Source organism: Carcharodon carcharias, chromosome 9 (assembly GCF_017639515.1).
Source record: "Carcharodon carcharias isolate sCarCar2 chromosome 9, sCarCar2.pri, whole genome shotgun sequence".
NCBI lineage: Eukaryota > Metazoa > Chordata > Chondrichthyes > Lamniformes > Lamnidae > Carcharodon > Carcharodon carcharias.
In genome coordinates, this window is record NC_054475.1 from 4733980 (window position 1) to 4806068 (window position 72089).

General features: G+C 42.7%; 3 protein-coding genes and 1 pseudogene across 3 annotated transcripts in view; all 4 read left to right on the forward strand.

Annotated features, from left to right (window-relative positions):
* Positions 1-257: 257 nt before the first annotated feature.
* On the forward strand, positions 258-8621 carry LOC121282136 (pepsin A-like). Its single transcript, XM_041195640.1, has 9 exons — positions 258-306; positions 401-564; positions 2594-2711; positions 4056-4174; positions 4870-5069; positions 6471-6590; positions 6874-7018; positions 7733-7854; positions 7954-8621. Exons 1-9 carry the CDS (start codon positions 258-260, stop codon positions 8078-8080), a joined length of 1164 nt encoding a protein of 387 aa, XP_041051574.1. The 3' UTR covers positions 8081-8621.
* An 11074-nt stretch (positions 8622-19695) lies between these two features.
* LOC121282199 lies at positions 19696-27858 on the forward strand (annotated as a pseudogene).
* An 11146-nt stretch (positions 27859-39004) lies between these two features.
* Positions 39005-52495, forward strand: LOC121281914 (pepsin A-like). The gene is made up of 9 exons (XM_041195083.1): positions 39005-39053; positions 43233-43396; positions 46957-47074; positions 48442-48560; positions 49257-49456; positions 50859-50978; positions 51261-51405; positions 52120-52241; positions 52342-52495. The coding sequence occupies exons 1-9, from the start codon at positions 39005-39007 to the stop codon at positions 52466-52468; spliced, it is 1164 nt and encodes a 387-aa protein (XP_041051017.1). The 3' UTR covers positions 52469-52495.
* Positions 52496-64008: 11513 nt separating this feature from the next.
* LOC121282004 (cathepsin E-A-like) overlaps positions 64009-72089 on the forward strand; it is a 73200-nt gene continuing 65119 nt past the window's right edge. The window contains exon 1 of the mRNA XM_041195316.1: positions 64009-64313. Within this exon, the coding sequence (XP_041051250.1) occupies positions 64009-64313 (305 nt within the window). The remainder of the gene's footprint in view (positions 64314-72089) is intronic.

The window sequence follows — 72089 nt, forward strand, 5'->3', positions numbered from 1 at the left end:
TACCATACTTAATGTGTTTTGTTATAACCCAAATGCTCTTAATTACTTAACACTTAGTTTGAAGGTTGTCCTTAACTAAAAAGATTATATTTGAGGTAAACTGATCATGTGTACATTAATACTTACTTATCATACTGAATGATCGTATCTGAGGCCTCGTGACAATGGAATAGTTTGTTCAGAGAGAGTATAAATGTTACTGCTCAGGCCCCAAACTCTAGGTTCTGTAGAATCTCCAAACCAACCCAACTGGAAAGATGAAGTGGCTGCTCATCACCCTTGCTTGCATTCAGCTCTCTGAATGTCTGATCAGGTAGGAAATCAACACAAGACAAACGAGGAAATGAATAATATGTCAGCAGGGAACAGAAAATGTGATGACATTTGCAACTTATTTTATTTCTTTACAGAGTGCCCTTGTTTAAGGGCAAATCTGCCCGTGACGTTCTTCAGGAGAAAGGGTTGCTGGAAGACTTCCTGAAGAAACATCCATATGATCCCTGCTCAAAGTTTGAACAACCCTTAACTCTGGATACAAATGAACCAATGATTAACTACTTGGATGTAAGTAATCTCTCAGTTTACCAAACAAAAGAGAAAACTACATCTTAACTTACATTTATTGTAGCTTCCACCTGTAATTTATGTTATTCTCAGAGCCAGTTGCTGGTTAAGGGCAATAATTCAGTGGCACATAAACTGTGCGAGTAGACCTTGTGTTGTAGATATTTAACCTGCTATAGTTTACACGGCAATTGTCAATGGATGGGATTCAGCTGTTCTATCTGTTGTTGGGTGCCGCAATTCACTTGGACATATGTGGATTAAGTAATGAAATTTGGCATAGACTTGTTAAACAATAATCATGTTAAACTAATTTGATTATATTTTTTGATGAGGTAACAGTGCAGGTTGTTCAGGGTAATGAGTTTGATGTGGTGTGCGTGGACTTCCTAAAGGCATTTGATAAAATACTACATTAGAACGTGTCATCATAATTGAAGCCTATCGAATAGAAGGAACATTATAAGCATGGATATGAAGTTGGCTGAGCGACAGGTAAAAGAGAGTCCTGGTGAATGGTTGTTTTCCAGTCTGGAGGAAAGCATATGGTCGGATTCCCTGGAACCTGTATTAGCCCCACTGCTTTTCCTGATCTAGATCAATGACCTAGAGTTGGGTGAGGCCGGGCACAATTTCAACATTTGCAGGTGATACAAAGCTTGGAAGTATTGTGAACTGTGAGGTTGGCAGTGATAGATATCAAGAGGACATAGAGAGTTTGGTGGATTAGGAGAACACCTAGCAGCTAAAATTTAATGCAGAGAAGTGTGAAGTGAGACATTTTGGTATAAAGAACAAGGAGAGGCAATATAATGTAAAGAGTACAATTCTGAAGGGGATGTAGGTGAGAAATCTGGGTGTGTGTGTGCACAAATTGTTGAAAGTGACAGGGCAGGTTGGTTAAAAGGCATACAGGATCCTGGACTTCATAAATAGAGACATACTGATCATAAAAGCAAGGAATTTATGATGAACCAATCTACAAAATATTGATTCAACCTCAACTGGAGTCAAATTTCCAATTCTGAGCACCACATTATAGGGAGGATACAAAGGCATTAGAAAGGGTACAGAAAAAATTTACCAGATTGTTCCAGGAATGAGAAACTTCAGTTACTTGGATAGGTTGAAAAAACTGGGGCTGTTGTACTTGAAGAGAAGATTAAGAGTACGTTTGATAGAGGTTGTCAAAATCATTAGGAGAATGGTCAAGAACGAATGGTTACTGATTTAAGGTGACTGAGAAAAGAAACAATGATAACACAAGGAAGAAACATTTTTTACACAGCCAGTGGTTAGGATCTGGATCATTCTGATTAAAGGGGTGGAGGAGGCACATTCAACTGTAGCTTTGAATAGAAAATTGGATAATTATGGGAAGTGACAATATTTGCAGGCACAAGGGGATAATGTGAGAGGAGTAGACCTAGCCGAATTGCTATTGCAGAGCGCTAGTCAGAAATGACGGGTCAAATGGCCTCCATCTACACTGTAACCATTGTATGTTTCTATGAAAAACTAGTGATCACAACATTGAATCCTTTTGATCTGGATTTGAAACTTCTGATTCATTGTGAGAAATTACGTATTTTTTCTGTACACCTATAAACTGGCAGCAGCTTGCTAACCAATGCTGATGGTTACTGGGTTAATATTTTTAGGTACCTTTAATAAGCATGGCTTGTGTTGCTGGGTGGGTGTTTAACAATGCTATCAGTCTTGTTAGCATCAGTTGGAGTTGAGGTGTGACCTGAAGTTAAAAGCGAACATGAATGAAAGGTGCAACATCATCTTAGCCATGAAGTATATTATTCAGCATAATACATAGGAACAGATACATTGCTTATTCCCACTCATTACCTCTCTTGCATTTAAATAGCTACACTCTTCTACTTCTGCATCATGTGATTAGAATAAAGGAGTGATCGGAAGATTTACATTTTCTAATGGGTGTAGAGGAACCTGAACCTAATAACACAATGATATATTTCCAGTTGATATATTTTGGTCTTTTTCTTTTTGCTGACAGTTGTCATACTATGGAGCAATCAGCATTGGGAATCCACCACAGAGCTTCACCGTCATCTTTGACACTGGCTCATCCAATCTCTGGGTCCCATCAGTTTACTGTTCTGAAAAATCATGCAGTAAGTAAATATTACCCTGTTGTTAACATACTTCCCTTTGTGACTTGTCTTCATGTTAAGGTCAGTTGTGTAGCCGGGTTAGGAAGAGAGTCAAATTTCTAGAGCAGTCACAGTTGAACAGTCTGTTTTGTAAGATTGGATGAAACCCGAGAATTTTGCATGGTTACCTCTGGGCTTGGAGAGAAATTGAACAAAGTTTTGATTTCTTTGAGGCTTAAGCTGTAGTTCTTTGTCTCCCTCTGGATATGGATAAATCTTAGGCTGAAGTTACACTAAAAACTTAGCATTAGTATAAAATAATTTCCAGTTCACACTCCTGGATCGGATGGTTACTGGCAAAGAGAATGGACAGTGGAGATTTTGCGGCAACAAAGCAAATTGAAAACCTGGAAGAAATTAGAATAATGTTTTGAATCCTTAATGACATTTCAGGTCATGTAAAAACTAATCAACTTAAAAGTACACAACAAATGTACATTCTCCATAACGCTGTGTCATAGAGTCATGAATTCATTAATGCACAGAGGGGACAATCTAGCCGATCGGGTCCATGCCAGCTCACTGTAGAGCAACCCAGTCAGTGCTATTCCATGACTCTATCCACATAGCCCTGCTGGTTTATATTCCTCAAGTTCTCATCCAATTTCCCTTTGAAATCATTGATTATTTCTCCTTCCACCATCCTTGTAGGCAGCAAGTTCCAGGTCACTAACACCCACTGCTTAAAAAACTTCTTCCTGACATCCAACTGCATCTATTGCCCGAATCCTTAAATCTGCGCCCTTGGTCTTTAAATTATCAGCTAATGGGAACAGCGTTTCTTTCTCTACCTTATCTAAACCCATCATAAACTGATTATCTTCTGCACCTCTCTCAAATTTTCCCTCAATCACCTTTGTTCCAAGGAGAACGACCCTAGACTCTCCAACCTGACCTGGCAGCAAAAATCCCTCTCCCAGGGACCATTCTGGTGTCAAGTTAAATTTGATTAGGTTTAAGCTTATCCAATGGCTAGGCTAACAAGAGGGTCTCCCTTAGATTGGCATGAAGTATCTTCCTTTGTAGTTGTGCACATGGACTCACACATGTCCAACTCAGAGCTCCACCTCACACATGAACACAGCTTTCTGATCCTCCTCACATTCTCAGGACCTCATTCCAAGGAAAAAGGAACCAGTAATATACGTAAGAGGCTCAAGAAAATTGGGTGGGTGCTTGTTAAAAATAGAAACTTTTAAAAATGTGAGTAATTGATTCTTTTCTGGCACAGAAGTTTCTTGTTATATTAGACTAAATGGTGAAATGTTTTTTCATTAATTTCATGAAATGAATGTTCTGTTCCAGTGGTGCATAAAAGATTCAACCCCAGATTGTCATCAACATATCGTTCAAAACACCAGGGTGTATCTATCCAGTATGGTACAGGTGCCATGACAGGAATACTGGGATATGACACTGTCAGAGTAAGTAGATTGTAGCCCCTTCATCAAGTAAATTAAACTGCATAACAGTGATAATTGATGACTAAGCTAATATGTTCCAGATCAGGACACAAGATCTTGGCATCAGAAACAATGACTTTGATCAGTTGGAAGATGAACAGATACGTGGGTGTGTAATGATGATGTAGCAGAGAGTGTCTCAATGTTCAAGTTGAGGATTTGTAATAAAACTTGCCTGAAATTCTTTCCATTGGAACAGTAGATATTTGATGAAAATGCTCCCTTCATTCAGTTCAACTCTCGGCTTTATGTCTATTTGTGTTGAGCGTGTGATATGACATCTTTCAGTCGTCTACCTCATCTCAGTGGTAGCACTCTGAGTCAGAAGGTTGCGAGCTCAAACCCACTTGTACAGATAATCCAGATTGAGAGTGCCATACTGTTATAGGTAACCTTTGAAGTGGATGTAAACAACCACCATCTACTATTCAAAGAAGCTCATGTGGCAAATCCCCATTTCTTTTCCAAAATTTATCCATGAACCAGGATTGTTAAAAAAAAGTTTAATTGGTCATCTAACCCATTGGTGCTCCTGATTGGCTGCATGGCTGTGGGGAAAATATATTTGCTAAGTGCAATTTATGAAGAAGTTACAATTCACAGGATAACATTCTGCTTAATTTCTCATGAATAATCACTGGATTTTATTTTTCTAGATTTCAAACATTACTATCCATGGTCAGGAATTTGGTTTAAGTACATCTGAACCTGGTGGTTTCTTTTCCTATGTTAAATTTGATGGAATTCTGGGCATGGGCTTTCCATCTCTTGCAGCATCAGGAGCCACAACTGTATTTAGTAACATGATGTCTCAGAAACTGGTGGATGAGCCTCTCTTCTCTGTGTACCTAACAAGGTAAAAATCTTTTATGCACTTGTTGCTACATGTTATTTCCCTGAATGAAACAGGAACTGCTTATTTTGCTTTCACTCAAACAATCAGCTTGCCTTAGTTGTTAACGCTCTTGTCTTTGTGTCAATGCCATGGGCTCAAATCTAATGTAAAACTTGAGCACATTGTGAATGTCAATACTTTAGGGTGGCATTGTACTCCACACCTGAAGTACCATGTGCAGTTTTGGTCCCTGTATCCAAGGAAAGATATAGTTGCACTGGAGGCAGTAAATCAAAGGTTCAGTAGATTGGTCCCTGGGGTAAGAGGGTTAGGCAATGAAGAGATGTTCAGTAAATTAGGTTTATATTCTCTGGAGGTTGGAAGAATTAGAGGTGAGCCCAGTAGTGCTCAATTCCTCAACATTTGATTTTGTCTCTCTGTTCACTGCTCACTGTGTATGATTAATTAAGCCTGGCTCTGGTCACTTCAAGACAGAGAGAGAGAGGCAGAGACTGAACAGAGGCTGGCTGCTGCAAGCGTGGGAGCAGGCATTTTTAAAGCATTGTAAATAAATCTTATCCTGTGCAAGTAGAAAATGGTGTATCATCTCTGCAGATCCCCGAGGCATAAAATATAACAGTCTCATTGAAGCATACAAGGTTCTGAAGGGCCTTGACAGGGTGGAATCTGAGAGGTTATTTTCTGGCTGTGGAATTTAGAACAAAGGGGCATACAGTCAGGATAGGTGGTTGGGGCTGGCATGTTGAGAAACCTCTTCACTATCAGGACATTGTGAATCTTTGGCATTCTCTACCCCAGAGGTTTGTGGATGCTCCATCATTGAGTATACTTAAGGCTGAAATAGACAGATTTTTGGTCACTCATGTAATTGATGGATATGGGAAGTGGGCAGGAAACTGATGTCCATGGTATCTATTCACTGAGTTCACTCAGATTATTTGTGGGACACTGCTGTGTACAAACTGCCTGCCACGTTTATCTACACTGCAATGTTAAATGCACTTCAAATGTATTAGTTGGGTGAGAAGAATTTAAGGCCATTATCAGGATGTGAAAGGCTCAACATCAATGCAGGTGCTTTCTTTCAAAGTGATTTTGTTCCAAACCTTGAATTTGTCCTCTGCTGCTATCAACCCAATTCAGAATAGAACCAATAAACAGAGCCAGAATATATTTGGTATAATTCATTTAAACGGTATAGTTGTCCAATTTGAATTTATTATTTTGAATTTATTTTTAGTATTTATGCCAACATTGCAATCAATGTCTTTTAGTAGCTGATTTAGAAAGTTGTTGATTTTAGATACAATATCCAATAGGCAGTCACATTACTAAGTGCTACATCTAAACTGGAAATATATCAATCTCTGAGCTTTTCTTGAATTCTCTTTTGTTTTACAGACAGCAAGGTCAGTCCGGCAGTGAAATCCTATTTGGTGGGATTGATTCAAGTCACTACACAGGCCAAATTCACTGGGTTCCTGTCACTCGTGATGCCTACTGGCAAATCCTCATTGACAGGTAAGTGATTACCCATCTACAAGAGGAATAGATATTTTCTGCTTCTCTACTGAAGTCTGAGATAATGATTCTAACAAATTATATTGAAACAAACAAACTGAAAGGAAAGGAATAAAATACTTAGACTAATTTTAAGATCTCAGTTGAATCAGCGTTTATGGAAGATATAATGAATGTCTCAGTGAGCTAGGAAACTCAACTTACTATTAATTGTTCAATTTGTCTAATACTTGAGGCAGTTTTCAATCTTTGACGAACTCTTGATGCATTTTTCTCCTTCCAGAGTGACAATCAATGGTGAGGTTGTGGCCTGCAGTGGAGGTTGTCCTGCCATTGTTGATACTGGCACTTCTCTTCTTATTGGTCCCATGACACCCATTGACAATATCCAGCAGGGCATTGGAGCAACTCCAACTTACTATGGAATGGTAAATCCATGTTCCAACATTGGGCGTGGACGCGGAGTATCTGAGTGTGCATCAATGATTCATTCACAATGCAGCCTCTAAAAGATCATTTACACTATGACAAAATGATACACGCTACATTTGTAAAAAATCTTGCAAATTCTCATCCATAATTTGCTCTGTGGAAATTCCCTCAGCCTCTTGTGGGTGGGGGTGGGGATGGTATGTGGGAAGGGAGGGGTAGAGTGGGCGGGAGTGAGAGGACAGAGAGATGTTAAATTAAATTTCACAAATATGAGGCAACAATCACACTAGCATGGACATACTGCACCAGAGATATTGGAAATGCACCAATATTTGTAGCAAAATTAAGGTGAAGAGTCTTTTAATTTTGGAACCTTGTTATTCAAGGGGAAAATTTCCTGCAGAAATAGTGCACAGTATCAGAAGACAAAATGTGAAATCCATTATCCTGTTTCTTATTGTTTTGGCGTAGAGATGAACACTGATATTTAGAAATGTTTTGGTATGATGTTGCGATATGGAAATTAAGTCTATCCTGGGAATCACCAATCTTTCTCTTTAGCCATTTCCTGTTATCCAGCTTGTGTATTCCAATTTTACCTCATCTTTAGCTCAATATTGATTAATTAGGAATGGCATTGCACTATAAATGAGTTATTGTAAATCTTTATACTGACTCAATGACTGAATGCTGTTTCTATTTTCTTACAGTACAACATAAACTGTAACAATCTGCAGAACATGCCTGATGTGGTCTTCACAATCAATGGAGTGGACTTCCCTCTCCCCGCACAAGCTTACACGTTGCAGGTGTGTTATTGGACAGCAATGGGGTGCTAGAGTAAACTTTGAAATTTTAGAAGATTCAATAGGAATTTATTTTAATGTTAATTGTTCTCCTTTTCCTTACAGCAAACTTTTGACAACCTAAGAATCTGCTCCAGTGGATTTGGCGTTACCGGTGGAAACCTCTGGATCCTGGGAGATGTGTTCATTGGGGAATATTACTCCATTTTTGACAGTGGGAACAATCGTGTGGGTTTGGCTAAGGCTGTCTAATTTCTTCTTCTGTATTCTCATTAAAAGCACACCCTGATCTGCATTTTAAGCCATCACATGACCCTCCAGTGCAGCAGTTGTCACCTGGCTGCAGAGTGTAATAGAGGAAGTCATCATCTCTTGAATAACAATAAACAAATATATACAATTGGCAATTGGCTGTGGTTCGTGCTCAGCAGAACTCTGCACTAAATCACAGCTGAAAAACAAGGAAAATAGAAATAATAATTAAAGAAATGCCTTGTCACTGTGTGTTTTTATAGGAACAGACTAAGGACACTGGTTCTGGATTGGAAATGATAATGTTGATACAGTCTAATTATATTCCCTCTCTGATTGTGTAGCACTTTCACTCAGTTATCTTTTGGTTCTGACATTCAGCCGTGATATATTATTGGTGCAGTGATTCACTCCAGTGACGTACACATTTCTGCTGAATGTGGATGACCTCTGCAGTGAAACCTGATTTGAAGTAAATGTGATCCTAACATCACACAGCAGCCTTTTCTCTCCTTTTCTCTTCATTACAATCGTTCTTAAAATTGTTCAATAAAATATCAACATGCAACGCATACTCCCAGTTTTCCTGTTTCTTGTTCCATTTACTTCTGTGTGTGGTGGAGCCTGAATTCATTTCACATTTGAACTGTCTTGTGAGGTGATCCACTCATGTCACAATTTGCCAAACACAGGTAGGAATTTGTAGATCACATGAGAAGTGGTTGTTGAATAATATCCTCAGAAATTTGGACGTGGCCTGATGAAGTCTTGTTCTGGTTCTATTTACGTCTCAGAGTAATTCTAATACAAGATCCCATTGATTCAAGATGCTGGATATTATGGCATACACAAGAGCGTTTTGTGTACTTCTGGGCCCCACATTATAGGAAGGATGTGAAAACATTGGAGAGAGTGCAGAATAGGTTTACAAGAGTGTTTTCGGGGATGAGAAATTTCAGTTACAAAGATAGATCGGAGAGGATAGGGCTGTTCTCCTTGGAGGGAAGAAGGAGATTTGATGGAGATGTTCAAAATCATGAGGGGGCTGGACAGAGTGGATGGGGACAACCCATTCGTGCTTGTAAAAGGATCAGGAACGAGAGGGCACAATTTAAAGTGAATTTCAAAAGAAACAAATGTGACGTGAGAAACAGCATTTTTACGCAACAAGTGGGTCGGGTCTGGAATGCACTGCCTCCAAGTGTGGAGAAGGGAGGTTTAATCGAAGCATTCAAGAGGACATTTGATGATTATTTGAATAGAAACAATGTGCAGGGTTACGGGGAAAAGGCAGGGCAATGGCACTAGGTCATAATGCTCATTTGCAGAGCCACTGCAGACACGATGGGTGGAATGGCCTCCTTCTGTGCTGTTAAAATCCTGTGATTCTGTGATTTCCATTTCAGATTGAATTTCAGTGCACCCTGGTCTAGATATTCTAAAATGGTCGGCAATGTTTTTCAAGACTGAAAGAAGCAATCACACATATTTTCCAGTCAGCTGTAATGGGACAGCATTGTCCACGTCCTTAACAAAATTTAACCACATAGATTTGATCGGCTCTAGAACATAGATATCCTCTTTCCCAATGTCAGTTTCAATTTGGGACCTTTAACAGTGGATCTGTGGCATCCAGAGATAGGACAGGCAAAGGCAGGCTGATCACCCAATCTGATTGAAGAATTGTCACAGACAGCAATGCAGGAAGTAAAACATAGGGAATATAACTCATATTTAAATCAAAGTACAAAAAGCAATGTACAAATTGAGAGATGCTTATGGAGTTAAGGGAGAATCATAAGTATCAAAACTAAAACTTTAGAAATATTTTATTAAAAAGATGCAACTTCTAAATGTTCTCCTGAGGCAATGAGCTGCTTGCAAAATGTGTTTTTCCAAGGCCAGAGATGTTGTTGAATAAGAACATAAAACATTCGAGCAGGAGTAGCATCTTCAGCCCCTCAAGACTGCTCCACAATTCAATAAGATCATGGCTGATCTGTATGTGGCCTCAACTCCACTATCCTGCCTGCCTCACATAGCCTTTAACTGCCTTGTATATCAAAAACCTCTTTAGCTCAGCATTGAATATATTGAATGAGCCAGGCTGTGCTGCTCTCTGGGGAAGAGAATTCCAAAGATTAACGAGCCTCTGAGAGAAGAAATTCCTCCTCATCTCTGTCTTAAATGGGAGATGCCTTTTATTTGGAAACTGTGCTCCATAGTTGCAGATTCCCCATGACAGGAAACATCCTCTCAACATCTACCCTGTCAATCCCCCTCAGAATCTTATTATGTTACAATAAGATCACCTCTCATTCTTCTAAACTCCAATGAGTATAACCCTGTAAAGGCTGCAGCAATGCAGCCTGTCGCAAAGCAGCGTATCACTGACAACAACTTCCTGATTTACACGTTTAACTGTGCAGATGTGAATACCAGACGTTGCTGTCAGCTTGACACATTAATAATAGGAAGCACTGGCAGCATCACTGTTACTACTACTACAAATTCTGACCCAAGATGTGATGAAATTAAATGTATCAAATATCAGGAATGCACAGGTGCTCAGCATCTGAAAGACAAGTCGCTGTTAAAGTTTAGTTTCTTGAAGTATTCACTGGAAACGATAACTTCCAACGCAATAATCCAACTGTGTATATGGATCTCAACTTTAAAGAGATGGAAGCTTTCTACTGCCTTAAAGGCTTTAAAACAAAAGAGTCATGGACAGATTCCAGTGGTTTGGAAACATGCCAGCATAGTACCCACATTCAGCTGGTGAAGAATCTATTTTGGGAGAATGCAAATGGTTTTACATCAGTAACAGGCAAAACAATATAATAAGCTACCAGGAACAAACTTGAGAATTACCTGTACGGTATCCAAGTAAATCTTTGCCTCTGCATTTTCAGTGGTGAAAAATCCTGCTTACCTGCCTTTATCAAAGTACACGTATAATTTATTTCTTTTCCAAAAACTGGAAAAGTCCAACTGGTCGATTTAGCCTGGCCATGGAGTTGTGATGCCTTATGCCTCACGGTACAGACTCTCCCTATCCATCTGGAACCATGTAATCTCTGGGGAGAGGGAACAAATTAAATATAAACTCAGGAAATGAAAATTGAAAAATTCCTCTCTCACCGGTTTAACCAGGAACACACATTGATCTGGACTTGGATTACTTTTTAATACAAGGTGATCTCGAACCCAGCCCCAAACAGATGCAGCTCATTTGAAGCACCAAAGTGAATCAGCATTCACCACATGAGCATTAGGAGGGACATGGAAGGATTTATTATGGGCCCCACTCTTTCCCTAGTTATACTCTTCCCATTGATATACTTAAAGAATATCTTGGAATTTTCCCTACTTTTACCAGCCAGAGCTTTCTCATGTCCCCTCTTTGCTCTCCTAATTGCCTTCTTAAGCTCCACCCTGCATTTTCTGTACTCCACTAATGCCTCTGCTGATTTGCTTCCCTTGTACCTGCTAGAAGTCTCTCTTTTCCTTCTCATCGTAAACTGAATAACTTTGGACATCCATGGTGCTCTGGGTTTGTGACTCCATCTTATCACCCTAGAGGGAACGTGTTGAGCCTGTACCCTCCCCAGTTCCTTTTTGAACACCCCCCACTGCCCCTCTGTAGGTTCCCCACAAGTAGCTGTTCCCAGTCTACCTTGGCCAGATCCTGTCTTATTATACTAAAATCCATCTCCCCCAGTCCAAAACATTTTCTTGCAACTTGTCTATTTCTTTGTCCATAACAAACTTAAATTCTACCATGTTGTGGTCGCTATCACTAAATGCTCCCCCACCACCACCTCAGCCACCTATCCAGCTTCATTCCCCAGAATTAGGTCCAGCACTGCACCGTCCCTTGTTGGACCCTCTACATATTGACCTTAAAGTTCTCCTGTACACATTTCAAGAAATACACTTCATCCTTGCCCTTAACACTATGTCTATCCCAATTAATGTTGGGAAAGTTGAAATCACATAATATAATTACCTATTGTTATTGTTTTGACACACCTCCACAAATTGTGCACATATTTGCTCTTCAATTTTCCACTGACTATCTGGGAGTGTATAATAAACACATAATAATGTGGCTGCCCCCTTTTTAAATCGTCAGCTCTACCCACAAAGCTTCATTCGATGCCCCCTCCGAAATATCATCTCTCCTTTCTGCAGTAACTGTCTCCTTAACTAATAATGCAATGCCTCCTCCACTTTTACTCCCTCCCCTGACTCCCTTGAAGATTCTATATCCCGGAATGCTGAGCTGCCAATTCTGCCCCTCCCTCAACCACATCTCAGTGATGGCTACAATATCACAATTCCATGTGTCAATCCTCATCCTTAACTCATCCGTTTTACCTGTAGTACTCCTGGCATTAAAGTAGAGGCCATCCAGCCTTGCCTTACTCCCTTGAAACTTAATGCAGCTTTACTCCCTCTAACTTGATGGTTTTACTGTATTGTGATGTGTCCCTATTCTGCTAACATTCTGTGTCCCCTCCCCCTGCCGAATTAGTTTGAACTCCTCCCAACAGCACTAGCAAACCCGCCAGCAAGGATGTTAGTCCTGCTCTGGTTCAGATGTAGGCCGTCCCACTTCTACAAGTCCCACCTTCCCCAGAAATGGTGTCAGTGACCCAGGAATCTAAAACCCTCCGTCCTGCACCAACTCTTAAGCCACGTATTGATCTGCACTATTCTCCTATTTCTGAGCTCACTAGCACGTGGCTATTTAAGAAGGGTTGTAGAGATAAGCCAGGGAACTACAGGCCAGTGAGCCTCACAGCAGTGGTAGGGAAACTATCGGAGAAAATTCTGAAGGAGAGAATCTACATCCACTTGGAGAGGCCAAGTTTGATCAGGGTTAGTCAGCATGACTTTGTCAGAGGGAAGTCATGCCTAACAAATTTGATTGAATTTTTTGTGGAGGTTACCAGGAGTTTCGCTGAGAGTAGTACAGTTGATGTAGTTTATATAGATTTCAACAAACCTTTGACACGGTCCCACATGGGAGACTTATAAAGGAGGCAAAGGCACATGGGATACAGGGTAATTTGATAAGGTGGATTCAAAATTGGCTTAGTTGTAGGAGGCAGAGGGTGATGACAGAAGAATGATTTAGTGACTGGAAGCCAGGGATCTGTGCTCGGTTCCCTATTATTTGTCATTTATATAAACGACATAGATGACTATGTGTGGGGTAGGAATAGTAAGTTTGCGGTTGACACAAAGATTGGCCGGGTGGTTATTATAGAGATTGAGTGTCTTGGGCTACAGGAAGATATAGACGGGATGGTCAAATGGGTAGATAAGTGGCCGATGGTGTTTAACCCTGAAATGTGTGAGATGATACGCTTTGGAAGGAGTAATTTGACAAGGAAGTATTTAATGAACGGCATCACACTCGTCATGTGTGTCCATAGATCTCTGTAGGCGGAGGGGCATGTTTGTGAGGTGGCGAAAAAGGCATTTGGGACACTTGCCTTTATCAATCAAGCCATAATAACAAAATTGGGGAGGTTGTGTTGGAGTTGTACTGAACCTTGGTAAGGCCATAGCTGGAGTACTGTGTGCAGTTCTGGTTAGCACATTGTAGGAAGGATGTGATTGCACTGGAGGGGGTGCAGAGGAGATTCAGCAGGATGTTACCTGGGATGATACACTTAAGTTATGAAGAGACATTGGATAGACTTGGATTGTTTTCGTTGGAGCAGAGGAGACTGAGGGGGCGACCTGATCAAGGTGTACAAGATTATGAGGTGCATGGACAGGGTGGATAGGGAGCAGCTGTTCCCCTTACTTGAAGGGTCAGTCACAAGGGGACACAAGTTCAAGGTGAGGGGTAGGAGGTTTAGGGGTGGAGGTGAGGAAAAACCTTTTTACCCAGAGGATGGTAACAGTCTGGAATGCACTGCCTGGGAGGGTGGTGGATGCGGGTTGCCTCACATCCTTTAAAAATTACCTTGAGGAGCACTTGGCAGATCATAACATTCAAATCTATGGGCTACGTGCTGGAAAATGGGATGAGGAAGATAGATCAGGTGTTTCTCATGTGTCGATGCAGCCTCGATGGGCCAAAGGATCTCGTCGGCACTGTGATTCTGTGATTCTGTGAGTCTTGACTAATGATTTCAATGTCAGAGGGATCATATAGCAATGAACGTAAGAAATGTCACAAAGTGACAGAATGTAAGGCCTCTCTGTTGTTGCAAAATCATGTCATTGGCCAGAACCATAAGTCCCACACCACCAAATCCCAAATATGGCACTTCCCATTTTTTGCAGGGACAGGGGGTATTTTGTGCCTGCATGTTTTACAGAGGCAACTGGATTTAAGTCATTAACTGGACTCCACTGAAGTGATATTTTGGTAGCCTTGATGTGAAACCTCACTGCTGCAGAATGGACCTGGTAACATCGTACTTGAACTTTGGATTTGTTTGTATAGCCAGGGTACCTCTTTGGAGTGGTAAGGTACCCCTTTGGGTCTGGTCCCAAGAAACCTTTGGTGGAGGTCAGGTGCCCTTTGGAATTATTCAAAGGAGGCATAAATGTGCCTAAAAATGCATAAAGTCATTACTGACAACCTCACTGGAACTGTCAATAGATCTGTCAAAGGACCCTGTTAAAACTGTTAGGAACACCTGTCAGGGGGAGCTGTCAAAAGTGTCAAGGCATTGAAAGGTCATGCTCTTTACATCTTTGAAAAAATTGCTTGGTGTATTAAAAAATGATTGCTTGATATTTCATTCTGTCTGTTGACAAAAATCTGAGGGTTGTCATTACTGGATTAGTGCTTTCTGACTGATTACACAACCATTCATTATCATAGCAGAGTGCCTGCCAATTTCACAGTTTAATTGACAGCTACAAGTCATTCTGGACTCTTTGTTGTGGGACTATGAACTCCAAAGCTTATTGTCAAATGGAATTGTGTACAAGAATGAAATATTTGTTATAGTAACATAGAGAAACATAAAAACTAGGAGCATGAGTAGGTCATTCGGCACTTCAAGCCTGCTCCGCCATTCATTATGATCATGGCTGATTATCCAACTCAATATCCTGCTCCTGTCTTCTCCCCATACCCTTTGATCCCTTTCGCCCCAAGAGCTATATCTAAATCATTGAAAGCATACAATATTTTGGTCTCAACTACTTTCCGTGGTAACAAATTCCACAGGCTCACCATTCTCTGGGTGAAGAAATTTCTCCTCATCTAAGTCCTAATTGGCCTATTCCATGTCCTCAGACTGTGACCCCTGGTTCTGGACTCCCCCATCATTGGGAAAATCCTTCCTGCATTTATCCTGACTAGACCTGTTAGAATTTTATAGGTTTCTGTGACATCCCCCCTCATTCTTCTGAACTCCAGCAAATATAATCCTAATCAACTCAATTTCTAATCACGTGTTAGTCCGGCCATCCCAGGGGTAAACCTTTGATGCTCTCCTTCTATAGCACGTACATCCTTGCTCACTTAAGGAGACCAAAACGACACACAATATTCCAGGTGTGGTCTCACCAAGGCCCTGTACAATTGCAGCAAGACATCCCTGTTCCTGTACGCGAATCCTCTGGCTACGAAGGCCAACATACCATTTGCCCTCTTTACTGCCTGATGCACCTGCATGCTTACCTTCAGCGATAAAAACAAAAAAGTACAGATGCTGGAAATCGAAAACAAAAACAGAATTACCTGGAAAAACTCAGCAGGTCTGGCAGCATCGGCGGAGAAGAAAAGAGTTGATGTTTGGAGTCCTCTTGACCCTTCAACAGAACTAGGTGAATCCAAGGAAAGGGCTGAAATATAAGCTGGTTTAAGGTGGCGGGTGGGTGGTAGTTGGGGGGGAGGGGGAGGGGGTTGGGTGGGGGGAGAGAAGTGGAGAGGGGTGGTGTGGTTGTAGGGACAAGCAAGCAATGAGAGGAGCAGATCATCAAAAATGTCAAAGTCCAAAGAACAAAAGAACACAGAGTTGTTGAAGTTGGTGATATTATCTAAACGAATGAGCTAGTTAAGAATGGATGGTAGGGCACACAAGGTATAGCTCTACTGGGGGTGGGGGAAGCATAAATGATTTAAAAAATTTTTAAAATAATGGAAATAGGTGGGAAAAGAAAAATCTATATGAATTATTGGAAAAAACAAAACGAAGGGGGAAGAAACAGAAAGGGGTTGGGGATGGAGGAGGGAGTTCAAGACCTAAAGTTGTTGAATTCAATATTGAGTCTGGAAGGCAGTAAAGTGCCTAGTCGGAAGATGAGGTGCTGTTCCTCCAGTTTGCGTTGGGCTTCACTGGAACAATGCAGCAAGCCAAGGACAGACATGTGGGCAAGAGAGCAGAGTGGAGTGTTAAAATGGCAAGTGACAGGGAGGTTTGGGTCATTATTGCAGACAGACCGCAGGTGTTCTTCAAAGCAGTCGCCCAGTTTACGTTTGGTCTCTCCAATGTAGAGGAGACCACATTGGGAGCAACCAATACAGTAGACTAAGTTGGGGGAAATGCAAGTGAAATGCTGCTTCACTTGAAAGGAGTTTTTGGGCCCTTGGACGATGAGGAGAGAGGAAGTGAAGGGGCAGCTGTTACATCTTTTGCGTGGGAATGGGGTGGTGCCATATGTGGGGGTTAAGGAGTAGGGGGTGATGGAGGAGTGGACCAGGGTGTCCCGGAGGGAACGATCCCTACGGAATGCCGACAGTGGGCGTGAAGGGAAGATGTGCTTGGTGCTGACATCATGCTGGAGTTGGCGGAAATGGCGGTGGATGATCCTTTGAATGCGGATGCTGGTGGGGAGATAAGTGAGGACAAGGGGGGACCCTATCATGTTTCTGGGAGGGAGGTGAAGGCGTGAGGGCGGATGCGCTGGAGATGGGCCGGACAAGGTTGAGGGCTCTGTCAACGACAGTGGGTGGTAAACCTCGGTTAAGGAAGAGGGAGGACATGTCAGAGGAACAGTTTTTGCTGCATTGTTTGGATAAAGTGTAACTCATTATGATTTCAAATAACAAGAACAAATATTAAACAATGATCTTCTTTACACCACAAGGGGAGCCTGGCATTATACATACACCTGGCTCCTTGTAAACTTATGAAACTCTTTTCTTGTCAATGCACAGAGAGCTTCATTCATCTGATGTCTCACTATATTTTGCATCACTGTCTCACTGAAAGTCTGATCATTTAACTTGGGTAGACAAAATTGGTAAAATGCAGAACATATAAGTTACCCACATACGAAAGAAGCAGTTTTGGGAAGAACAGGTTCTCCTATCATGCCCGGCATTGAACTATTTCTCTGCCTTTGTTGGGTCAGTGCACACAATGGAAACGCACTGGAGCAAGAAATAGTAAGTTAAATATTATACGTTCCCAAAAGGGCAACAGGTTATCAAGCTGTTATCGGTCCAGAGATATGTGTAAAGGGAATTGGTCCTCCTGAGTGGAAAAATAAAGTCCCTAGACGTTTTTGGGCAAGGTGACCGATTGTACCCAAAGTTGATGTAACCAACGATATGATTCAGCAGGAAAACATAGGCAAAAGGCTGTCTCTGTTCACTTGCCACAGCCGAGCATGATGGGGATTGCCCAGAATTCTTCATTATGGCTTCAATTCCCAAAGATTATCAACAAATGTTGACTTTCTCTTCTATTGGCAATTGCTGAATTCACCCAAATGACCTTTCACGACCTGAGAATTTATAATGAATGCAAGTGGGCTGTTGGACACAATGATGGTTATCGCAGTTTGTAATCTTGCCTGTTTGCAATGTCCAGGGATACAACAATCCACAGAGTCCAGTGGATAATAAACAGGAGCAGGAAGCTTGGCTTTTTCTATTTCTTGGTCTGGAAAATGCTGGATTCAATTGCAATGCCGTGGAGGAACAAGTTAATACTCAAGCATGGGCCTAATTGCTTTGTACATATAGGCAGCAGCCAGTCGTACACAGGAAAATCCGACTTGCTACAACGGGATGGGAATGCAAGGATGGGGTGGTCAGTGACATGACCTAGCAATACATCCGAGGCATGAGTTCAAATCCTACCATGGGAGTTGCTGAATTTAAATTCAATTAATTAATAAACCTGGAACAAAGCACTTGTCTAATTAAAAATGATAATGCGACTTCTGTGCTACTGTGTAAAACCTACCTGAATTACTAATGCCCTTTATGGGTGGGAATCTGCCGTCCTTACTTGGTCTGGACTACATGTGACTCCAGCCGCACAGCAACATGGTTGACTCACAACTACCATCTGAGGCATTTCAGGCATCTGAAATGGCCTAACAAGCTGCTCAGTTCTATCATCCCACTACAGAAAAGTTGATAACGGGGTTCACCATCGCCTGCTCAAGGACAATTACGGGTGGGCAATAAATACTGGCCTTGCAGTAACACCCATACACCAAGAGGAAATTTAAAAAAAAACAGTAAATCTCTTTCGGTGGTGTTGGATGAGGGGATAAATATTGGATCGAACACTTGGTGAATCCATCTGGTCTTCCTTGATAAAGTTCACCTGAACTCGCAGAAGATCCATATTTTAACATGGCATAAAATGTGTAAGCCTAGGTGACATATTCAAGTCCCAGATCAGGGCTTTTAAAGCAGCACAACATAACTCTGAAGTGAAATTTCTACCCCAAAAGAGTACATTTCAAAATTTCAAATGCAAAACCTATCTTGTTGGAGTCAGATGATTTTTCTAAATCGACAGGGCACCACTGTTGCAACTGATGTTGTCAATTGAGCCTATTCAATGCAAGCATGATAAATTAGTACCCTCCAAGAAATTCAACATCAGAGGTTCTTCAACCTCCGTAGTGGCAAACCTTGATTTAATCGTACATGGGATGTGGGCGCCGCTGGCTAGGCCAACGTTTCTTGCCCATCCCTAATTACCCTTGAGAAGGTGGTGGTGAGCTGCCTTCTTGAACTGCTGTGGTGTAGGTACACCTACAGTGCTCTTAGGGATGGAATTCCAGGAGTTTGATCCAGCAACAGTGAAGGAACAGCGATATATATCCAAGTCAGGATGATGAGTGGCTTGGAGGGGAAATTCCAGTTTGTGGTGCTCCCATGTATCTGCTGCCCTTGTCTTTATGATGGTAGATTTAATGCTTTTGGAAGGTGCTGTCTAAGGAGCCTTGGTGAGTTCCTTGCGGATGGAACACACAGCTGCTAGTGTGCATCGGTGGTGGAGGGAGTGAATGTTTGTGGATGGGGTGCCTCAAACATGAACTGGTTAAATGTTGTATCCAGCAGTGAACTTATCTTCTTGTGATATTGACATTTTGTGGCTCTAACACAATTGTTTTTAGCCTGATTTTTACAATACTTAAAGTGTTTTGTTATAACCCAAATGCTCTTAATTCCTTACCACTTAGTTTGAAGGTTGTCCTTAATTAAAAAGATTATATTTGAGATAAACTGATCATGTGTACATTAATACTTACTTATCATACTGAATGATCGTATCTGAGGCCTCATGACAATGGAATAGTTTGGTCGGAGAGGGTATAAATGTTACTGCTCAGGCCCCAAACTCTAGGTTCTGTAGAGTCTCCAAACCAACCCAACTGGCAAGATGAAGTGGCTGCTCATCACCCTCGCTTGCATTCAGCTCTCTGAATGTCTGATCAGGTAGGAAATCAACACAAGACAAACGAGGAAATGAATAATATGTCAGCAAGGAACAGAAAAGGTTGATCACATTTGCAACTTATTTTATTTCTTTACAGAGTGCCCTTGTTTAAGGGCAAATCTGCCCGTGATGTTCTTAAGGAGAAAGAGTTGCTGGGAGACTTCCTGAAGAATCATCCATATGATCCCTGCTCAAAGTTTGAACAACCCTTAACTCTGGAGATAAATGAACCAATGATTAACTACTTGGATGTAAGTAATCTCTCAGTTTACCTAACAAAAGAGAAAACTACATCTTAACTTACATTTGTTGCAGCTTCCAGCTATAATTTATGTTATTCTCTGAGCCAGTTGCTGGTTAAGGGCAATAATTCAGTGGCACATAAACTTTGCGAGTAGACCTTGTGTTGTAGATATTTAACCTGCTATAATTTACACGGAAATTGTCAATGGATGGGATTCAGCTGTTCTATCTGTTGTTGGGTGCTGTAAGTCACTTGAACATATGTGGATTAAGTCAGGAAAGTTGGCATAGACTTGTTAAACAATAATCATGTTAAACTAATTTGATTATATTTTTTGATGAGTTAACAGTGCAGGTTGTTCAGGGTAATGAGTTTGATGTGGTGTGCGTGGACTTCCTAAAGGCATTTGATAAAATGCTACATTAGAACATGTCATCATAATTGAAGCCTATCGAATAGAAGGAACATTATAAGCATGGATATGAAGTTGGCTGAGCGACAGGTAAAAGAGAGTCCTGGTGAATGGTTGTTTTCCAGTCTGGAGGAAAGCATATGGTCGGATTCCCTGGAACCTGTATTAGCCCCACTGCTTTTCCTGATCTAGATCAATGACCTAGAGTTGGGTGAGGCCGGGCACAATTTCAACATTTGCAGGTGATACAAAGCTTGGAAGTATTGCGAACTGTGAGGTTGGCAGTGATAGATATCAAGAGGACATAGAGAGTTTGGTGGATTAGGAGAACATCTAGCAGCTAAAATTTAATGCAGAGAAGTGTGAAGTGATAAATTTTGGTATAAAGAACAAGTAGAGGCAATATAATGTAAAGAGTACAATTCTGAAGGGGATGTAGGTGTAGAGAAATCTGGGTGTGTGTGTGCACAAATTGTTGAAAGTGACAGGGCAGGTTGGTTAAAAGGCATACAGGATCCTGGACTTCATAAATAGAGACATACTGATCATAAAAGCAAGGAATTTATGATGAACCAATCTACAAAATATTGATTCAACCTCAACTGGAGTCAAATTTCCAATTCTGGTCACCACATTATAGGGAGGATACAAAGGCATTAGAAAGGGGACAGAAAAGATTTACCAGATGGTTCCAGGAATGAGAAACTTCAGTTACATGGATAGGTTGAAAAAACTGGGGCTGCTGTACTTGAAGAGAAGATTAAGAGTACGTTTGTTGGAGGTTGTCAAAATCATTAGGAGAATGGTCAAGAACGAGTGGTTACTGATTGAAGGTAACTGAGAAAAGAAACAATGGTAACACAAGGAAGAAACATTTTTTACACAGCCAGTGGTTAGGATCTGGATCATTATGACTATAAGGGTGGAGGAGGCAGATTCAATTGCAGCTTTGAAAAGAAAATTGGATAATTATGGGAAGTGACAATATTTGCAGGAACAAGGGGATAATGTGAGAGGAGTAGACGTAGCTGAACTGCTATTGCAGAGAGCTAGTTGGAAATGACGGGTCAAATGGCCTCCATCTACACTGTAACCATTGTATGTTTCTATGAAAAACTAGTGATCACAACATTGAATCCTTTTGATCTGGATTTGAAACTTCTGATTCATTGTGAGAAATTACTTATTTTTTCTGTAGACCTATAAGCTGGCAGCAGCTTGCTAACCAATGCTGATGGTTACTGGGTTAATATTTCTGGGTACTATTAATGAGCATGACTTGTGTTGCTGGGTGGGTGTTTAACAATGCTATCAGTCTTGTTAGCATCAGTTGGAGTTGAGATGTGACCTGAAGTTAAAAGAGAACATGAATGAAAGGTGCAACATCATCTTAGCCATGAAGTATATTATTCAGCATAATACATAGGAACAGATACATTGCTTATTCCTACTCATTACCTCTCTTGCATTTAAATAGCTACACTCTTCTACTTCTGCATCATGTGATTAGAATAAAGGAGTGATCGGAAGATTTACATTTTCTAATGGGTGTAGAGGAACATGAACCTAATAACACAATGATATATTTCCAGTTGATATATTTTGGTCTTTTTCTTTTTGCTGACAGTTGTCATACTATGGAGCAATCAGCATTGGGAATCCACCACAGAGCTTCACCGTCATCTTTGACACTGGCTCATCCAATCTCTGGGTCCCATCAGTTTACTGTTCTGAAAAACCATGCAGTAAGTAAATATTACCCTGCTGTTAACATACTTCCCTTTGTGAATTGTCTTCATGTTAAGGTCAGTTGTGTAGCCGGGTTAGGAAGAGAGTCAAATTTCTACAATAGTCACAGTTGAACAGTCTGTTTTGTAAGATTGGATGAAACAATAGAATTTTGCTTGGTTACCTCTGGGCTTGGAGAGAAATTTAACCAAGCTTTGATTTCTTGGAGGTTTAAGATGTGGTTCTTTGTCTCCCTCTGGATATGAATAAATCTTAGGTTGAAGTTACACAAAAAACTTAGCATTAGTGTAAAATAATTTCCAGTTCACACTCCTGGATCGGATGGTTACTGGCAAAGAGAATGGACAGTGGAGATTTTGCGGCAACAAAGCAAATTGAGAACCTGGAAGAATTTAGAACTATGTTTTGAATCCTTAATGACAATTCAGGTCATAAAAAACTAAACAAATCAAAAGTACACAGCAAAGGTCCATTCTCCATAACGCTGCATCATAGAGTCATGAATTCATTACTGCACAGAGGGGACAATTTAGCCAAATGGCTCCATGCAAGCTCACTATAGAGCAACCCAGTCAGTGCTATTCCATGGCTCTATCCCCATAGCCCTGCTGGTTTATATTCCTCAAGTTCTCATCCAATTTCCTTTTGAAATCATTGATTATTTCTCCTTCCACCATCCTTGTAGGCAGCAAGTTCCAGGTCACTAACACCCGCTGCTTAAAAAACTTCTTCCTGACATCCAACTGCATCTATTGCCCGAATCCTTAAATCTGCGCCCTTGGTCTTTAAATTATCAGCTAATGGGAACAGCTTTTCTTTCTCTACCTTATCTAAACCCATCATAAACTGATTATCTTCTGCACCTCTCTCACATTTTCCCTCAATCACCTTTGTTCCAAGGAGAACGACCCCAGGATCTCCAACCTGACCTGGCAGCAAAAATCCCTCTCCCAGGGACCATTCTGGTGTCTAGTTAAATTTGATTAGGTTTAAGCTTATCCAATGGCTAGGCTAACAAGAGGGTCTCCCCTAGACTGGCATGAAGTATCTTCCTTTGTAGGTGTGCACATGTCCAACACACATGTCCAACACAGAGCTCCACCTCACACATGAACACAGCTTTCTGATCCTCCTCACGTTCTCAGGACCTCATTCCAAGGAAAAGGGAACCAGTGATATACGTAATTGGCTCAACAAAATTGGGTGGGTGCTTGTTAAAAATAGAAACTTTAAAAAATGTGAGTAATTGATTCTTTTCTGGCACAAAAGTTTCTTGTTATATTAGACTAAATGCTGAAATGTTTTTTTTATTAATTTCATGAAATGAATGTTCTGTTCCAGTGGTGCATAGAAGATTCAACCCCAGATTGTCATCAACATATCGTTCAAACAACCAGGGTGTATCTATCCAGTATGGTACAGGTGCCATGACAGGAATACTGGGATATGACACTGTCAGAGTAAGTAGATTGTAGCCCCTTCATCAAGTAAATTAAACTACATAACGGTGATAATTGATGTCTAAGGTAATATGTTCCAGATAACGACACAAAGATCTTGGAATCAAAAATAATGATTTTGATCAGTTGGAAGACAAACAGATACGTGGGTGTGTAATGATGATGTAGCAGAGAGTGTCTCAATGTTCAAGTTGAGGATTTGTAATAAAACTTGCCTGAAATTCTTTCCATTGGAACAGTAGATATTTGATGAAAATGCTCCCTTCATTCAGTTCAACTCACAGCCTTATGTCTATTTGTGTTGAATGTGGGATATGACATCTTTCAGTCACCTGCCTTAACTCAGTGGTAGCACTCTGAGTCAGAAGGTTGCGAGCTCAAACCCACTTGTACAGATAATCCAGATTGAGAGTGCCATAGTGTTATAGGTAACCTTTGAAGTGGATGTAAACAACCACCATCTACTATTCAAAGAAGCTCATGTGGCCACTCCCCATTTCTTTTCCAAAATTTATCCATGAAACAGGATTGTTAAAAAAAAGTTTAATTGGTCATCTAACCCATTGGTGCTCTTGATTGGCTGCATGGGTGTGGGGAAAATATATTTGCTAAGTGCAATTTATGGAGACGTTACAATTTACAGGATAACATTCTGCTTAATTTCTCATGAATAATCACTGGACTTTATTTTTCTAGATTTCAAACATTACTATCCATGGTCAGGAATTTGGTTTAAGTTCATCTGAACCTGGTGGTTTCTTTTCCTATGTTAAATTTGATGGAATTCTGGGCATGGGCTTTCCATCTCTTGCAGCATCAGGAGCCACAACTGTATTTAGTAACATGATATCGCAGAGACTGGTGGATGAGCCTCTTTTCTCTGTGTACCTAACAAGGTAAAAATCTTTTATGCACTTGTTGCTACATGTTATTTCCCTGAATGAAACAGGAACTGCTTATTTTGCTTTCACTCAAACAATCAGCTTGCCTTAGTTGTTAACGCTCTTGTCTTTGTGTCAATGCCATGGGCTCAAATCTAATGTAAAACTTGAGCACGTTGTGAATGTCAATACTTTAGGGTGGCATTGTACTTCACACCTGAAGTTACATCGGCAGTGTTGGTCCCTGTATCCAAGGAAAGATATAGTTGCACTGGAGGCAGTAAATCAAAGGTTCAGTAGATTAGTCCCTGGGGTAAGAGGGTTATGCAATGAAGATATGTTCAGTAAATTAGATTAATATTCTCTGGAGGTTAGAAGAATTAGAGGTGAGCCCAGTAGTGCTCAATTCCTCAACATTTGATTATGTGTCTCTGTTCACTGCTCACTGTGTATGATTAATTAAGCCTGGCTGTGGTCACTTCAAGAGAGAGAGAGAGGCAGAGACTGAACAGAGGCTGGCTGCTGCAAGCGAGGGAGCAGGCATTTTTAAAGCATTGTAAATAAATCTTATCCTGTGCAAGTAGAAAATGGTGTATCATCTCTGCATATTTCCAAGGCATAAAATGCAACAGTCTCATTGAAACATACAAGGTTCTGAAGGGCCTTGACAGGGTGGACACTGAGAGGTTATTTTCTGGCTGTGGAATTAAGAACAAAGGGGCACAGAGTCAGGATAGGTGGTTGGGGCTGGCATGTTGAGAAACCTCTTCACTATCAGGACATTGTGAATCTTTGGCATTCTCTACCCCAGAGGTTTGTGGATGCTCCATCACTGAGTATACTTAAGGCTGAAATAGACAGATTTTTGGTCACTCATGGAATTGATGGATATGGGAAGTGGGCAGGAAACTGATGTCCGTGGTATCTTTTCACTGAGTTCGCTCAGATTATTTGTGGGACACTGCTGTGTACAAACTGCCTGCCACGTTTGTCTACACTGCAATGTTAAATACACTTCAAATGTATTAGTTGGGTGAGAAGAATTTAAGGCCATTCTCAGGATGTGAAAGGCTCAACATCAATGCAGGTGCTTTCTTTCAAAGTGATTTTGTTCCAAACCTTGAATTTGTCCTCTGGTGCTATCAACCCAATTCAGAATAGAACCAATAAACAGAGCCAGAATATATTCTGTATAATTCATTTAAACGGTATAGTTGTCCATTTTAAATTTATTATTTTGAATTTATTTTTAGTATTTATGGCAACATTGCAATCAATGACTTTTAGTAGCTGATTTAGAAAGTTGTTGATTTTAGATACAATATCCAATAGGCAGTCACATTACTAAGTGCTACCTCTAAACTGGAAATATATCAATCTCTGAGCTTTTCTTGAATTCTCTTTTGTTTTACAGACAGCAAGGTCAGTCCGGCAGTGAAATCCTATTTGGTGGAATTGATTCAAGTCACTACACAGGCCAAATTCACTGGGTTCCTGTCACTCGTGATGCCTACTGGCAAATCCTCATTGACAGGTAAGTGATTACCCATCTACAAGAGGAATAGATATTTTCTGCTTCTCTACTGAAGTCTGAGATAATGATTTTAACAAATTATATTGATACAAACAAACTCAAAGGAAAGAAGGAATAACATACTTAGACTAATTTTAAGATCACAGTTGAATCAGCATTTATGGAAGATATAATGAATGTCTCAGCAAGACTCAACTTACTATTAATTGTTCAATTTGTCTAATACTTGAGGCAGTTTTCAATCTTTGACGAACTCTTGATGCATTTTTCTCCTTCTAGAGTGACAATCAATGGGGAGGGGTGGCCTGCAGTGGAGGTTGTCCTGCCATTGTTGATACTGGCAATTCTCTTCTTGTTGGTCCCAGTACATCCATTGACAATATCCAGATGGGCATTGGAGCAATTCCAACTAACTATAGGGAGGTAAACCCATGTTCCAACATTGGGCGTGGACGCGGAGTATCTGAGTGTGCATCAATGATTCATTAACAATGCAGCCTGTAACAGATCATTTACACTATGACAAAATGATACACGCTACATTTATAAAAAATCTTGCAAATTCTCATTCATAATTTGCTCTGTGTAAGTTCCCTCAGCCTCTTGTGGGTTGGGGTGGGGATGGTGTGTGGCGAGGGAGGGGTAGAGTGGGCGGGAGTGAGAGGACAGAGTGATGTTAAATTAAATTTCACTAATATGAGGCAACAATCACACTAGCATGGACATACTGCCCCAGAGATATTGGAAATGCACCAATATTTGTAGCAAATTTAAGGGGAAGAGTCTTTACATTTTGGAACCTTGTTATTCAAGGGGAAAATTTCCTGCAGAAATAGTGCACAGTATCAGAAGACAAAATGTGAAATCCATTATCCTGTTTATCATTGTTTTGGCATTGAGATGAACACTGATATTTAGAAATGTTTTGGTATGATGTTGCGATATGGAAATTAAGTCTATCCTGGGAATCACCAATCTTTCTCTTTAGCCATTTCCTGTTATCCAGCTTGTGTATTCCCATTTTACCTCATCTTTAGCTCAATATTGATTAATTAGGAATGGCATTGCTCTATAAATGAGTTATTGTAAATCTTTATACTGACTCAATGACTGAATGCTGTTTCTATTTTCTTACAGTACAACATAAACTGTAACAATCTGCAGAACATGCCTGATGTGGTCTTCACAATCAATGGAGTGGACTTCCCTCTCCCCGCACAAGCTTACACGTTACAGGTGTGTTATTGGACAGCAATGGGGTGCTAGAGTAAACTTTGAAATTTTAGAAGATGCAATAGGAATTTATTTTAATGTTAATTGTTCTCCTTTTCCTTACAGCAAACTTTTGACAACCAAAGAATCTGCTCCAGTGGATTTGGCGTTACCGGTGGAAACCTCTGGATCCTGGGAGATGTGTTCATTGGGGAATATTACTCCATTTTCGACAGTGGGAGCAATCGTGTGGGTTTGGCTAAGGCTGTCTAATTTCTTCTTCTGTATTCTCATTAAAAGCACACCCTGATCTGCATTTTAAGCCATCACATGACCCTCCAGTGCAGCAGTTGTCACCTGGCTGCAGAGTGTAATAGAGGAAGTCATCATCTCTTGAATAACAATAAACAAATATATACAATTGGCAATTGGCTGTGGTTCATGCTCAGCAGAACTCTGCACTAAATCACAGCTGAAAAACAAGGAAAATAGAAATAATAATTAAAGAAATGCCTTGTCACTGTGTGTTTTTATAGGAACAGACTAAGGACACTGGTTCTGGATTGGAAATGATAATGTTGATACAGTCTAATTATATTCCCTCTCTGATTGTGTAGCACTTTCACTCAGTTATCTTTTGGTTCTGACATTCAGTCGTGATATATTATTGGTGCAGTGATTCACTCCAGTGACATACACATTTCTGCTGAATGTGGATGACCTCTGCAGTGAAACCTGACTTGAAGTAAATGTGATCCTAACATCACACGGCCGCCTTTTCTCTCCTTTTCTCTTCATTACAATCGTTCTTAAAATTGTTCAATAAAATATCAACATGCAACGCATACTCCCAGTTTTCCTGTTTCTTGTTCCATTTACTTCTGTGTGTGGTGGAGCCTGAATTCATTTCACATTTGAACTGTCTTGTGAGGTGATCCACTCATGTCAAAGTTTGCCAAACACAGGTAGGAATTTGTAGATCACATGAGAAGTGGTTGTTGAATAATATCCTCAGAAATTTGGATGTAGCCTGATGAAGTCTCGTTCTGGTTCTATTTACATCTCAGAGTAATTCTAATACAAGATCCCATTGATTCAAGATGCTGGATATTATGGCATAGTGTACAAGAGCGTTGTGTGTACTTCTGGGCCCCAAATTATAGGAAGGATGTGAACACATTGGAGAGAGTGCAGAAAAGGCTTACAACTATGTTTCCGATGAAAAGAGAAATTTCAGTTACGAAGATAGATCGGAGAGGTTGGGGCTGTTCTCCTTGGAGGGAAGAAGGTGAAGAGGAGATTTGATGGAGATGTTCAAAATCATGAGGGGGCTGGACAGAGGAGATGGGGACAAGCCATTCCCGCTTGGAAAAGGATCAAGAACGAGAGGGCACAATTTAAAGTGATTTTCAAAAGAAGCAAACGTGACGTGAGAAAAAGCTTTTTCGTACAACTATTGATTCGGGTCTGGAATGCACTGCATCCATGTGTGGTGAAGGGAGATTTAATCGAGGCATTCAAGAGGACATTAGATGATTATTTAAATAGAAACAATGTGCAGGGTTACAGGGAAAAGGCAGTGCAATGGCACTAGGTCATAATGCTCATTTGCAGAGCCACTGCAGACAGGATGGGTGGAATGGCCTCCTTCTGTGCCTTTAAAATTCTGTGATTCTGTGATTTCCATTTCAGATTGAATTTCAGTGCACCCTGGTCTAGATATTCTAAAATGGTCGGCAATGTTTCCCAAGATTGTAAGAAGCAATCACACATATTTTCAAGTCAGCTGTAATGGGACAGCATTGTCCACGTCCTTAACAAAAGTTATCCACATAGATTTGATCGGCTCTGGAATGTAGATATCCTCTTTCCCAATGTCAGTTTCAATTTGGGACCTTTAACAGTGGATCTGTGGCATCCAGAGATAGGACAGGCAAAGGCAGGCTGATCACCCAATCTGATTGAAGAATTGTCACAGGCAGCAATGCAGGAAGTAAAATGTAGGGAATATAACTCATATTTAAATCAAAGTACAAAAAGTAAAGTACAAACTGAGAGATGCTTATGGAGTTAAGGGAGAATCATAAGTATCAGAACTAAAACTTTAGAAATATTTTATTAAAAAGATGCAACTTCTAAATGTTCTCCTGAGGCAATGAGCTGCTTGCAAAATGGGAGATGCCTTTTATTTGGAAACAGTGCTCCATTGTTCCAGATTCTCCATTACAGGAAACATCCCCTCAACATTTACCCTGTCAATCCCCCTCAGAATCTTATTATGTTACAATAAGATCACCTCTCATTCTTCTAAACTTCAATGAGTATAACCCTGTAAAGGCTGCAGCAATGCAGCCTGTGGCAAAGCAGCGTATCACTGACAACAACTTCCTGATTTACACGTTTAACTGTGCATATGCGAATACCAGACGCTGCTGTCAGCTTGACACAGTAATAATAGCAAGCACTGGCAGCATCACTGTTACTACTACGGCAAATTCTGAGCCAAGATGTGACGAAATTAAATGTATCAAATATCAGGAATGCACAGGAGATCAGCATCTGAAAGACAAGTCGCTGTTAAAGTTTAGTTTCTTGAAGTATTCACTGGAAACGATAACTTCCAACCCAATAATCCAACTGTGTATATGGGTCTCAACTTTAATGAGATGGAAGCTTTCTACTGCCTTAAAGGCTTTAAAACAAAAGAGTCATGGACAGATTCCAGTGGTTTGGAAACATGCCAGCATAGTACCCACATTCAGCTGGTGAAGAATCTATTTTGGGAGAATGCAAATGGTTTTACATCAGTAACAGGCAAAACAATATAATAAGCTACCAGGAACAAACTTGAGAATTACCTGTACGGTATCCAAGTAAATCATTGCCTCTGCATTTTCAGTGGTGAAAAATCCTGCTTACCTGCCTTTATCAAAGTACACGTATAATTTATTTCTTTTCCAAAAAATGGAAAAGCCCAACTGGTCGATTTAGCCTGGCCATGGAGTTGTGATGCCTTATGCCTCACGGTACAGACTCTCCCTATCCATCTGGAACCATGTAATCTCTGGGGAGAGGGAACAAATTAAATATAAACTCAGGAAATGAAAATTGAAAAATTCCTCTCTCACCCGTTTAACCAGGAACACACATTGATCTGGTCTTGGATTACTTTTTAATACAAGGTGATCTCGAACCGAGCCCCGAACAGATGCAGCTCATTTGAAGCACCAAATTGAATCAGCATTCACCACATGAGCATTAGGAGGGACATGGAAGGATTTACTATGGGTCCCACTCTTTCTCTAGTTATACTCTTCCCATTGATATACTTATAGAATATCTTGGAAATTTCCCTACTTTTACCAGCCAGAGCTTTCTCATGTCCCCTCTTTGCTCTCCTAATGGCTTTCTTAAGCTCCACCCTGCATTTTCTGTACTCCACTAATGCCTCTGTTGATTTGCTTCCCTTGTACCTGCTAAAGATTTCTCTTTTCCTTCTCATCATAACCTGAATATCTCTGGTCATTCATGGTTCTCTGGGCTTGTGACTCCTTCTTATCACCCTAGAGGGAACATCTTGAGCCTGTATCCTCCCCAGTTCCTTTTTGAACACTGCCAACTGCTCCTCTGTAGATTTCCTCACAAGTAGCTGTTCCCAGTCTACCTTGGCCAGATCCTGTCTTATTATATTAATATCCATCTCTCCCAGTCCAAAACATTTTCTTGCAACTTGTCTATTCCTTTGTCCATAACAAGCTTAAATTCTACCATGTTGTGGTCGCTATCACTAAACTGCTCCCCCACCACCACCTCAGCCACATGTCCGGCTTCATTCCCCAGAATTAGGTCCAGCACTGCGCTGTCCCTTGTTGGACCCTCTACATATTGACCTAAAAAGTTCTCCTGTACACATTTCAAGAAATACCCTTCATCCCAGCCCTTAACAGTACGTCTACCCCAATGAATGTTGGGAAAGTTGAAACCACATAATATAATTACCCTATTGTTATTGTTTTCACACACCTCCACAAATTGTGCACATATTTGCTCCCCAATTTCCCGCTGACTATCTGGGGATCTATAACAAACACCTAACAATGTGACTGCCCCTTTTTAACTCCTTAGCTCTACCCACAAAGATTCATTCGATGCCCTGTCCAAGATATCATCTCTCCTTACTGCAGTAACTGTCTCCTTAACTAATAATGCAACGCCACCTGCACTTTTATTCCCTCCTCTCTCTCGCCTGAAGATTCTGTATCCCAGAATCTTGAGCTGCCAATCCTGCCCCTCCCTCAACCACATCTCAGTGATGGCTACTATATCACAATTCCACGTCTCCATCTTCACCCTTAACTCATCAGCATTAGCTGTAATACTCCTGGCATTAAAGTAGAGGCCATCCAGCCTTGTCTTGCTCCTTTGAAACTTAATGCAGCTTTACTCCCTCTGACTTGATTGTTTTACTGTTTTATGATGTGTCCCTATTCTGCAAACATACTGTGTCCCTTCCCCTTGCCGAAATAGTTTGAACACCTCCCAACAGCACTAGCAAACCCGCCTGCAATGATGTTAGTCCCGCTCTGGTTCAGATGTAGGACGTCCCGCTTCTACAAGTACCACCTTCCCCAGAAATGGTACCAGTGACCCAGGAATCTAAATGCCTCCCTCCTGCACCAACTCTTAAGTCACGTATTGATCGGCGCAATTCTCCTATTTCTGAGCTCACTAGCACGTGGCTATTTAAGAAGGGTTGTAGAGATAAGCCAGGGGACTACAGGCCAGTGAGCCTCACAGCAGTGGTAGGGAAACTATCGGAGAAAATTCTGAAGGAGAGAATCTACATCCACTTGGAGAGGCCAAGTTTGATCAGGGTTAGTCAGCATGACTTTGTCAGAGGGAAGTCATGTCTAACAAATTTGATTGAATTTTTTGTGGAGGTTACCAGGAGTTTCGCTGAGAGTAGTACAGTTGATGTAGTTTATATAGATTTCAACAAACCTTTGACACGGTCCCACATGGGAGACTTATAAAGGAGGCAAAGGCACATGGGATACAGGGTAATTTGATAAGGTGGATTCAAAATTGGCTTAGTTGTAGGAGGCAGAGGGTGATGACAGAAGGATGATTTAGTGACTGGAAGCCAGGGATCTGTGCTCGGTTCCCTATTATTTGTCATTTATATAAAAGGCTTAGATGACTATGTGGGGGGTAGGAATAGTAAGTTTGCAGTTGACACAAAGATTGTCCGGGTGGTTAATAATGAGGTTGAGTGTCTTGGGCTACAGGAAGATATAGACGGGATGGTCAGATGGGCAGATAAGTTGCTGATGGAGTTTAATCCTGAAATGTGTGAGGTGATACGCTTTGGAAGAAGTAATTTGACAAGGAAGTATTCAATGAACGGCATCACACGCGTCATGTGTGTCCATAGATCTCTGTAGGCGGAGGGGCATGTTTGTGAGGTGGTGCAAAAGGCACTTGGGACACTTGCCTTTATCAATCAAGCATAGATTACAAAATTGAGGAGGTTATGTTGGAGTTGTATTGAACCTTGGTGAGACCACAGCTGGAGTACTGTGTGCTGTTCTGGTTAGCACATTGTAGGAAGGATGTGATTGCACTGGAGGTGGTGCAGAGGAGATTCAGCAGGATGTTTCCTTGGATTAAACATTTAAGTTATGAGGAGACATTGGATAGACTTGGGTTGCCTTCATTGGAGCAGAGAAGACTGAGGGGCGACCTGATCAAGGTGTACAAGATTATGAGGGGTATGCAGAGGATGGATAGGGTGCGGCAGTTCCCCTTAGTTGAAGGGTCAGTCACAAGGGGACACAAGTTCAAGGTGAGGGGCAGGAGCTTTAGGGGGGAGGTGAGGAAAAACTTTTTTACCCAGAGGGTGGTGAGAGTCTGGAATGCGCTGCCTGGGAGGGTGGTGGAGGCGGGTTGCCTCACATCCTTTAAAAATTACCTGAATGAGCACTTGGCACACCATAATATTCGAGGCTGTGGGCCACTTGCTGGTAAATGGGATTAGGTAGCTAGGTCAGGTGTTTATCACGTTTCGGTGCAGACTCGATGGGCCAAAGGACCTCCTCTGCACTGTGATTCTGTGATTCTGTGAGTCTTGACTAAGGATTTCAATGTCAGAGGGCTCATAAAGCAATGAAAGTAAGAAATGTCACAAAGTGACAGTATGCAAGGCCTCTCTGTTGATGCAAAATGATGGAAGTGGCCAGAATCTGTAAGTCCCGCACCCCCCCCCAAACCCCCAAATATGGCACTCCCATTTTTTGCAGGGACAGGGGGTATTTCGTGCCTGCATGTTTTACCAAGGAAACTGGCTATTTAAGTCATTAACTGGACTCCACTGAAGTGGTATTTTGGTAGCCTTGTGGTGTGAAACCTGAATTGTGCAGAATGGACCTGGTAACATCGTACTTGAACTTTGGATTCGTTTGGATAGCCAGGGTACCTCTTTGGAGTGGTAAGGTACCCCTTTGGGTCTGGTCCCAAGAAACCTTTGGTGGAGGTCAGGTGCCCTTTGGAATTATTCAAAGGAGGCATAAATGTGCGTAAAAATGCATAAACTCATTACTGTCAACCTCACTGGAACTGTCAATAGACCTGTCAAAGGGACCTGTTAAAACTGTTAGAAACACCTGTCAGGGGGAGCTGTCAAAAGTGTCAAGGCATTTAAAGGTCCTGCTCTTTACATCTTTGAAAAAATTGCTTGGTGTATTAAAAAATGATTGCTTGATATTTCATTCTGTCTAGTTCTCAAAAATCCGAGGGTTGTCATTACTGGATTAGTACTTTCTGACTGATTACACAACCATTCATTATCATAGCAGAGTGCCTGCCAATTTCACAGTTTAATTGACAGCTACAAGTGGTTCTGGAGTCTTTGCTGTGGAACTATGAACTCCAATGCTTGTTGTCATAGGGAATTGTGTACTAGAATGAAATATTTGTTATAGGAACATAGAGAAACATAAAAACTAGGAGCATGAGTAAGCCATTCGGCACTTCAAGCCTGCTCCGCTATTCATTATGATGATGGCTGATCATCCCATTCAATAGCCTGCTCCTGCCTTCTCCCCATACGCTTTGATCCCTTTCATCCCAAGAGCTATATCTAACTCCTTCTTGAAACCATACAATGTTTTGATCTCAACTACGTTCTGTGGTAATGAATTCCACAGGCTCACCATTCTCTGGGTGAAGAAATTTCTCCTCTTCTAAGTCCTAAATGGTTTACCCCATGTCCTCAGACCGTGACCCCTGGTTCTGGACTCCCCCACCATTGGGAACATCCTTCCTGCATTTACCCTGTCTAGTCCTGTTAGAATTTTATAGGTTTCTGTGACATCCCCGCTCATTCTTCTGAACTCCAGCAAATATAATCCTAATCGACTCAATCTCTCCTCATATGTCAGTCCCGCCTTCCCAGGGTAAACCTTTGCTGCTCTCCTTCTATAGCAAGTATATCTTTCCTCAGATAAGGAGACCAAAACTACACACAATATTCCAGGTGTGGTCTCACCAAGGCCCTGTACAATTGCAGCAAGACATCCCTGTTCCTGTACTCGAATCCTCTGGCTATGAAGGCCAACATACCATTTACCTTCTTTACCGCCTGCTGCACCTGCATGTTTACCTTCAGCAACTGGTGTACAAGGACATCCAGGTCTCGTTCCACATGCCCCTCTCTCAAATTATTGCCTTTCAGATAATAACCTGCGCTCCTGATTTTGCTACGAAAATGGAAAACTGCACATTTATCCACCTTATACAACATTTGCGATAGTTTGCCCACTCACTCAGCTTTTTCAAATCACACTGAGGCATCTCTGTATCCTTCTCACAGCTCACCCTCCCACCCAGCTTTGTGTCATCTGCAAATTTGGAGATATTACATTTAATTCCCTCACCTAAATCATTCATATATATTGTGAATGACTGCCTGCCATTCAGAAAAAGACCCCTTTATTCCTACACTTTGTTTCCTTTCTGCCAATCAGTTTTCTATCCATCTCAATGCACTACCCCCAATCCCATGCAATCGAATTTTACATGCCAATCTCTTATGTTGGACTTTGTTGAAAGTTATTATAAGGCGTTATTTAGTTGAAGGAATGTAAATGCAGAAAAGGGTTTTTTTGAATGAGTTTGTTTTTAAAATATTGTGGAGTCTGCAATAGACAGTTAGTGCTTCATTTTACAGAAATTTCTTTTATCTCATCTCTGCATGGGTCCTGATGTCTGCCCTTGGTGAATACTAGGTAAATTGACATGGTAGCTGTAATGCAAAAGGGTGGTGTGCGGGGTCCATGCGTTGGCATGAGCGGGGCAAAGATGTCATAGAGTTATAAAAACTATTGAGGCATGTAGAACAGTATAGGTTGGTGTGGAAATTTTGAAAGGCCATAGCGATGAGTGGGCGCGTGGGGTGGGGGGGGAGGGTGGGAAGTGGTGTGGTGGCATAGGTTGTCATGGAGGGTGTGAGGGGACATGGGCATGTATCTCAGCTCCAGGGCGAAAAGGAGACTGAATGTGGTCCAGTCAGAGTGAGCTATTGGGCATTGGGACAGTTCCAGAAACATAGGTGGGAGCCAAATAGGCCAGGGTTTTACTGCCCCACCACAGCGTGTCTCCAACCAGCAGATGCAGCGAATCACTGAAACCTCCACTCAGTTCGGCAGGACCCTAATATCCCACATGGCCAGAGGGGCCGTAAAAGCCTGGCCATGACGTAGTTTGGGTTTTCCAATTTCATTCCAATACCAATGTTGTGAACTTGTTTCTCTGCTGAAGAAGATGGGGAACATTTAGGAGACAGTGATCGTTGTATCGTATCTTCTAGGATGATGGAATGCGCCGCCTGGAAGTTTGGTGGAGGCAGGTTCAATCGAGGCATTTAAGAGGGTATTAGATGATTCTTTATATAGAAACCAGGTGCAGGGGTACGGGTAAAGGACAGGGCAATGGCACTAGGTCATAAGGTTGATTTTGAGAGCCAGCGATGGCATGATGGGCAAATTGGCCTCCTTCTGTGCCGGTAAGATTCTGTGATTCTGTGAAGGGAATTCAAGATGGAACAATACTGGAATTAATAAAGACACACTCTGAATTATTAGTGTTTTCTATAGCGTTTGGATAAAGAGTAACTCATTATGATTTCAAATAAAAAAAACAAATATTAAACAATGATCTTATTTACACCACATGGGGAGCCTGGTATTATACATACACCTGGCTCCTTGTAAACTTATGAAACTCTTTTCTTGTAAATGCACAGAGAGCTTCATTCATCTGGTGTCTCACAATATTTTGCATCACTGTCTCACTGAAAGTCTGATCATTTAACTTGGGTAAACAAAATTGGTAAAATGCAGAACATATAAGTTATTCACATACGAAAGAAGCAGTTTTGGGAAGAACAGGTTCTCCTATCATGCCCGGCATTGAACTACTTCTCTGCCTTTGTTGGGTCAGTGCACACAATGGAAACGCACTGGAACAAGAAATAGTAAGTTAAATATTATATGTTCCCAAAAGGGCAACAGGTTATCAAGCTGTTATCGGCCCAAAGTAATGCGTAAAGGGAATTGGTCCTCCTGAGTGGAAAAATAAAGTCCCAGGACGTTTTTGGGCAAGGTGACCGATTGTACCCAAAGTTGATGTAACCAAAGATATGATTCAGCAGGAAAACATAGGCAAAAGGCTGTCTCTGTTCACTTGCCACAGCCGAGCACGATGGGGATTGCCCAGAATTCTTCAGTATGGCTTCAATTCCCAAAGATTACCAGCAAATGTTGACTTTCTCTTCTATTGGCAATTGCTGAATTCACCCAAATGACCTTTCACGACCTGAGAATTTATAATGAATGCAAGTGGGCTGTAGGACACAATGATGGTTATCGCAGTTTGTAATCTTGCCTGTTTGCAATGTCCAGGGATACAACAATCCACAGAGTCGAGTGGGTAATAAACAGGAGCAGGAAGCTTGGCTTTTTCTATTTCTTGGGCTGGAAAATGCTGGATTCAATTGCAATGCCATGGAGGAACAAGTTAATACTCAAGCATGGGCCTAATTGCTTTGTACATATAGGCAGCAGCCAGTCGTACACAGGAAGATCCGACTTGCAACAATGGGATGGAAATGCAAGGATGGGGTGGTCAGTGACATGACCTAGCAATACATCCGAGTCATGAGTTCAAATCCTACCATGGAAGTTGCTGAATTTAAATTCAATTAATTAATAAATCTGGAATAAAATGCTAGTCTAATCAAAAATGATCATGTAACTACTGGATTATTATGCAAAACACACCTGAATTACTAATACCCTTCAGGGGTGAGAATCTGTTGCCCGTCACTGGTCTGGCCTACATGTGACTCCAGGCCCACAGCAACGTGGTTGACTCTCATCTACCCTCTGAAATGGCCTAGCAAGCCACTCAATTGTATCATCCCACTACAGAAAAGTTGATAGGGGGATTCACCATTGCCTGCTCAAGGGCATTTTGGGGTAATAATTGCTGTCCTTCCCAGTAGGACACATATCCCAAGAACAAATTTAAAAAGCAGTTAATCTCTTTTGGTGGTTTTGGGTAATGGGTTTAAATATTGGGTATAACATTTGGTGAATCCATCTGCTCTTCCTTGATAAAGTTAACTTGAACATGCAGAAGATCCATATTTTAACATGGTATAAAACATGTAGGCCCAGATGACATATTCAAGTCCTGGACTATGGCTTTTGAAGCCAGCACATCATAAATCTGAAGTGAAATTTCTACCTCTAAAGAGTATCTTTCTAAATTTCAAATGCAAAACTTATATTGTTGGAGTCAGATGATTTTTCTAAATCGACAGGGCATCACTGTTGCAGCTGATGTTGTCAATTGAGCCCCCTCAATGCAAGCATGATAAATTAGTACCCTCCAGGAAATTCAACATCAGAGGTTCTTCAACCTCCGCTGTGGCAAACTTTGATTTAATCGTTCATGGAATGTGGGCGCCGCTGGCTAGGCCAACATTTCTTGTCCTTCCTTAATTACCTTTGAGAAGGTGGTGGTGAACTGCCTTCTTGAACCGCTGTGGTGTAGGTACACCCACAGTGCTCTTAGGGATGGAGTTCCAGGATTTTGATCCAGCAACAGTGAAGGAACAGCGATATATTTCCAAGTCAGGATGATGAGTGGTTTGGAGAGGAACTTCCAGTTTGTGGTTCTCCAATGTGTCTGCTGCCCTTCTCTTTATGATGGTAGGGGTCATGGATTTGGAAGGTGCTGTCAAAGGAGCCTTGGGGAACTCCATGCAGATGGTACACACAGCTGCTACTGTGCATTGGTGGTGGAGGGAGTGAATGTTTGTGGATGGGCTGCCACAAACATGAATTGGTTAAATCTTGTATCCAGCAGTTAACTTATCTTCTGGTGCACTTGTGATATTGATATTTTGTGGCTCTAACACAATTGTTTTTAGCTTGATTTATACAATACTTAAAGTGTTTTGTTATAACCCAAATGCTCTTAATTCCTTACCACTTAGGTTGAAGGTTGTCCTTAATTAAAAAGATTATATTTGAGATAAACTAATCATAAGTACATTAATAATTACTTATCATACTGAATAATCGTATCTGAGGCCTCGTGACAATGGAATAGTTTGGTCAGAGAGAGTATAAATGTTACTGCTCAGGCCCCAAACTTTAAGTTCTGTAGAGTCTCCGAACCAACCCAACTGGCAAGATGAAGTGGCTGCTCATCACTCTCGCTTGCATTCAGCTCTCTGAATGTCTGATCAGGTAGGCAATTACCACAAGACAAAAGAGAAAATGGATAACAAGAACAGAATTACCTGGAAAAACTCAGCAGGTCTGGCAGCATCGGCGGAGAAGAAAAGAGTTGACGTTTCGAGTCCTCATGACCCTTCGACAGAACTTGAGTTCGAGTCCAAGAAAGAGTTGAAATATAAGCTGGTTTAAGGTGTGTGGGGGGGGTGGAGAGAGAGAGAGAGAGAGAAGTGGAGGGGGGGTGTGGTTGTAGGGACAAACAAGCAGTGATAGAAGCAGATCATCAAAAGATGTCAACAACAATAGAACAAAAGAACACATAGGTGTTAAAGTTGGTGATATTATCTAAACGAATGTGCTAATTAAGAATGGATGGTAGGGCACTCAAGGTATAGCTCTAATGGGGGTTGGGAGAGCATAAAAGATTTTAAAATATTAAAAATAATGGAAATATGTGGGAAAAGAAAAATCTATATAATTTATTGGAAAAAAAAGGAAGGGGAAACAGAAAGGGGGTGGGGATGGGGGAGGGAGCTCACGACCTAAAGTTGTTGAATTCAATATTCAGTCCGGAAGGCTGTAAAGTGCCTAGTCGGAAGATGAGGCGTTGTTCCTCCAGTTTGCGTTGGGCTTCACTGGAACAATGCAGCAAGCCAAGGACAGACATGTGGGCAAGAGAGCAGGGTGGAGTGTTAAAATGGCAAGCGACAGGGAGGTTTGGGTCATTCTTGCGGACAGACCGCAGGTGTTCTGCAAAGCGGTCGCCCAGTTTACGTTTGGTCTCTCCAATGTAGAGGAGACCACATTGGGAGTAATGAATGCAGTAGACTAAGTTGGGGGAAATGCAAGTGAAATGCTGCTTCACTTGAAAGGAGTGTCTGGGCCCTTGGACGGTGAGGAGAGAGGAAGTGAAGGGGCAGGTGTTGCATCTTTTGCATGGGCATGGGATGGTGCCATAGGAGGGGGTTGAGAAGTAGGGGGTGATGAAGGAGTGGACCAGGGTGTCCCGGAGGGAGTGATCCCTATGGAATGCCGATAGGCAGGGTGAAGGGAAGATGTGTCTGGTGGTGGCATCATGCTGGAGTTGGTGGAAATGGCGGAGGATGATCCTTTGAATGCGGAGGCTGATGGGGAGATAAGTGAGGACAAGGGGGACCCTAACATATGTATAGTGAACACACGGCTGGGGTTGGGATTGGAAGAAGGGGTGGGGACGGAGGAACAGGCAGGGGTGGAGGGTCCTAGATGGGTGTTGGTGTCGATGAGTTGTTGGAGCTTGCGTTCCTTAGCACTTGAGAGAAAGAGAAAAAGTTTCTTGTTGAGGCGTCGGATGAGCCGAAGGATAAAATGAAACTGGGGGCACGCGCAGTTTTGTAAAAGGGTACGGCGGTGCTGCTGGAGGGAGAGGTCGAGAGGATTCACTATACCCCCTGACCTTCCCCTCTCCGATGCTGAACGTTCAGTGCTTAGCAAAGGACTTAGTTTCATACCCTTACGCCCTCACCTCAATGAATTTCGGGCTCGGCATGATGCTGAACTCTTCTTCCGCCGTCTTCGTCTCCGGGCTCACTTCTTTGGGCAGGAGTCCTCTCCCTGTTCAACGGATCCTTTTACCCATCTCCAATATTCTCCCTCCACCTGGACCCCTCCCTCTGGATTCTTACCTTCTCTTGATCTTTTCATTGAGAACTGTCGGCGCGACATTAGTCGTCTCAATTTCTCTGCTCCTCTCACCCATTCTAACCTGTCTCTCTCTGAACTTACTGCATTCCATTCTCTCAGGTCCAACCCTGACATTGTCATCAAACCCGCTGACAAGGGTGGTGCTGTTGTTGTCTGGCGCACTGACCTCTACCTCGCGGAGGCTGAGCGTCAACTCACAGACACTTCCTCCTACCTCTCCCTGGACCATGACCCCACCACTGAACATCAAGCCATTGTTTCCAGGACTGTCACTGACCTCATCTCCTCTGGGGATCTTCCTCCCACAGCTTCCAACCTGATAGTCGCCCAACCTCGGACGGCCCGCTTCTACCTCCTACCCAAAATCCACAAACAGAACTGCCCCGGTAGACCGATCGTCTCAGCTTGCTCCTGCCCCACAGAACTCATTTCGCGTTATCTTGACTCCCTTCTCTATCCCCTTGTCCAGTCCCTTCCCACTTACATCCGTGATTCCTCTGACACCTTACGTCACATCAACAATTTCCAGTTCCCTGGCCCCAAACGCTTCCTCTTCACCATGGACGTCCAATCCCTCTACACCTCCATCCCCCACCAGGATGGTCTGAGGGCCCTTAGCTTCTTCCTCGAACAGATGCCTGAACAATCCCCATCCACCACTACTCTCCTCCGTCTGGCTGAACTTGTTCTCACGCTGAACAATTTCTCCTTCAACTCCTCTCACTTCCTCCAAATAAAAGGTGTGGATATGGGTACCCGCATGGGCCCCAGCTATGCCTGTCTCTTTATGGGGTATGTGGAACATTCCTTGTTCCAGTCCTACTCCGGCCCCCTTCCACAACTCTTTCTCCGGTACATTGATGATTACTTTGATGCCGCTTCATGCTCTCGTCGGGACGGAAAAATTTATTAATTTTGCTTCCAATCTCCATCCCTCCATCATTTTCACGTGGTCCATCTCTGACACTTCCCTTCCCTTCCTTGACCTCTCTGTCTCAATCTCTGGTGATAGACTGTCCACCAATATCCATTACAAACCCACCGACTCCCACAGCTACCTCGACTACAGCTCCTCACACCCCGCTTCCTGTAAGGACTCCATCCCATTCTCTCAGTTCCTTCGCCTCCGTCGCATCTGTTCCGATGATGCTACCTTCAAAAACAGTTCCTCTGACATGTCCTCCTTCTTCCTTAACCGAGGTTTTCCACCCACGGTCGTTGACAGGGCCCTCAACCGTGTCTGGCCCATCTCCCGTGCATCCGCCCTCATGCCTTCTCCTCCCTCTCAGAAACATGATAGGGTCCCCCTTGTCCTCACTTATCACCCCACCAGCCTCTGCATTCAAAGGATCATCCTCCACCATTTCCGCCAACTCCAGCATGATGCCACCACCAAACACATCTTCCCTTCACCCCCCCTATCGGCATTCCGTAGGGATCACTCCCTCCGGGACACCCTGGTCCACTCCTCCATCACCCCCTACTCCTCAACCCCCTCCTATGGCACCATCCCATGCCCATGCAAAAGATGCAACACCTGCCTCTTCACTTCCTATCTCCTCACCGTCCAAGGGCCCAAACACTCCTTTCAAGTGAAGCAGCATTTCACTTGCATTTCCCCCAACTTAGTCTACTGCATTCGTTACTCCCAATGTGGTCTCCTCTACATTGGAGAGACCAAACGTAAACCGCTTTGCAGAACACCTGCGGTCTGTCCGCAAGAATGACCCAAACCTCCCTGTCGCTTGCCATTTTAACAATCCACCCTGCTCTCTTGCCCACATGTCTGTCCTTGGCTTGCTGCATTGTTCCAGTGAAGCCCAACGCAAACTGCAGGAACAACACCTCATCTTCCGACTAGGTACTTTACAGCCTTCTGGACTGAATATTGAATTCAACAACTTTAGGTCGTGAGCTCCCTCCCCCATCCCCACCCCCTTTCTGTTTCCCCCTTCCTTTTTTTTCCAATAAATTATATAGATTTTTCTTTTCCCACATATTTCCATTATTTTTAATATTTTAAAATCTTTTATGCTCTCCCAACCCCCATTAGAGCTATACCTTGAGTGCCCTACCAGCCATTCTTAATTAGCACATTCGTTTAGATAATATCACCAACTTTAACACCTATGTGTTCTTTTGTTCTATTGTTGTTGACATCTTTTGATGATCTGCTTCTATCACTGCTTGTTTGTCCCTACAAACACACCCCCCCTCCACTTTTCTCTCTCTCTCTCCACTCCCCCCACACACCTTAAAACAGCTTATATTTCAACTCTTTTTTGGACTCGAACTCAAGTTCTGTCGAAGGGTCATGAGGACTCGAAACGTCAACTCTTTTCTTCTCCGCCGATGCTGCCAGACCTGCTGAGTTTTTCCAGGTAATTCTGTTTTTGTTTTGGATTTCCAGCATCCGCAGTTTTTTTGTTTTTATCTCTGAGAAAATGGATAATATGTCCGAAAGGTACAGAAAAGGTGATGACATTTGCAACTTATTTTATTTCTTTACAGAGTGCCCTTGTTTAAGGGCAAATCTGCCCGTGACGTCCTTCAGGAGAAAGGGTTGCTGGAAGACTTCCTGAAGAATCATCCATATGATCCCTGCTCAAAGTTTGAACAACCCTTAGCTCTGGATACAAATGAACCAATGATTAACTACTTGGATGTAAGTAATCTCTCAGTTTACCAGACAAAAGAGAAAACTACATCTTAACTTACATTTATTATAGCTTCCAGCTCTAATTTATGTTATTCTCAGAGCCAGTTGCTGGTTAAGGGCAATAATTCAGTGGCACATAAACTGTGCGAGTAGACCTTGTGTTGTAGATATTTAACCTGCTATAATTGTCAATGGATGGGATTCAGCTGTTCTATCTGTTGTTGGGAGCCGCAAGTCACTTGGACATATGTGGATTAAGTAAGGAAATTTGGCATAGACTTGTTAAATATAAATCATGTTAAATGAATTTGATTATAATTTTTGATGAGGTAACAGTGCAAGTTGATCAGGGTCATGAATTTGATATTTTTCCTTCTTCATTCATGGAATGTGGGTTTCACTGGCTGGGCCAGTGTTTATTGTCCATCCCTAGTTACCCTTGATAAAGTGGTGGTGAGCTGCCTTCTTGAACCATTGCAGTTCATGTGGTGTAGGTAAACCCACAGTGCTGTTAGGAAGAGAGTTCCAGGATTTTGAACCAGCGACAGTGAAGGAGAGGCGACATATTTCCAAGTCAGGATGGTGAGTGACTTGGAGAGGAATTTCCAGGTGGTGGTGTTCCCATCTATCTGCTGCCCTTGTCCTTCTAGGTGGTAGTGGTCGTCGGTTTGGAAGGTGCTGCCTAAGGAGCCTTGGTGAATTCCTGCAGTGCATCTTGTAGGTGGTATACACTGCGGATACTGTGCGTCAGAGGTGGAGGGAGTGAATGTTTGTGGATGTGGTGCCAATCAAGCGGGACTGCTTTGTCCTGGATAGTGTCAAGCTTCTTGAGTGTTGTGGGAATTGCACTCATCCAGGCATGTGGGGAGTACTCCATCATACTTCTGACTTTTGCCTTGTAGATGGTGGACAGGCTTTGGGGAGTCAGGAGGTGAGTCACAAGTAATGCGATTCCAAGCCTTTGACCTGCTCTTGTAGCCACAGCATTTATATGGCGCAGTCCAGTTCAGTTTCTGGTTTCTGGTAATCCCCAGGATGTTGATAGTGGGGGATTCAGTGATGATAATATCATTGAACATCATGGGGCGATGGTTGGATTCTCTCTTGTTGGAGATGATCATTGCCTGACAATTATGTGACGCAAATGTTACTTGCCAATTGTCAGCACAAGCCTGGATATTGTCAAGGAAATGTTGCATTTGGACATGAACTACTTCAGTATATGAGGAGTCACAAATGGTTCTGAACTTTGGGCGATCATCAGCAAACATCCTCAATCCTGACCTTATGATGGAAGGAAGGCCATTGATGAAGCAACTGAAGATGGTTAGGCCTAGGATACCACCCTGAGGAACTCCTGCAGTGATCTCCTGGAGCTGAGATGACTGACCTCCAACAATCACAGCCGTCTTCCTATATGCTAGGTATGACTCCAACCAGTGTAGATCTTTCCCCCCTGATTGGCATTGAATCCAGTTTTGCTAGGGCTCCTTGAGGCCACATTTGGTCAACTGCTGCCTTGAGGTCAAGGGCAGTCACTCTCACCTCACCTCGGGAGTTCAGTCCTTTAGCCCATGTTTCAGCCAAGGCTATAATGAAGTCAGGAGCTGAGTAGCCCTCTCAGAACGCAAACTGGGCATCAGTGAGCCGGTTATTGCTCAGCAAGTGCCACTTGATAGCACTGTTAATGATCCCTTCTATTACTTTACTGATAATGGAGAGTAGACTGATGGGGTGGTAATTGGACGAGTTGGATTTGCCCTGCTCTTTGTGTACAGGACATACCTGGCAATTTTCCACATAATCGGGTAGATGCCATTGCTGTAACTTTACTGGAACAGCTTGGCTAGGTGTGCACGGCAAGTGCTGGAGCACAAGCCGTTAGAATTATTGCTGGAATATTGTCAGGGCCCATAGCCTTTGCAGTATCCAGTCCCTTCAGCCGTTCCTTGATATCACGTGGAGTGAATCAAATTGGCTGAAGACTGGCATCTGTGATGCTGGGGACCTCCAGAGGAGGCTGAGATGGATCATTTACTCGGCACTTCTGGCTGATGATTGTTGCGAATGCTTCAGCATTATCTTTGTACTGCTGTGCTGGGCTCCTCCATCATTGAGGATGGGGATATTTGTGGAGCCTTCTCCTCCAGTGAGTTGTTTAATTGTCTACCACCATTCACGACTGGATGTGACAGGACTGCAGAGCTTAAATCTGATCTGTTGGTTGTGGGATCACTTAACCCTATCTATCACTTGCTGCTTATGCTGTTTGGTACACAAGTAGTCCTGTGTTATAGCTTCACCAGGTTGACATCTCATTTTTAGGTATGCCTGGTGCTGCTCCTGACATGCCCTCCTGTACTCTTCATTCATACGTGGACTTCCTAAAGGCATTTGATAAAATGCCACATAACAACTTGTCATCAAAGTTGAAGCCATCGAATAAAAGGGACAATGGCAGTGACTTCATAAATAGAGACATACAGATCATAAAAGCAAGGAAATTATGATGAACCATTAGACAAAATATTGATTCAACCTCAACTGGAGTCAAATTTCCAATTCTGAGCACCACATTATAGGAAGGATACAAAGGCATTAGAAAGGGGACAGAAAAGATTTACCAGATGGGTCCAGGAAGGAGAAACCTCAGTTACATGGAGATTGAAAAAGCTGGGGCTGTTGTACTTGAAGAGAAGATTAAGAGTACATTTGATAGAGGTTGTCAAAATCATTGGGAGAATGGTCAAGAACGAGTGGTTACTGATTGAAGGCCGTTGGCAAAAGAACACAAGGAAACACTAGGAAAAACCATTTTTTACACAGCCGGTGGTTAGGATCTGGAACGTGCTGACTAAAAGGGTGGAGGAGGCAGATTCAACTGCAGCTTTGAAAAGGAAATTGAATAATTGTCGGAAGAGAAAATATTTGCAGGAACACGGGGATAATGTGGGGGTGTAGGCCTAGATGAATTGCTATTCTAGAGAGGTAGCAGGACATGATGGGTCAAATGGCCTCCATCTACACTGTAACCATTTTATGTTTGTATGAAAAGCTGGTGATCACCACATTGAATCCTTTTGATCTGGATTTGAAACTTCTGATTCATTGTGAGAAGTTACTTGTGATTTCTGTAGACCTATAAACTGGCAGCAGCTTGCTAACCAATGCTGATGGTTACTGGGTTAATATTTCTGGGTCCCTTTAATGAGCATGACTTGTGTTGCTGGGTGGGTGTTTAACAATGCTATCAGTCTTGTTAGCATCAGTTGGAGTTGAGATGCGACCTGAAGTTAAAAGAGAACATGAATGAAAGGTGCAACATCATCTTAGCCATGAAGTATATTATTCAGCATAATACATAGGAACAGATACATTGCTTATTCCTACTCATTACCTCTCTTGCATTTAAATAGCTACACTCTTCTACTTCAGCATCATGTGATTAGAATAAAGGAGTGATCAGAAGAATTAAATTTTCTAATGGGTGTAGAGGAACATGAACCTAATAACACAATGATATATTTCCAGTTGATATATTTTGGTCTTTTTCTTTTTACTGACAGTTGTCATACTATGGAACAATCAGCATTGGGAATCCACCACAGAGCTTCACCGTCATCTTTGACACTGGCTCATCCAATCTCTGGGTCCCATCAGTTTACTGTTCTGAAAAATCATGCAGTAAGTAAATATTACCCTGCTGTTAACATACTTCCCTTTGGGAATTGGCTTCATGTTAAGGTCATTTGTGTAGCCGGGTTAGGAATAGAGTCAATTTTCTACAATAGTCACAGTTGAACAGTGTGTTTTGTAAGATTGGATGAAACCCTAGAATTTTGCTTGGTTATCTCTGGGCTTGGAGAGAAATTTAAGCAAGCTTTGGTTTATTGGAGGTTTAAGCTGTTGTTCTAAGTTTCCCTCTGGATATGGACAAATCTTAGGTTGAAATTACACTTAAAACTTAGCATTAGTGTAAAATAATTTCCAGTTCACAGTCCTGGATCAGATGGTTACTGGCAAAGAGAATGGACAGTGGAGATTTTGCGGCAACAAAGCAAATTGAAAACCTGGAAGCTGTTGGAACAATGTTTTGAAACCTTAGTGATAAGACAGTTCATAAAAATACTAAACAAATCAAAAGTACACAACAAAGGTACATTCTCCATAACGCTGTCATAGAGTCATGAATTCATTACTGCACAGAGGGGACAATCTAGCCAATCGGGTCCATGCCAGCTCACTGTAGAGCAACCCAGTCAGTGCTATTCCATGGCTCTATCCCCATAGCCCTGCTGGTTTATATTCCTCAAGTTCTCATCCAATTTCCTTTTGAAATCATTGATTATTTCTCCTTCCACCATCCTTGTAGGCAGCAAGTTCCAGGTCACTAACACCCGCTGCTTAAAAAACTTCTTCCTGACATCCAACTGCATCTATTGCCCGAATCCTTAAATCTGCGCCCTTGGTCTTTAAATTATCAGATAATGGGAGCAGCTTTTCTTTCTCTACCTTATCTAAACCGATCATAAACTTATTATCTTCTGCACCTCTCTTAAATTTTCCCTCAATCAACTTTATTCCAAGGAGAACGAACCCAGGATCTCCAACCTGACCTGATAGCAAAAATCCCTCTTCGAAGGAACCTTTCTGATGCCAAGTTAAATTTGATTAGGTTTAAGCTTATCCAATGGTTAGGCTAACAAGAGGGTCTCACCTAGACTTGCATGAAATATCATCCTTTCTAGTTGTGCACATGAACACACACGTGTACACACACATGTCCAACACACATGTCCAACACAGAGCTCCACCTCACACATGAACACAGCTTTCTGATCCTCCTCACATTCTCAGGACTTCATTCCAAGTAAAAGGGAATCAGTAATATATCTAACAGGCTAAAGAAAATTGGGGAGGTGCTTGTTAAAAATAGAAATTTTAAAAAACATGAGTAATTGATTCTTTTCTGGCACAAAAGTTTCTTGTTATATTAGACTAAATGGTGAAATTTTTTTTATTAATTTCATGAAATGAATGTTCTGTTCCAGTGGTGCATAAAAGATTCAACCCCAAATTGTCATCAACCTATCCTTCAAAACACCAGGGTGTATCTATCCAGTATGGTACAGGTGCCATGACAGGAATACTGGGATATGACACTGTCAGAGTAAGTAGATTGTAGCCCCTTCATCAAGTAAATTAAACTACATAACGGTGATAATTGATGACTAAGGTAATATGTTCCAGATCAGGACACAAGATCTTGGCATCAAAACCAATGACTTTGATCAGTTGGAAGACGAACAGATACATGGGTGTGTAATGATGATGTAGCAGAGAGTGTCTCAATGTTCAAGATGAGGATTTGTAATAAAACTTGCCTGAAATTCTTTCCATTGGAACAGTAGATATTTGATGAAAATGCTCCCTTCATTCAGTTCAACTCACAGCCTTATGTCTATTTGTGTTGAATGTGGGATATGACACGTTCAGTCGCCTGCCTTAACTCAGTGGTAGCACTCTGACTCAGAAGGTTGCGAGCTCAAACCCACTTGTACAGATAATCCAGATTGAGAGTGCCATAGTGTTATAGGTAACCTTTGAAGTGGATGTAAACAACTACCATCTACTATTCAAAGAAGCTCATGTGGCCACTCCCCATTTGATTTCCAAAATTTATCCATGAAACAGGATTGTTAAAAAAAAAAGTTTAATTGGTCATCTAACCCATTGGTGCTCTTGATTGGCTGCATGGGTGTGGGGAAAATATATTTGCTGAGTGCAATTTATGGAAAAGTTACAATTTACAGGATAACATTCTGCTTAATTTCTCATGAATAATCACTTGAACTTATTTTTCTAGATTGCAAACATTGCTATTCATGGTCAGGAATTTGGTTTAAGTGAAACTGAACCTGGTGGTTTCTTTTCCCATGTTAAATTTGATGGAATTTTGGGCATGGGCTTTCCATCTCTTGCAGCATCAGGAGCCACAACTGTATTTAGTAACATGATGTCTCAGAAACTGGTGGATGAGCCTCTCTTCTCTGTGTACCTAACAAGGTAAAAGTCTCTTATGCACTTGTTGCTACATGTTATTTCCCTGAATGAAACAGGAACTGCTTATTTTGCTTTCACTCAAACAATCAGCTTGCCTTAGTTGTTAACGCTCTTGTCTTTGTGTCAATGCCATGGGCTCAAATCTAATCTAAAACTTGAGCACATTGTGAATGTCAATAATTTAGTGTGGCATTGTACTCCACACCTGAAATACCATGGGCAGTTTTGGGCCTTGTATCCAAGGAAAGATATAGTTGCACTAGAGGCAGTATATCAAAGGTACAATAGATTAGTCCCTGGGCTAGGAGGGTTATCCAATGAAGAGATGTTCAGTAAATTAGGTTTATATTCTCTGGAGGTTAGAAGAATTAGAGGTGAGCCCAGTAGTGCTCAATTCCTCAACATTTGATTATGTGTCTCTGTTCACTGCTCACTGTGTCTGATTAATTAAGCCTGGCTGTGGTCACTTCAAGATAGAGAGAGAGAGGCAGAGACTGAACAGAGGCTGGCTGCTGCAAGCGTGGGAGCAGGCACTTATAAAGCATTATAAATAAATCTTAGCCTGTGCAAGTAGAAAATGGTGTATCATCTCTGCATATCCCCGAGGCATAAAATACAACAGTCTCATTGAAACATACAAGGTTCTGAAGGGCCTTGACAGGGTGGACATTGAGAGATTATTTTCTGGCTGTGGAATTTAGTACAAAGGGGCACAGAAATCAGGATAGGTGGTTGGGGCTGGCATGTTGAGAAACCTCTTCACTATCAGGACATTGTGAATCTTTGGCATTCTCTACCCCAGAGGTTTGTGGATGCTCTATCGTTGAGGATACTTAAGGCTGAGATAGACAGATTTTTGGTCACTCATGGAATTGATGGATATGGGAAGTGGGCAGGAAACTGATGTCCGTGTTATCTTTTCACTGAGTTCGCTCAGATTATTTGTGGGACACTGCTGTGCACAAATTGACTGCCACGTTTGTGTACACTGCAATGTTAAATACACTTCAAAAATATGAGTTGGGTGAGAAGAATTTAAGGCCATCCTCAGGATGTGAAAGGCTCAACATCAATGCAGGTGCTTTCTTTCAAAGTGATTTGGTTCCAAACCTTGAATTTGTCCTCTGGTGCTATCAACCCAATTCAGAATAGAACCAATAAACAGAGCCAGAATATGTTCCGTATAATTCATTTAAACGGTATAGTTGTCCAATGTGAGTTTATTATTTTGAATTTATTTTTAGTATTTATGGCAACATTGCAATCAATGACTTTTAGTAGCTGATTTAGAAAGTTGTTGATTTTAGTTATAATATCCAATACGCAGTCACATTACTAAGTGCTACATCTAAGCTGGTAATATATCAATCTCTGAGATTTTCTTGAATACTCTTTTGTTTTACAGACAGCAAGGTCAGTCCGGCAGTGAAATCCTATTTGGTGGAATTGATTCAAGTCACTACACAGGCCAAATTCACTGGGTTCCTGTCACTCGTGATGCCTACTGGCAAATCCTCATTGACAGGTAAGTGATTACCCATCTACAAGAGGAATAGATATTTTCTGCTTCTCTACTGAAGTCTGAGATAATGATTTTAACAAATTATATTGAAACAAACTAAAAGAAAAGAAGGATTAAAATACTTAGACTAATTTTAAGATCTCAGTTGAATCAGCGTTTATGGAAGATATAATGAATGTCTCAGCGAGCTAGGAAACTCAGCTTGCTATTAATTGTTCAATTTGTCTAATACTTGAGGCAGTTTTCAATCTTTGACGAACTCTTGACGCATTTTTCTCCTTCCAGGGTGACAATCAATGGTGAGGTTGTGGCCTGCAGTGGAGGTTGTCCTGCCATTGTTGATACTGGCACCTCTCTTCTTGTTGGTCCCAGTACACCCATTGACAATATCCAGCAGGGCATTGGAGCAACTCCAACTTACTATGGAATGGTAAACCAATGTTCCAACATTAGGCTTGGACGCGGAGTGTCTGAGTGTGCATCAATGATTCATTAACAATGTAGCCTCTAACAGATCACTTATACTGTGACAAAATGATAAACACTACATTTGTAAAAAATATTTCAAGTTCTCATCCATAATTTGTTCTGTGGAAATTCCCTCAGCCTCTTGTGGGTGGGGGTGGGGATGGTATGTGGGAAGGGAGGGGTAGAGTGGGTGGGAGTGAGAGGACAGAGTGATGTTAAATTAAATTTCACAAATATTAGGCAAGAATCACACAAGTATGGACATACTGCCCCAGAGATATTGGAAATGCACCAATATTTGTAGCAAAATTAAGGTTAAGAGTCTTTACATTTTGGAACCTTCCTATTCAGGGGTAAAATTTCCTGCAGAAATAGTGCACAGTATCAGAAGACAAAATGTGAAATCCATTATCCTGTTTATTATTGTTTTGGCATAGAGATGAACACTGATATTTAGAAATGTTTTGGTATGATGTTGCAATATGGAAATTAAGTCTATCTTGGGAATCGCCAATCTTTCTCTTCAGCTATTTCCTGTTATCCTGCTTGTGTATTCCCATTTTACCTCATCTTTAGTTCAATATTGATTAATTGGGAATGGCATTGCTCTATAAATGAGTTATTGTAAATCTTTATACTGACACAATGACTGAATGCTGTTTCTATTTTCTTACAGTACAACATAAACTGTAACAATCTGCAGAACATGCCTGATGTGGTCTTCACAATCAATGGAGTGGACTTCCCTCTCCCCGCACAAGCTTACACGTTACAGGTGTGTTATTGGACAGCAATGGGGTGCTAGAGTAAACTTTGAAATTTTAGATGATGCAATAGGAATATTTTTTTAATGTTAATTGTTCTCCTTTTCCTTACAGCAAACTTTTGACAACCAAAGAAGCTGCTCCAGTGGATTTGGCGTTACCGGTGGATACCTCTGGATCCTGGGAGATGTGTTCATTGGGGAATATTATTCCATTTTTGACAGTGGGAACAATCGTGTGGGTTTGGCTAAGGCTGTCTAATTTCTTCATCTGTATTCTCATTAAAAGCACACCCTGATCTGCATTTTAAGCCATCACATGACCCTCCAGTGCAGCAGTTGTCACCTGGCTGCAGAGTGTAATAGAGGAAGTCATCATCTCTTGAATAACAATAAACAAATATATACAATTGGCAATTGGCTGTGGTTCGTGCTCAGCAGAACTCTGCACTAAATCACAGCTGAAAAGCAAGGAAAATAGAAATAATAATTAAAGAAATGCCTTGTCACTGTGTGTTTTTATAGGAACAGACTAAGGACACTGGTTCTGGATTGGGAATGATAATGTGGATACAGTCTAATTATATTCCCTCTCTGATTTTGTAGCAATTTCACTCAGTTATCGTTTGGTTCTGACATTCAGCCGTGAGATATTATTGGTGCAGTGATTCACTCCAGTGACATACACATTTCTGCTGAATGTGGATGACCTCTGCAGTGAAACCTGATTTGAAGTAAATGTGATCCTAACATCACACAGCAGCCTTTTCTCTTCATTACAATCGTTCTTAAAATTGTTCAATAAAATATCAACATGCAATGCATACTCCCAGTTTTCCTGTTTCTTGTTCCATTGACTTCCGTGTGTGGTGGAGCCTGAATTAATTTCACATTTGAACTGTCTTGTGAGGTAATCCACTCATTTCAAATTTGCCAAACACAGGTAGGAATTTGTAGATCACATGAGAAGTGGTTGTTGAATAATATTCTTTGAAATTTGGACGTGGCCTGATGAAGTCTCGTTCTGGTTCTTTTTACATCTCACAGTAATTCTAATACAAGATCCCATTGATTCAAGATGCTGGATATTATGGCATAGTGTACAAGAGCGTTGTGTGTACTTCTGGGCCCCACATTATAGGAAGGATGTGAATACATTGGAGAGAGTGCAGAAGAGGTTTACAAGAGTGTTTCCAGGTATGAGAAATTTCAGTTACGAAGATAGATCGGAGAGGTTGGGGCTGTTCTCCTTGGAGGGAAGAAGGCGAAGAGGAGATTTGATGGAGATGTTCAAAATCATGAGGGGGCTGGACAGAGTGGATGGGGACAACCCATTCCCGCTTGTAAAAGGATCAAGAACGAGAGGGCACAATTTAAAGTGATTTTCAAAAGAAGCAAATGTGACGTGAGATAAAGTTTTTTCACACAACAAGTGGGTCGGGTCTGGAATGCATTGCCTCCAATTATTGTGAAGGGAGGATTAATTGAGGCATTCAAGAGGACATTAGATGATTATTTAAATAGAAACAATGTGCAGGGTTACGGGAAAAAGGCAGGGCAATGGCACTAGGTCATAATGCTCATTTGCAGAGCCACTGCAGACACGATGGGTGGAATGGCCTCCTTCTGTGCTGTTAAAATTCTGTGATTCTGTGATTTCCATTTCAGATTGAATTTCAGTGCACCCTGGTCTAGATATTCTAAAATGGTCGGCAATGTTTCCCAAGTTTGTAAGAAGCAATCACACATATTTTCAAATCAGCTGTAATGGGACAGCATTGTCCACGTCCTTAACAAAAGTTATCCACGTAGATTTGATCGGCTCTGGAATGTAGATATCATCTTTCCCAATGTCAGTTTCAATTTGGGTCCTTTAACAGTGGATCTGTTGCATCCAGAGATAGGACAGGCAAAGGCAGGCTGATCACCCAATCTGATTGAAGAATTGTCACAGGCAGCAATGCAGGAAGTAAAACGTATGGAATATAACTCATTTTTAAATCAAAGTACAAAAAGTAAAGTACAAACTGGGAGATTTTTATGGTGTTAAGGGAGAATCATAAGTATCAAAACTAAAACTTTAAAAAGATTTTATTAAATCTTAAAAAAATTTATTAAAAAGATGCAACTTCTAGACGTTCTCCTGAGGCAATGAGCTGTTTGCAAAATGTGTTTTTCCAAGGCCAGAGTTGTTGTTGAATAAGAACATAAAACATTCGAGCAGGAGTAGCATATTCAGCCCCTCAAGACTGCTCCACAATTCAATAAGATCATGGCTCATCTGTATGTGGCCTCAACTCCACTATCCTGCCTGCCTCACATAGCCTTTAACTGCCTTGTATATCAAAAACCTGTTTAGCTCAGCATTGAATATATTGATTGAGCCAGGCTGTGCTGCTCTCTGGGGAAGAGAATTCCAAAGATAAACGAGCCTCTGAGAGAAGAAATTCCTCCTCATCTCTGTCTTAAATGGGAGATGCCTTTTATTTGGAAACTGTGCTCCATAGGTCCAGATTCTCCATGACAGGAAACATCCTCTCAACATCTACCCTGTCAATCCCCCTCAGAATCTTATTATGTTACAATAAGATCACCTCTCATTCTTCTAAACTCCAATGAGTATAACCCTGTAAAGGCTGCAGCAATGCAGCCTGTGGCAAAGCAGTGTATCACTGACAGCAACTTCCTGATTTACATGTTTAACTGTGCATATGCGAATACCAGACGTTGCTGTCAGCTTGACACAGTAATAATAGCAAGCACTGGCAGCATCACTGTTACTACTACTACAAATTCTGACCCAAGATGTGATGAAATTAAATGTATCAATTATCAGGACTGCAGAGGAGATCAGCATCTGAAAGACAAGTCGCTGTTAAAGTTTAGTTCCTTGAAGTATTCACTGGAAGCGATAACTTCCAACCCAATAATCCAACTGTGTATATGGATCTCAACTTTAATGAGATGAAAGCTTTCTACTGCCTTAAAAGCTTTAAAACGAAAGTGTCATGGACAGTTTCCAGTGGTTTGGAAACATGCCAGCATAGTACCCACATTCAGCTGGTGAAGAATCTATTTTGGGAGAATGCAAATGGTTTTACATCAGTAACAAGCAAAACAATATAATAAGCTACCAGGAACAAACTTGAGAATTACCTGTACGGTATCCGGGTAAATCTTTGTCTCTGCATTTTCAGTGGTGAAAAATGCTGCTTACCTGCCTTTATCAAAGTACACGTATAATTTATTTCTTTTCCTAAAAATGGAAAAGCCCAACTGGTCGATTTAGCCTGGCCATGGAGTTGTGCTCGGTTCAAAATTGGCTTATTGTTGGAGACTCAGAAGAATGCTTTAGTGACTAAGCCATAAACGGTTCCCTATTATTTCTCATTGCGGGTAAGAATAGTAAGTTTGCGGTTGACACAAAGATTGGCCGGGTGGTTAATAATGAGGTTGAGTGTCTTGCGCTACCAGGAAGATATAGACGGGATGGTCAAATGGGCAGTTAAGTGGCCGATGGAATCTAACCCTGAAATGAGTGAGGTGACACACTTTGGAAGGAGTAATTTGACAAGGAAGTATTCAATGAACAGCATGACACTGGTCATGTGTGTCCATAGATCTCTGAATGCGGAGGGGCATGTTTGTGAGGTGGTGAAAAAGGCATTTGAGACACTTGCCTTTATCAATCGAGCCATCGATTACAAAAGTAGGGAGGTTATGTTGGAGTTGTATTGAACCTTGGGGAGGCCATAACTGGAGTACTGAGTGCAGTTCTGGTCACCACATTGTAGGAAGGATGTGCTTGCACTGGAGGGGGTGCAGAGGAGATTCACCGGGATGTTAGCTGGGATGAAACATTTAAGTTATGAAGAGAGGTTGGATAGACTTGGGTTGTCTTCATTGGAGCAGAGGAGACTGAGGGGCGACCTGATCGAGGTGTACAAGATTATGAGAGGCATGGACAGAGTGGATAGGGTGCGGCAGTTCCCCTTAGTTGAAGAGGACACAAGTTCAAGGTGAGGGTCAGGAGGTTTAGGGGAATGTGAGGAAAATCTTTTTTACCCAGAGGGTGGTGACAGTCTGGAATGCGCTGCCTGGGAGGGTGGTGGAGGCGAGTTGCCTCACATCCTTTAAAAAGTACCTGGATGAGCACTTGGCACGTCATAACATTCAAGGCTATGGGCTACGTGCTGGGAAATGGGATGTGGAAGGTAGGTCAGGTGTTTCTCACGTGTCGATGCAGACTCGATGGGCCAAAGGATCTCTTCTGTACTGTGACTCTGTGATTCTGTGAGTCTTGACTAAGGATTTCAAAATCAGAGGGCTCATATAGCAATGAAAGTAAGAAATGTCACCAAGTGACAGTATGCAAGGCCTCTCTATTGTGGCAAAATGATGGAAGTAGCCAGAAACCATAAGTCCCACCCCCCACCCACCCCCAAATATGGCACTTCCCATTTTTTGCAGGGACAGGGAGTATTTTGTGCCTGCATGTTTTACAGAGGCAACTGGCTATTTAAGTCATTAACTGGACTCCACTGAAGTGGTATTTTGGTAGCCTTGTAGTGTGAAACCTGAATTGTGCAGAAAGGACCTGGTAACATCCTACTTGAACTTTGGATTTGTTTGGATAGCCAGGGTACCTCTTTGGTGTGGTAAGGTACCCCTTTGGGTCTGATCCCAAGAAACCTTTGGTGGAGGTCAGGTGCCCTTTGGAATTATTCAAAGGAAGCATAAATGTGCCTAAAAATGCATAAACTCATTACTGTCAACCTCACTGGAACTGTCAATAGACCTGTCAAAGGGACCTGTTAAAACTGTTAGAAACACCTGTCAGGGGGAGCTGTCAAAAGTGTCAAGGCATTTAAAGGTCCTGCTCTTTACATCTTTGAAAAAATTGCCTGTGTATTAAAAAATGATTGCTTGATATTTCATTCTGTCTGTTGACAAAAATCTGAGGGTTGTCATTACTGGATTAGTGCTTTCTGATGATTTCACAACCATTCATTATCATAGAAGAGTGCCTGCCAATTTCACAGTTTAATTGACAGCTACAAGTGGTTCTGTTCTCTTCGATGTGGGACTATGAACTCCAATTCTTGTTGTCATAAGGAATTGTGTAGAAGAATGAAATATTTGTTATAGGAACATAGAGAAACATAAAAACTAGGAGCATGAGTAGGCCATTCGGCACTTCAAGCCTGTTCCGCCATTCATTATGATGATGGCTGATCATCCAACTTAATAGCCTGCTCCTGTCTTCTCCCCATACGCTTTGAACCCGTTCACCCCAACAGCTATATCTAACTCCTTCTTGAAAGCATACAATATTTTGGCCTCAATTACTTTGCGTGGTTACGAATTCCAAAGGCTCACCATTCTCTGTGTGAAGAAATTTCTCCTCATCTAAGTCCTTAATGGCCAACCCCATGTCCTCAGACCGTGACCCCTGGTTCTGGACTCCCCCACCATTGGGAACATCCTTCCTGCATCTACCCTGTCTAGTCCTGTTGGAATTTTATAGGTTTCTGTGACATCCCCCCTCATTCTTCTGAACTCCAGCGAATATAATTCTAATCGACTCAATCTCTCCTCATATGTCAGTCCCGCCATCCCAGGGGTAAACCTTTTCTGCACTCCTTCTATAGCAAGTATATCTTTCCTCAGATAAGGAGACCAAAACTACACACAATATTCCAGGTGTGGTCTCACCAAGGCCCTGTACAATTGCAGCAAGACATCCCTGTTCCTGTACTCGAATCCTCTGGCTATGAAGGCCAACATACCATTTGCCTTTTTTACCGCCTGCTGCACCTGCATGCTTACCTTCAGCAACTGGTGTACAAGGACATCCAGGTCTCATTGCACATTCTCCTCTCTCAAATTATAGCCTTTCAGATAATAATCTGCGTTCCTGTATTTGCTACCAAAATGGATAATCTCACATTCATCCACCTTATAATGCATCTGCGAAACATTTGCACACTCACTCAGCTTTTTCAAATCACACTGAAGCATCTCTGTATCCTACTCACAGCTCACCCTCCCACCCAGCATTGTGTCATCTGCAAATTCGGAGATATTACATTTAATTCCCTCATCTAAATCATTCATATATATTGTGAATAACTGCCTGCCTTTCAGAAAAAGACCCCTTTATTCCTACACTTTGTTTCCTGTCTGCCAATCAGATTTCTATACATCAAAATGCACTACCCCCAATCCCATGCACTTGAATTTTACACGCCAATCTCTTATGTGGGACTTTATCGAAAGTTATTATAAGGATTTATTTGGTTGAAGGAATGTAAATACAGAAAAGGGGTATTTTTGAATGAGAGTGTTTTTAAAATGTTGTGGAGTCTGCAATAGACAGTTATAGCATCTATTTATAGAAATTTCTTTTATCTCATCATAGCATGGGTCCTGATGTCTGCCCTTGGTGGATACTAGGTCAATTGACATGGTAGCTGTAAAAGAAAAGGGTGGTGTGTGGGGTCCATGGGTTGGCATGAACAGGGCTAAGATGTCATAGAGTAATAAAATACCATTCAGGCATGTAGAACAGTATAGGTTGGTGTGGAAGTTTTGAGAGGCCATTGGGATGAGTGGAGGGGTGGGGGGGCATATGTTGTCATGGAGGGTGTGAGGGGCCATGGGCATGTATCTCAGCTACAGGGCGAATAGGAGACTGAATGTGGTCCAGTCAGAGTGAGCAGCTAGACATTGGGATAGTTCCAGAAACATAGGTGGGAGATAAATAGGCCAGGGTTTTACTGCCCCACCACAGCGTGTCTCCACCCAGCGGATGCAGCGAATCACTGAAACCTCCACTCAGTTCGGCAGGACCCTAATACCCCACAGGGTCAGAGGGGCCATAAAATCCTGGCCATGAAGTAGTTTGAGGATTTCCAATTTCATTCCAATACCAACGTTGTGAACCTGTTTCTCTGCTGAAGAAGATGGGGAACATTTAGGAGACAGTGATCATTTTATCGTATGTTTTAGGATGATGGAATGTGCCGCCTGGAAGTTTGGTGGAGGCAGGTTCAATCGAGGCATTTAAGAGGATATTAGATGATTCTTTGTATAGAAACCAGGTGCAGGGGTACAGGGAAAAGACAGGGCAATGGCACTAGGTCAAAAGGTTGATTTAGAGAGCCAGTGCAGGCATGATGGGCCAAATGGCCTCCTTCTGTGCCGGTAAGATTCTGTGATTCAGTGAAGAGAATTCAAGATGGAACAATATTGGAATTAATAAAGACACACTCTGAATTATTAGTGTGTTCTATACTGTTTGGATAAAGAGTAACTCATTATGATTTCAAATAACAAGAACAAATATTAAACAATGAACTTTATACCACAAGGGGAGCCTGGTATTATACATACACCTGGCTCCTTGTAAACTTGTGAAACTCTTTTCTTGTAAATGCACAGAGAGGTCTTTATGATACTGTGATTGCCTAAAACTAAATTTCTATGACACACATCGAAGATCTATGCGATTCAAAAGGAATGCAAGTAACTCTTCTGACTGCCCAAATCCTGTTCACCAGGTATAAAGCTCTAGTGTGATGAAATACTCTCCACTTGCTTGGCTGAGTGCAACTCCAACAGCGCTCAAGAAGCTCAACACCATCCAGGACAAAGCAGCCCGCTTGATTGGCACCCCATCCGCCACCTTAAATCTTCGCTCCATTCAGCACTGGCATTGTGGGCAGAATTCTTCCATTCCCCTGCCAGTGGGATCAGTGGAGATTGGTGAGCGGGTGGGTGGGGGGTAGGGGGAGAGAATTCAGCCAGAGATCAAAAAATCGAATTGATGGCGGTGTGAAATGACAGCGGGGTCTTCAGATACTGCCCACCATAGTGGATGGATCCTGGTTCCCGCTGGAGGCTGGCGTGGAACCAATATGCATCCCTCTAATGGGATGCAAGTGAAAGCCCAATTGGGATCCTCGACCCACCCCCCCCCCCCGGTGTAGGATTCTCTGCAACACCAGCAGGAAAACACACTGGTCCAGAACACATCTTACCCCCAGGGCCCTGGTCAGCTTGTAGATATCGGACAAGAAGCAGATGGAGGCTTCCATCTACCGGACCCTGGAGCAACATGTTGCAGCAGAGGGTGGGCTGCTCGTCATCCACGCGGCTCCAGAAGGTGGGAGTTCTCCACGCAGCAACCTCACCCAATATTCGGACCATCTTCCAGTGACGTTGTCATGGGTTCAGATATTCTTCCAGGGACATCGCCAATGGGTTCGTGACCTCGAACTGCGGGATGGAAGGCAGCGGGATGGGGTGGGGCGTTAAAGAAGGCTGGGAGGACTGCATGTGTGGTGGGGGCCTAAAGGGGGGACTTTGTGTCTGGGGGTCCAGGAAAGGGTTTCACGGGGACTGTAGCAATGCAGAACGGGGCATGGAGTGTGGGGGGGGGCTTGTGGAAGGGCCATGTTGGTAATTGTGGTGAGGGTGGGGTGGGGGGTGGGTGGGGCGTGGTGGTTCAGGGAATGGCCAGGTGTGTGAAGGCAGGGTAGAATGTCCAGGTGAATGTGCTCACGTGGAGGTCAAGGTTACAGGGGACAGAGGGAGCCAGTAGGGTGGGAGGGTCAGAGTGCAACGGTGTCGGGTGAAGAGGCGGCGAGGGCTGTTGGTGGGAACATGGAGTGAGGCACGGACTCAGGGGTGAGCGGTCAGGAGGATGGCCGCCAGGTCAATGTGCACGAGGTTGGGTGGGATGTTTGGGCAGGAAGGGAACGGAACGTGCACACTCACCTGGACATTCTCAAAGGAAAAGGGTTCAGGTTGGAAGGTTATAGCGGGGAGGTCGAAGGTGATGCCGGGGGCAGGGGGCGGGTCAATGGTCATGGGTAAAGGACGTGGGTGACTGGGAGAGGGGAAATGGCAGGGGGTGCGCAGAAAATACGTGACAACTAACATACTGGTCAATTGGAAAGTAAGCAGAACTTGTGTTGGATGACAACAGATCAACTATGGTGGGTGAGTCTGTGGCTGGGTGGAGATGCAGGTCATCGCAGCTGGAAAGCTGAAAGGGGACCCCAGCAGACATACAGTATTGGCAATGCTCGGGACCTGGGATCTGAGTTTGGTGAATGAAGGCTCAGCGCGCGCGGGGAGTGCTTGCACGAGGCTCAGAAAGGCCTCATCCCTGCAGGATCAATCCCACCAGCTGTGATCAAAATGTCTTTATTTTATGTGGCTTATTACTTCTTGTAGGTGCTCCCTTGATGTTCGCAACAGGGGTGGAGGCAGCCTGCTGACTAGTTTGCCCTGTTCCTTTGTTGTCTCTGATAGCCATCCTCCAGAGAGCTGAGGCCTGGAGGGTCCCGGCTTCCTTTGGCTGTCCTCTCGTGGGCCAGCTGCTCCCTCTGTGGTGATTGACGAGGAAGCTGAAGGGGTCACAGGCAAAGGGGATTCAGACAACTTCTGTGTGGATGACCCAGTGGTGTCCAGCTGCTGCTCCTTGTCCCTTTGGGTGTCCCAAGGCCCTGGCCTGACTCCTTGAGGAGATGTGGCACCTGGAGGGAGGTCAAGGTGTCCCATCTCCCTCTAGTGTTGCCACTGCAAAAGCTCACCCATGGCTACCATGTTGGGCTGCAGATCTGCTCACATCGCCAGCAGAAACTGGGCGTTTTGCTGGACCAGTGTCTCCATGGCATCCACCACACTCCCCACGGAGACCTCGAGATCACGCATTTGTGGGCGCCATTTCATCAGAGAGCAGGAGAACGGACTTCCCAACACGCGTGCCACTCTGATGAGGGCCTCCTACACCTCTGCCTGATGTTGCTCAGCTTCTTGCTGACTGTCCACCATGAGTTGGAAGGCCGATTCCAGGGGCTTGGCATCTGACTCGGACCACACAAATGTCTCTTCCCCAGCTGTCCTCCGAGTACCGGGGAGCTCGGTTTCCTCCTGCTGCCGGCACATGTCCATGCGGTGACCACCAGATTGTGAGAACCTTGGTAATACCCGCCATGGGTGTTTCCCCTTTGTGGGACATTCTAGAATGAGAGGCCATAGTTTTAGGCTAAGGGGTGGTAGATTTAAATCAGAGATGAGGAGGAATTACTTTTCACAAAGGGTCGTGAATCTGTGGAATTCACTACCTCGGAGTGCGGTGGATGCCGGGACGCTGAATAAATTTAAGGAGAGATAAACAGATTCTTAATTAGTAACGGGGTTGAAAGGTTATGGGGAGAGGGCGGGAAATTGGAGTTGAGGCCGAAATAAGATCAGCCATGATCGTAATGAATGGTGGGGTAGGCTTGAGGGGCTGAATTACCTACTCCTGCTCCCAGTTCTTATGTTCTGATGGTATGTGCCCCTGGGTTGGAGGGTGCAGGTGTCTGCTGTGATGCCTCTACAGGTGAGCATCTCTCCTCTTGTCCTCTGTCCTGGCTCCTCGCTAGGCTGGGGCTTGTGCTGAAGCCTGACACGGAGCCTCACTCCTCGGGCCTTGGCCCTCTTCCTCGGGGCACCTGGAAGTGAGAGCTGAGTGTGAGTGACAGCATGAGCTGCCCCCAACATGGCGGCACATTTGACCCTCAGGTTTCTATACCATGGATGGATCCTTCTTGGGGTGGGGGTGGGGGGGGATGGTGGAGAGCTCCCTTTGCCACCTTCCCAGTCTCACTCCCCTCCTGCCAGCTCAACCACCCTCTCTTCGAACTCTGCCAGATGTGGCCGGCCCCCTCTTGTCTTCTCCCCTTCTCACCGGTTGTGCCTCATTTTCTCCTACTCAAAGACAGCAGGAAATTAGTTTGAGAGGAGTGGCATGTTGCATCCGTTTGAACTTTGCAATTTGCTTCAAGTCTCATACTTCCACTCGTACGATAAGCCTGCCGTTGTGGGGCACAGCATAACTGCTCTGCAAGTTGTCCAGAAGGGCTGTGGGCTCTCTCCCTCCCGAGTGTTGAGCCCATCCACATGCAAGGAGAAGGCTCAGGCAGGCAACAGGTTCGTGGGGGTTGCTGGAATCCTCTGCACCTAAGCCTGCTCCCATCACCCTACCCCCTTCGGTAAGGGTGCTCTGTATATTGGTGGGTGAAGGAGGCACCGTGATCGCTCCATCGTGGGGTGGATGCACTACAGTGGGGCTGTGAGACACGACTATTCCAATGCCATGGAGGCCTGTGTATCCGGACATACTGGTCCCCTTGTGGTTCACGTGACCAGCTGTGGGGTTTGTCACTCCGGCAGAGCGAACGAGGTCTTCCGTCCTCTGGCAGCATTGTATGGCTGACCCCTTCTGTACCGCCTGGGCACTAACGGCATCGACCATCTTGAGTCCGGGCAGGGTTGGCTTCCCTGCTCAACCTCCTCCTCCCATCAGCTGAGTAAAGTACATTCCCTTCAGGCCTGGACACGGTGTGGGAGGACGTGCAGGGAGGGGTCACTAAACTCGGGCAGCGGGACCATCAGCTCCCCTTCCAGACATTGCGGTGGTTCACTTTGACAGTGAGGATGTCCGGGAACCTTCTAACTATGGCACCTGGATCAGAGGGCGGGGCACAGACCTACTAGCCTACCCCGCCATGACAGGTGTCCTGAAATCCCAGGCTGAATAAGTAATGAGGCAAGGGAAGGAGGATATACCACGGGATTTCTCATCGGCCTCCGCAGCAGGAAGCTGCCCTTGTCCCCACCACCACCTGGATGGGAGAATTCCGCCCAGTGTGTCCTGTCTACAAGACACACTGCAGCAGTTCACCAAGGGTCCTCAATGTACCTTCCAAACCCACAACCTCTACCACCCAGAAGAGCTGTAGACAAATGGAAACGCCACTAACTGCAAGTTGCCCTCCCCAGTCACACCACCAACCTGACTTGGATCTATACCGTCGTTCCTTGACGGTTGCTGGGTCAAAACCCTGGAATTGCCTCCCTTTAAGATGCAGTGGGTGTGCCTACGCCACACGGGCTGCAGCAGTTCCAGAAGCCTGCTCACCACCACCTTCTAAAGGTCATTTTGGGGTGGCCTTACCAGCAGCGCTTACATCCCAAAACCGAATTAAAAAAAAACAAGCTGAGATTTTCCTGAAGACTCTACCTCCCGGTGCAGCTCACTTCTCAGACCAGTAGGTGGTGCTCATGGTCAAGTAAATTATGAACAGGCTAAACTGGGTGAAACAAAAACAAAAACAGAATTACCTGGAAAAACTCAGCAGGTCTGGCAGCATCGGCGGAGAAGAAAAGAGTTGACGTTTCGAGTCCTCTGTTGAAGGGTCATGAGGACTCGAAACGCCAACTCTTTTCTTCTCCGCCGATGCTGCCAGACCCGCTGAGTTTTTCCAGGTAATTCTGTTTTTGTTTTTGTTTTGGATTTCCAGCATCCGCAGTTTTTTTGTTTTTATAAACTGGGTGAAGTTCTGACGTGCTTCGGAACATCAAAAAAATTTTTGGACTGGGGAGGTGGTGGAGCTCCCTCTACAGGGGAGGCCATGGATATGGTATCTCTTTTCCACTTCCCTAACCTGTTCAATAAGTTGGAGGTATTTGTTACAGTGGGAGAGTGAAGTATGGACTAATACCATAACCCTAAAACAAAATGCTATAAAATTTCAGTAGGTCAGGCAGCAAGTGTGACGAAAGAAATAGCTAGTATTTCATCAGAATTGGAAAAAAAAAACGAGAGAGGAACAGGTTTTAAGCAAGTACAGAGGCAGAAAAAGAGGAAAGGAGAGAAGAGGAGGGAACAAAAGGGAGGTTCTGTGATTGATGAAAGGCAGAAGGGGTTAAATAACAAAATGGATGATGGTGAAAGGCAAAAGGAAGTGGTAATGGGACAAATAAAGAAACAATAGATAAGCCTAGAGTGATGTGATTGGGAATAGCAGAATTATCATCAACAGATGCCACCCCAAGCCTCATCAGCCTGAAACATTGGCCGGGGTTTTATCTAAGACAGGCAGGCAGGGCAATGGGTGCGAGAGAGGGAGCAGCAATCTCCCTGAGGCACGGAGCTGCCTCAGGGAGATTGAATGGATAATAAAACAGTTGAATAAATGATGTGAAAATTCATTTAAGCATGTCCCCTCATGTGGCAGTGTCACATGAGGTTGGGACATGTTTGTCAAGGTGGGAACATTTATTTATTTATTTTATAAAAGCTTCAGGAAACCTCATCCCGTCCATGGATGAGGTTTCCTGAAAAACGTGAAGGCCGCTTGGGCTCTTCGTCTGTCCACCCACCTTAAGGTTGGACAGGCCGTGTTCTTAACTACTTTAATTCGTTTTTTTGACGGCTTTAATAACAGCGGACTCCGGCGTGCACCCCCCGAATAAAATATCGCGAAGGCAAGCGGTGATGTCGGGATGCAGGCCCTACCTCATCAGGCATCATTTTACCGTGTCAGCATGTTGGGCCCACCCCCACATGCCGACCGGAAGATCCCGCCCGTTGACGCTGTTTCTCTCTCCACAGACCCGTGAAGATAAAACTGTTGAGTGCTTTTCTAGCATTTTCTGCTTATATTTCAGATTTTCAGCATCCGCATGCTTTGTGTGAAGTTAGTCGTATAAAATCCTTCTCCTTTCTCACTCTCTCAGCAAACTATAATAGTCAGTGATAAAAACAAAAAAACTGCGGATGCTGGAAATCCAAAACAAAAACAAAAACAGAATTACCTGGAATTACCTGGCTCGAACTCAAGTTCTGTCGAAGGGTCATGAGGACTCGAAACATCAACTCTTTTCTTCTCCGCCGATGCTGCCAGACCTGCTGAGTTTTTCCAGGTAATTCTGTTTTTGTTTTTGTTTTATAATAGTCAGTGACTGTGGTAAAGTGGAGTACCGTGTACCTTTAAGAGAATGCAAGTGGCCTAACTATGTGACAGTGCTGACCAATCAATGCACAGTGCGGGCTATTGGTTAACTGTAAGTCTATAGCTGGAGGTGGTTAAGGGAGCACGCAAGGATTTAGTGCTCTCCCCTCTGTTGCAATAAACAATTGCAGTTTGTTCTTGTGTTGGTGTCTCTCGGTTATTGACAGCGAACATCAACTAACAAGTGTATGTGAAGCTGTGCAATTCGAGTTTACTCGACTAGTGAACTCATAGACTCAAGACAGCAAACTGGAGATGAGGACCAAAGAAGCAAAACTGCAAGGCCCCCGAGTGAGAATTGACAAGACAGCTGAGCAAAACATTAGAAAGTGAATCTGTACTTAAGTTGTAAAATAGACAGCAATCGGAGCAGAAAGCAGTGTTAAATGGGGGAAAAAATCCCTGCAGAAACATGATCATGGGAATCCTGCCAAAACCCAGCACAGAAAAGCCGACAGCTGCAGAGATGGAGTTGAAATAAAAAGTGACTGCTCTTAAAGCGGCAATACGTTTAAAGAGGTACATGCAAGAAAAATGGCTACGGACAGAAAATTATAAGAGACCCCAGACAGAGAGCAACTCGGTGGAACGCAAAACACGAAGTGATCGACGGCAGTCTAGAAAGCCGCGGTAAGCCAAGCACCTGAATTCATCATTAACAGCGAAGCCTATCAGAAGCACAGCCCCCTTGCAGTGGTTCACGATGTCACAGTCCGGGAGTGTCGATCCATTCGACTCCATTTCAGACGACTGGTCTCAGGGTGTCGAAAGCCTAACCATTTTATTATTTTTTCACTGCCAACAACATCGCTGGGGAGGAAAAGAAGAGGGAAATTCTTTTGTCCACATGCGGGAGCAAAACGTACAGGCGGATCCGCAGCCTCACGTCACACAACACCCCCGATTTGAAGATTTTCAGCGAGCTAATAAAAATTGTACAAAACCACCTGAGACCAAAGCCCTCAGTCACTATGCAACGCTTCAAGTTCAATTCGAGGAACAGGCTTCCAGAGGAGACAATAGCTGACTGTGTGGCTGTTTTAAAGGCATTAGCTGAACATTGCAAATTCTGAATGTCCATTAGCGATATGTTGAGAGACTGACTGATATGCAGGGTTGGAGATAATACTATTCAAAAGTGTTTGCTGGCCGAAGCTAATCTAGACTTCAATAAGGCATTAGAATTAGCCACAGCTGTGGAGAGCGCTGTTAGAAATTCGGAAGCTACAAGAGCTACACAAAATGTCCATCTGGTAGGGTGGGACAGACCGGCAACAAAAGGTGCAAAAACATTGGACCCCATAGAAAGGCGGGAAATGCCCCCTGTGTACAGGGCAGTAAAAAGCAGCAATACCACCGTGAAACCCCACAAACTGAATGAGAGAAATGCATCCAGGCATCCAGTGGGCAAACAATTCAAACAGCACAAATGCTTTATCTGGCACCGCTATGGTCACATGAGGCGGCGCTGCAGAGATCGGCTGAGACAGCATTTCAAAGACAAAGGGAGAAATCATGACTTATGTTTCATGGAAGAGCCAGAAGAAATACAATCAGTCATCCATTCATTATATAACCTGAAAGTGGTTAGATCCGAGCCAATCCAAGCGGTGATTATAGTCAATGGACAACCTGTAAAGATGGAAGTTGATACTGGAGCATCGATGTCCATCATTAGAGAATAAGCATTCAGATACTTGATTATAGGAACCCATCCTTTAAGATTGGAAGTTATGGACACTAAACTGAGAATATACATGAATGAAGATATAAAACCGAAAGGGATGTGTCAAGTCAAGGTGCAGTATGAGGAACAGTCAGCAAAATTACTCCAATTTGTAATGTGAGGCAGGGGGCCAATTCTCCTTGGAAGGAACTGGCTGGGAGAGACAAATCTTGAGGGCCCGCTAAGTTCCCAATGGGAAACGAGAAGCGTTACTGCAGAAAAAAATGAGTGGGCGAAGACCAAACGGGGGAAGCCAGTAGAAGTGTTACACCGGGACAGAATTCAAGCTGAAGTTAGCATCCTTCAAAAAGAAACGTAAGACCTATTAAAGGACTTCCATGCACTACAAAATTCAATCAGCTCCCAATTTGTGCCTTGATAAAGATATGAAGAAGAAAAGGAAAAGTTAAATCTGTCTCTGGCCAAGCTAAGGAACGAATTAGCTGAGGAGGGGGAATGATATGAAATTCTTCAGGAAACTATTAATGAGAAAAGGAAAGAATTGGAAGAGCTGAAGCAGCAGCTGCGTAAAAGCCCTGAAGTTTTAAAGCTAGAAGGCCCTGAATTCTCAGAAGAGCTGCTGGAAAACCCAACTATTGAGCTCACTCACGTTCAGCTTGTACTTGAGTCTAACCCAGCCAATAGAGAAATTAAAGAGAAGACCGAGATACAGATCAGCGCGATCAAGAAAAGGGCATGCAGGAAGAAAAAGAGGAACTATTGACAATCCTTAAAAAGAAAAAGAATTGTTTTCACCGTATTACTTTGTGCTTGTTCTTTACCTGTTTCAGCTTGGAGTAGAAGGGCAGCAGGAGTGAACGTGACTGCACCCGGAAGATAATGAAATCGTCTACTGAGGAACCCAGTGGACAACTGTCCCCTGGAAAGGAGGTCTTGGAAAAACCAGCTGAGGCTGTTGAACTGCAATGCTCAACACATCCAAAAAAGCCTCCTGAGAGACTTGATTTATAAATAGTTGTGAACATAAATAGTTCACGTTATTAAGTTTGTCAACTGTATTTTTAAGAAAAGGGGGAGGGATGTGGTAAAGTGGAGTACCATGTCCCTTTAAGAGAGTGCAAGTGGACTAACCATGTGACAGCACTGACCAATCAATGTACAGCGAGGTCTACTGGTTAACTGTAAGTCTAGAGCTGGAGGTGGTTTGGGGAGCACGCAAGGATTTAGTGCTCTGCCCTCTGTTACAATAAACAATCACAGTTTGTTCTTATGTTGGTCTCTCTCTGTTATTGGTAGCGAGCATCAACTAACAAGTGTATATGAAGACATGTAATTCAAGCTTACTCGACTAGTGAATTCATAGACTCAAGACATAAAAGTGACCTAACCAAACATCTGTGAAGAATTCCAGTCAGGAGATATGCATTTTGAATATCGGGTGAGGTTGGGATTTGTCAATAGCCTCTTACGGTCTGCTGCTACCATATAATGCTGAGGGTATTGATGTAGACCTCAATGGGATCTGTCTCTATGCTGTCTATGCTAAGCAAGGTATTGAGACTGACAAGGGTTCTGGGTGAACGCAATTATATGAAGTTTATTACTAGCAACAACTATATACATGGACTGCAGCGGTTCAAGAAGGCAGCTCACCACCACCTTCTAAAGGGCAACTAGGGATGGGCAATAAATGCTGGGCCCAGCCAGCGAAGCCCACGTCCCCTGAATGAATAATAAAACATGCAGCTCCGCACAGGCCTTGGCCTAGCCTGGGTCCGAGCAGTTACATAAGCTTATTACTTGACTATATTGTAATGATTGCAGCTGACGTTATTCACTGAGCATGTCAAATCTAACTGATCCTAACTTTTTTTTGTATGAGGGGAAAACTACTAATCCCAGAAGCATCAAATGCCAGTAACACTTTTAGGGTTTTAAAATTAGAAGATTTATTAATGAGATGGAAAAAAAAAGTTTGAGCGCACAGTTAGCAAGTCTCACAAAACATTCTCCAAAAAGCCCCATTGGTCAGAACACACATGGAAACTACTTGGCAACAGCTCTCTTATAGATTTTAACCATGGAAGTCCAGTAATATTACCCAGGGCAAAACTTCAGTCACTTTAGGGAAAGATATTACCACCTGACTTCTCACTCCCTTCTACTCTGCTATGGAACCAAAGGAAGTTCAGAAACTGACTGTTTTCTGAAAACAAAGACTTTTCTGGCTTGAAACTGGGCGACTGCTTCAAATTCACAGCTTTTCTCAGCACAGAACGGGTTTCAGGACATCTCCCCACACAGCCACAGAACTCAACTAAACATCTCCCTTAAATATCCCTTTCCCCTTTGATCGTAGACTCCATTGTTCTGAGCACCACTCTGAACTCAATTTTAATAAAATATAAACATCTTTCATATTTTTCTATTGCCTCCACTTTCTGGTCAAATAAAATTTAATGACCTTCCCCTGTTTACCTATGAAGTCATTATAAGTTGTAAAAGTTCCTTGTCACTTCTAAACTTCCTTTGAAACTTCAGAGCTGAAAAGTCAAGTTCCTACTTATCTTGTAATGCAAATTTCAAACCCAACCTATTTACTCATAAAGTCAACGTGGCTGTGGTCTCTCCTAACAAATGCGGAAAGCACATTGACCTTTCATCTCTCTGTTCCCACAGATAAGCTGCCTTTATTAACCTACCCCCAGTTTAATTACACACACACACACACACTGACATCCTTCTTTACAGTATACCACCATGTTCCCAAAAGTATTAAAAAAACAACATCCATCTTCACAATATGCCTGATTCATAAGCTATACATGAAGTCTTACTGATACAGAGTCACAGACAGTGGTGAACATCTGCAGTGGAGTTCGCCGGCAATAGTGAACATCTGAGACTTAGCCTCCAGCCTTACTAACAGTGATGATCCCGCATCCTAGGATATTAAAGGAAATAGCTACAGAGATAGTGGATGCACTGATCGTAATCTGCTAAGAATTCTGGAAAAGTCCCAGAGGACTGGAGAACGGCCAATGTAACACCCACATTCAAAAAGGGAGGAAGACAAAAAACAGGTTAAAAAAAAACTATAGGCCAGTTAGCTTAACATCTGTCATTGGGAAAATGTTGGAGTCTATTATAAAGGATGTAACAGCAGAGCAGTTAGAAATACATAATCTAATCAAGCAGGGTCAGCATTGGAGTTTAGAAGAATGAGAGGTGACCTTATTGAAACATATAAGATTCTTAGGTTGGGTCGTTAAATATATTCAAGCCAGAAATAGACAGATTTTTAATCAATAAGGGAATCAAGGGTTAAGGGGAAAAGGCAGGATCTCATTGAATGGTGGAGCAGACTCGATGGGACGAATGGCCAACTTCTGCTCCTACATCTTTTGGTCTTACAGTCATAGTGATGTCACTATGCCGCTTCTTAAAGGTACATGTCACTGTCTGCATTGACATGCATATAATATCACAACAGGATTCAAACAAAAAATTACCAGGATCGGGTTAGGATTCACCTCTGTCTGGTTTCACATTGGGCAGCCTGGTTGAGTGCTGGGTGATAGGAGGGCTGGCTGCCAAGTGAATGTGCTGATGTGGTCTTCACATCAAGCAACTGGCTGTCTGGAAATTTCTAAAACATATGAAAATGAGGCCACATTTTCAAAAGCTGAAATTTGTTTCTTCAACTGTTCTGCGTTATGAAGGAAAAGTACTTATTACTTTTCAGCACCTGTCAATACACTCGAGGTAGAGCTGGCCTTGAGTTTTTTAATGCTTTGACCCCACTGAGCGCAATGTTATATTTAACGGCCCAGCTATTTTATTTTATCAGCACTAAAGGAGTATATCATATAAGAAAACTAAAAGAAAGATTTGTATTCATTGAGCACTTTTAAGATTTCAGGATGTTCCAAAATGCTTTATGGTCAATTAAGTACTTGTGAAATGTAGTCATTATTGTAATGTAGGAGACACACAGTTAATCTATGCACAGTAAGCTTCAAAATACAGCAACAAAATAAATAACCTTATCACCCATTTAAGGTGCTGGTTGTGAATTAAGTATTGCCCTGGCCAGCTGGAGAATTCACCTGCTCAGCCTCGAATAGAGCGTCTCATGGGATCTTTTCCACCCAGCTCAGGCAGCAGACCTTATTTTAGCATGTCTTCCAAAAGATTGCACCTCTGACTGCGCAGCCCTCCCTCAGCACAGCACGGAGTGCCAGCCTACATTATGTGCCCAATTCTCAACTCCAAAGCATGATCCTTATGTTAGACAAAGCTTTTTGACCATCAGCAATTGCGGGTTATTTGGTTTCTTTGAA

What these genes read in the sequence shown, in the direction of transcription:
- LOC121282136 (XM_041195640.1), top strand. Translation starts at nt 258, where the DNA reads ATGAAGTGGCTGCTCATCACCCTTGCTTGCATTCAGCTCTCTGAATGT. An exon ending in TTCTCTGTGTACCTAACAAG is followed by an intron (nt 5,070 to 6,470) that starts GTAAAAATCTTT and finishes TTTGTTTTACAG; the next exon opens with ACAGCAAGGTCAGTCCGGCA. An exon ending in TGTTATTGGACAGCAATGGG is followed by an intron (nt 7,855 to 7,953) that starts GTGCTAGAGTAA and finishes TGACAACCTAAG; the next exon opens with AATCTGCTCCAGTGGATTTG.
- LOC121281914 (XM_041195083.1), top strand. Translation starts at nt 39,005, where the DNA reads ATGAAGTGGCTGCTCATCACTCTCGCTTGCATTCAGCTCTCTGAATGT. An exon ending in CATTCAGCTCTCTGAATGTC is followed by an intron (nt 39,054 to 43,232) that starts TGATCAGGTAGG and finishes AACTTATTTTAT; the next exon opens with TTCTTTACAGAGTGCCCTTG. An exon ending in TGGCAAATCCTCATTGACAG is followed by an intron (nt 50,979 to 51,260) that starts GTAAGTGATTAC and finishes TTCTCCTTCCAG; the next exon opens with GGTGACAATCAATGGTGAGG.